The sequence below is a fragment of the Phyllobates terribilis genome, unplaced genomic scaffold (genome assembly GCF_046119375.1).
Source record: "Phyllobates terribilis strain yellow unplaced genomic scaffold, ASM4611937v1 Scaffold_4__5_contigs__length_816908805, whole genome shotgun sequence".
NCBI lineage: Eukaryota > Metazoa > Chordata > Amphibia > Anura > Dendrobatidae > Phyllobates > Phyllobates terribilis.
The window spans coordinates 526,584,084-526,656,172 of NW_027362764.1; positions in this window are offsets into that span (position 1 = coordinate 526,584,084).

Genomic DNA, 72,089 nt, shown 5'->3' on the forward strand with positions numbered 1-72,089 from the left:
AGTTGACCAGGAGATTTTTGTCTACTGCCCTCAGACTAGGGATGTCGGTCCCGACTGCAGGTGCGCTAGCTTGAAGACAGGCAGCTAATTAAAGATCTTCGGATTCGAATGGGAGAACAACGACCGCCTAGGACGCAACCCAGGTTGACACATTTTGGTCACCTGGTTACAGACTTTACTCAGTTCCAATCTCAGGCATTATTTCTTTCTGGGCGGGTGCCTGCCAAAAGAAGGGGACCACTGGTTTGGAGTAAATAGTCCTGGAATATCTGAGATACGAAGAATCTAAAAACCTGGTGAGCCAGCAGGTGAGACTCTGTTGCCTGTTACAACTTGTGCTGTGCTGGTTATGTGTTATATGCTTTTAGTTGTTGGGGATCCAATAAAGCCTTAATATTGTGATTTCCTTACTCTGTGTTGTCTGAGTAGTGTTCCGCACACGGTTGAGGAGTTCGGGCGTTCAGTTGGGGATGAGCCCTGGTCCACGTTGTCTTTCTAAAGGCGGCTGGGCCAGTGGATGAGAGCACCCACTGACCCCGTGTCTTTACACTACCCTGTGGTCCGAGTGGTCAGACACAAACTGTAGTGCTGAGTCCCATGAGGTGGGTGTAGTAAAGGACCTGTTGCACCCTGTTATAATAGAATGAGACTTTGGCCTGTTTTGGGACTTGTGGGAGAAAGGAAGGATGCCACCTTGCTCAGACAACAACCATGTTGCTCCTTGTGTACTTGTAGATGAGGATGAGACAGCACCCCCGGAAGCCAACATTCCTGAGGTGGAGGTGTCTGGGGGAAACTTTGGAACCACCCAGCTCAGAGACTAATGAGCTATTGTAGGTCATGTCCCACCTGTCAGCTGACCTCCCCGTTGGTTCACTTCTGTAGCCCTTTAGTGCCAGTGCCTATAATTGAGGTCCCGTTTGATGGCATCACCATGGATCTAGTGGGACCCCTGGTCAAGTCCACTAGAGGACATCAGTGTATCCTGGTGGTACTGGACTACGTTACCCGGTATTCGGAGGCCGTATTACTAAGAAACTCCTCCTCCAAGTGTATAGCCAGCAAGTTGCAGAGGTGATGCACATTGTGAAAGAACACCTCCTCAAAGCACAAGAGACACAGTCGAGTGTATACAATAAGTAAGCGAGGGTGAGACACTTCAACCCTGGGGATCGCGTACTGGTGCTGGTACCTATGGTGGAGAGCAAATTTGTGGCTAAGTGGCAGGGCACCTATGAAGTAGGGGAAAAGATTGACGATGTCAACTATAAAGTCCATCAGCCAGTGAGAAGGAAGCCCAACAAGGTGTACCACGTCAACCTAATTAAGCCATGGCGAGATAGGGAGCCCGTAGAAGCTCCATGTTTGGTGGCGAAGTCTGAAGCCGACATGGGAGAGGTCAAGGTGGCAGAGTCACTGTCATGTGCCCAAAAGCTAAAGTGCCAAGAGTTGCTAAAGCAGAACAGGGCCCCGGATGTACCGGGGTGTACTCAGATCATAAAGCATGAGGTGCTTACGGAGCCTAATGTCCGAGTAAACATAAAGCCATATCGGATCCCTGATGCCCGCCGAGAGGTAATCTCGAAAGAGGTGAAGCGCATGCTGAAGCTGGGAGTCATTGAAGAGTCCAAGAGTGGCTGGTCCAGTCCCTTATTCCTAGTGCCAAAACCAGATAGAAAATGGCGGTTTTGCAATGACTGTAGGAAAATGAATGAGGTCTTTAAGTTTGATTCATACCCAATGCCCTGGGTAGATGAACTAATTGAAAGGCTAGGGCCGGCAAGGTACATTACTACCCTTGACCTCACAAAAGGGTATTGGCAAATTCCTATGTCCCAAGATGCCAAGGAGAAGACAGCCTTTTCAATGCCAGATGGGTGTTTGCAGTACACAAAGATGCCGTTTTGGTTGACAGGAGCTCAAGATAGCTTCCAGAGAGCCATGGACAGTATCCTAGCTCCCCACAAAAAGTATGCAGTGGGCTACCTGGATGATATTGTGATCTACAGCCAGGATTGGGGAAGCCATCTGAGCAAAGTCCAGGTGATATTTGTTGCTCTACGGATGGCAGGGTTTTCCATCAACCAGAATAAATGTGCCATGGGCATGGAGGAAGCCAAATATTTGGGCTATGTTGTAGGGAGAGGCAAGATGAAGCCCTAAATAAATAAAGTGGACGCGATCCAGGGTTGGCTACAACCTCTCTCAAAAAAGCAGGTCAAAACATTCCTAGGTATCGTTGGCTACTACCACCGGTTCATCCCTAACTTTGCCATGATAACTGCCCCTTTGACAGACCTCCTTAAAGGGACAAAATGAGCTATGGCTAAGTGGTCTCCAGAGGCTGAGACGGCCTTCCAGGAACTAAAGCAAGCCCTGTGAAAACAGCCAGTGTTGGTGACACTGGATTTCTCTAAAGAGTTTCTGGTCCAAACGGATGCATCAGATACCGGACTGGGTGCTGTCCTATCACAAGAGATGAACGGGGAAGAGCACCACATAGTGTATTTGAGCCGAAGGCTGACATCCTGTGAGAAGAATTACTCCATAGTGGAGAAGGAATGTTTGGCCATCAAGTGCCCGTTGGACACTCTAAGATACTTCTCTTTGGCAGGAAGTTCAGGATGGTGTCAGACCATGCCCCACTAAGGTGGATGAACGAGAAGAAGGGGAAAAATGCCCGAGTGACCCGGTGGTTCCTAGCCCTTCAGGATTTTAGCTACCATGCAGAGCATAGGCCTGGGAAACTGCTTGGCAATGCTGACGCACTGTCGAGGGTCCACTGTATGATAGTGGAAGGTGCCAAGCCCCCCGTCTTTGGGCAGAGGGGGGTATGTAAGATGACCGCAGGACAGGTCCTTGAGGGGAGATATGTATCACCAAGGTTGTTAGCTTTGGTGATGTAAACCAGGGAAAGCTTGCTCCAACACGTATAGTGCTGAGAGGGTTAATAAGATGTACCAGGTCCGGGTTTTACGAGCAGTCATAAGAGATGGAAAGGAATGGCTGCTCACATATCCCCACCCCCGGGGGCGTGATTTTTGGTTAATAAAATGGAGACCAAGTGTCTCATTCATTGTCTGTGGCTGGAAGTGTGGAGACCTCCAGCGTGTTTGTGCCAAAAGACACTGACCATGAGCGGGCGCACCCGCCATATTGTATGGACTGTTTATATTTTGTGTTGAGCGAGCATGCTCGACACTGCTCGGTACTCGCCCAAGCATCACGCTACTCGGGATGTTCGTGAGGAGCACCGAGCATTTCCAGGTTACTCGGGCGAGAGTTCGGGTCTCCGCCCTGCATGTTTGGCGCTCACCTCGAGTATTTAAAAACGGGCGCCGCCTTCTTGGACTCAGTCGCTCCGGATCAGACAGTGTAGGGACAGCGCTGCTGATTTAGGGAGAGATATATCCTGCGAAATAGTTAGTGTAGGGTCTGTAAAGGCTGCCAGATCAAACAAACAGTCCTTCTCAGGACTAATATCCATCCCAGATATCAGGCAGGCAGGCAGGCTGTATAGGAGATGCAGTGGTTATACCAGAAAAAGCTGCATTACAGTCCTGAGTGCTCCTGTTGCTGAAATTGCTGGACTTAGCTCCAGGTCTCGGGGGCCAGGAAAAATCCTTTTTTTTCATCTAAATCCTTTTTTTTTCCTCCTTCACACTGTACAAATACCCGTCTTATTAACCTTTTGGTGTGTCCACCCCCCCCCAAAAAAAAAGTGTGTCTCTGATTTTTCAGACACAAATATATCTGTTGAAAATAGTCTGGTGTAGGTCAGAGAAATAGAAGTGTGGTTTTGCAGTTCCATGGGCCATTTGTATCTAAAAAAAACAGTTTGAGTGTGTCGCTCACTGTTCAGCCGCAAATATATATATTTAAAAAAGTCTGGTATACACCAGTAAATTATATTATCCTGTTTTGGGCATTTTTTGCCGTAAAAAAAAAAATTAATAGTGTCTCCCTGATTTTTCAGACACAAATATATCTGTTGAAAATAGTCTGGTGTAGGCCAGAGAGACAGAAGTGTGCTTTTGCTGTTCCACGGTAAAAAATCTCTATTATCCTGCTTTTGGCATTTTTGGCCGTAAAAAAAAAAATAATAGTGTCTCCCTGATATTTCAGACACAAATATATCTGTTGAAAATAGTCTGGTTTAGGCAAGAGAGACAGAAGTGTGGTTTTGCAGTTCCACAGTTCAAAGCTCTGTATTATCCACTTTTGGGCCATTTGTATCTAAAAAAACAGTTTGAGTGTGTCGCTCACTGTTCAGCCGCAAATATATATATTAATAAAAGTCTTGTATACACCAGTAAATTATAACTGTGGTTTTGCTGTTCCACGGTAAGAAATCTCTATTATCCTGCTTTTCGCATTTTTGGCCGTAAAAAATAAATAATTGTGTCTCCTGATTGTTCAGACACAAATATATCTGTTGAAAATAGTCTGTTGTAGGCCTGAGAAATATAAGTGTGGATTTGCACTTCCACGGGTCAAATCTCTGTATTATCCTGCTTTTTTGCATTTTTTGCTGTAAAGAAAAACAGTAGTTTCTCCATATTCTTCAGACACAAATATATCTGTTGAAAATAGTCTGGTGTAGGCCCGAGAAATACAAGTGTGGTTTTGCAGTTCCATGGTTCAAACCTCTGTATTACCCACTTTTGGGCCATTTGTATCTATACCACCAGAAAATTATAATTGTGGTTTTGCTGTTCCACGGTAAGAAATCTCTATTATTCAGCTTCTTGTATTTTTTCCGTAAAGAAAAACAGTAATAGTTTCTCCCTGAATGTTCAGATTGTTTAAAAGAGTCAGGTGTAGGCCAGAGAAATAGAACTGTGGTTTTCCTCTTCCACGGTTCTAATCTACTTTTTATTACCCTTTTTCCATTGATAGTGTGAGTGTAAGCTATTTTACTTCCTTTACAATGGGCAAGGCGCGTGGCAAGGGACGTGGAAGTGGACGTTCTGGTGATGGTGCGTGCAGAGGACGGGGCCGTGGCCAAGGTGAAAATGTGCCACAACCAACAGCCACATCATCTCGCTCCCACTTCTTGACCAAATTGCTAGGGAAGCACAGAACAACACCAGTATTGCGAACTGATCAGTGTGAACAGGTTATTAATTGGATAGCAGATAATACTTCCAGTAACCTGGGCACCACCACCTCCGGCCTGTCTTCCACATGGTGGACTCTTAGTAGCCATGAGTCTCGACCGCATACTCCTCTTCACCCTGATGCTCCTTCCTCCCACCATGCCGAGTGTCGTCAGACAGCAACTGATCCCACACTTTGACTCTCTGAAGAGCTGTTCACTGGTCCATTTCCAGATTTGTGCCCCTCGCCTGCTCCGCTTGAAGTGGTGGAAGAGGAGATCCCATGTAGCGATGCCCAAATATTTGAACAGCCACGGCCACAGGAAGTCGACGCTGGTAATTTGTCACAAGAGGTGGACGATGACGAGACACAATTGCCAGGAAGTGAGGAGGAGGATCGTGGTGCGCAAGTGGAAGAGTAGGAGGTGGTGGATGATCTACTAACTGACCCAACGTGGCAGGAGGACATGCAGAGTGAGGCTAGCAGCACACAGGGGGAGGGAGGCAGAGTACTCCAACAGGCAGGAAGAAGCAGTGTGGTGGCCGCAGACAGAAGGCGGGCAACTGTTCCCCGTAACACCAACACGAGGGACGTTGCCAGTACAAGGGGTAAGTCTTCCAGAGTCTGGAAATTTTTTAAAGACTCTGCTGATAGCCCCAAAAAGGAAATTTGTATCACCTGCCATGCCAGCATCAGCAGGGGTGACAAAACTACCAGCCTGACCACCACCAGCATGATCTGGCACATAGCAGCAAAGCACCCGACTTTGTGGGGCGAACCCCAGGGTCCACGACCAGTGTCAGCGGCTGTCACTACTGCTTCTTCCGCTGTTGTGCGTGCAATAGAACCCCTTGTTGTGTGTGCAAGGCAATCCCCTGTCCATACTGCATGCAAAGATGCCCCCTCCTCTCAGTCTTCACTTGTTATGGCAATTTCTCAAGAAACAGCACCAACGTCCACGTCCACGTCACACCGCAGCGTTCAATTGTCCATATCCCAGACCTTTGAACGAAAGCGGAAATTCGCAGCTAACGCCCCACAGGCCACAGTCCTAAATTCGCACATTTCACGACTGCTTGCATTGGAAATGCTGCCTTTTAGGCTGGTGGAGACGGAATCCTTCCGCAACCTTATGGCGGTGGCTGTCCCTCGGTACTCGGTCCCCAGCCGACACTATTTTGCCCGGTGTGCCTTCCCCGCACTACACAAGCACGTGTCCCAAAACATCTGCCATGCCCTCAACAATGCAGTTACTGGGAGAGTCCACCTGACAACGGACACGTGGACAAGTGCTTGTGGCCAGGGACGGTACATCTCCCTGATGGCACACTGGGTAAACATTGTGGAAGACGGGACCCAGTCTGACCTTGGGACGGAACACATCCTCCCCATCCTCTGTATTCCGAGGATTGCGGGCGCTATGTCAGTCAGAGTTGCCCCAACAGTGTACAGCTCCTGCGCATCATCCTCCTCCTCCTCCTCATGTTCAGCCTCCATCTCAGATATCAACACATCAGTTACAAGCTAGAAGCACTGCAGTACTGCCTCCGGAAAGCGGCAACAGGCTGTGCTGAAACTCATAAGCTTAGGTGAGAAACCTCACACTGCTTGTGAGTTGTGGACAGCTGTGAAAGAGCAGGCAGATCTGTGGCTGAGACCACTGAACCTACATCCAGGCATGGTCGTGTGTGACAATGGCCGTAACCTGGTGGCGGCTCTGAGGCGAGGCGAGATCACATACGTACCATGCCTGGCTCATGTGCTTAACCTCGTGGTTCAGCGGTTTCTTAAATCGTACCCCGAGTTGCCAGATCTGCTCGTCAAAGTACGCCGCCTGTCAGCTCATTTTCGCAAGTTGGCTACTGCTTCCGCCGCCATTGCTGTGCTGCAGCAGCGTTTGCAGCTTCCGTCACACCGACTGGTGTGTGATGTCCCCACACGTTGGAACTCTACCCTCCACATTTTGCAAAGGATTTGTGAGCAGAAGAGAGCAATTGTGGAGTACCAGCTGCAACAAGGCCGTCGATATTCAGGTTAGACTCCACACATAAGACCTCAGGAGTGGACCTGAATGTCTGACATCTGTACCATCTTGACAAACTTTGAGGAGTCCACCCAGATGGTGAGTGGTGATGACGCCGTCATTAGCATCAACATTCCACTTGTCTGTTTTTTGCAAGGCTCTCTGCAGAGAATTAAAGAGGAGGCATTGCAGCCAGAGTATGATGAGATGGATCAAGAAGCCGTAGCGGTCGATAACACACAGCCCAGCCTCATCTCATCCCAACGTGCATTGGGGGACAATGAGGGAGAGGAGGAGGAGGAGGAGGAAGAACAGGAGCTTGTATCATGAGCTGTAGACAGTAGTACCTGTATGACTGTCATACCGTTGGTTCAGCGTGGGTGGCCTGAGGATAGGGGCGAGGAGGAGGAGAGCACGGTCAGTCATCATCTTGGTGAGGACACGTAAGTCTTGCCCGTTACCAGTCTGGCACGCATGGCTGATTTTATGTTACGCTGCCTTAACCATGACCCTCACGTTGTCTAAATGTTGGGTGACAGTCATTACTGGTTGGTGACACATTTGGACCCCCGCTACAAGGAGAACTTTCACTCTTATTCCTGAGGTGGAGAGGTCTACAAAAATGGGGCAGTACCAGAAGGCCCTTGCTGCAGAACTGTTAAAAAAGTTGCCATCTGAACACGCTAGCGGCAGAGGTCACAGTTCATTGACCAACCAAGGCGGACAAGCAAGAGAGAGGCAACTCCAATGCAGCAGAGGCAGTGGAACACTGTCAACGATCTGGGACAGTTTTCTGAGACCCGCCCATATTACAGGCCCTGAGGCGCAGGGTTCTCTCACAAGGAGTAGAAAGTTTAAAAAGATGGTGAGGGAATACCTTGCCAACCGTACCAGCGTCCTCCGTGATTCCTCTGTGCCTTTTAATTATTGGGTATCCCAGCTGGACACTTGGAATGAACTCGCTCTGTACGCCTTGGAGGTCCTGGCATGCCCTGCCGCTAGCGTGTTATCGGAACGTGTTTTTAGTGCCTCTGGGGGAATTATAACTGATAAGCGCACTCGCCTGTCAACTGACAATGCTGACAAACTGACCCTTATCAAAATGAAAAAGGGCTGGATTGGCCCATACTTCTCATCACCACCAAATGACAGCAGAGTAGCATAAAGTCAAATCCACTGTGTTTTTTCGGGAGGTGTATTCACATGCACCGCTTCACACCCACACATGGGTATATGCTTCCTCATTTCGGCTGTTTTATGTTCTTCTCCTTATCCTCAGCCTCCTCCACCACTATACCACCAGGGTGACCGTGGTCCGTGCTGCCATTATTGAAAGTTCCTCCGTCCTTATTTTTGTCAGCTTTTGCTTGGAAGGCATAAGTAAAGACTGTGGGACACCCACTCCCCAATAATGGGAATAATATTTTTAAAATGCTGTACTGTATGGTTCTTGTAAGGGGCATTAAAAGCGTCTTGTTAAGCTACTGCGACCTCCACCACTTTTCCGAGGGGCATGAAAATCATCTTGTTAATCTACTGGGACCTCCAAGTCTCTTCTGAGGGGCATTAAAAGAGTCTTGTTAAGCTACTGCGACCTCCACGTCTCTTCTGAGGGGCATTAAAAGTGTCTTGTTAACCTACTATGACCTTCACCACTTTTCCGAGGGGCATTAAAAGCGTCTTGTTAAGCTACTGGGACCTCCACGTCTCTTCTGAGGGGCATTAAAACCATCTTGTTAAGCTACTGCGACCTCCATGTCTCTTCTGAGGGGCATTAAAAGCGTCTTGTTAAGCTACTGGGACCTCCACGTCTCTTCTGAGGGGCATTAAAACCATATTGTAAAGCTACTGCGACCTCCACGTCTCTTCTGAGGGGCATTAAAAGTGTCTTGTTAAGCTACTGCGACCTCCACCACTTTTCCAAGGGGCATTAAAACCATCTTGTTAAGCTACTGGGACCTCCACGTCTCTTCTGAGGGGCATTAAAAGCGTCTTGTTAAGCGACTGGGACCTCCACATCTCTTCTGAGGGGCATGAAAAGCGTCTTGTTAAGCTACTGGATCCTCCATGTCTCTTCTGAGGGGCATTAAAAGCATCTTGTTAAGCTACTGGGACCTCCAAGTCTCTTCTGAGGAGCATTAAAAGCGTCTTGTTAAACCACTCTGAACTCCACAGCTCTTCCAAGGGGCAATGAAATGTTGCTTATAATTAACTCTAACCTCCATGACTCTTCAAACGGGCATTGCATTTCCTCCTAATTTTTGGCAGCTTTTGCTTGGAAGGCATAAGCAAAGACTATGGGAGACCCACTCCCCAATCATGGGAATAATGTTTGTAATAAGCTGTACTGCATGGCTCTTATAAGGGGCATTGCAAGTTCCTCCTTCCTATTTTTTGGCAGATTTTGCATTGAAGGCATAAGCAAAGAATATGGGAGACACACTCCCCAATAATGGGAATAATGTTTGTAATATGCTGTACTGCATGGCTCTTGTAAGGGGCATTAAAACCGTCTTGTTAAGCTACTGCGACATCCACGACTTTCTGAGGGGCATTAAAACCATCTTGTTAAGGTACTGTGATCTCCACGTCTCTTCCAAGGGGCATTCAAACTATCTTGTTAAGCTACTGGGACCTCCACGTCTTTACCGAGGGGCATTAAAACCATCTTGTTAAGCTACTGTGACCTCCACGTCTCTTCAAAGGGGCATTAAAAGCGTCTTCTTAAGCCACTCTGAACTCCACAGCTCTTCCAAGGGGCATTGAAATGTTGTTTGTAATTACCTCTAACCTCCATGACTCTTCCAACGGGCATTGCATTTCCTCCTAATTTTAGTCAGCTTTTGCTTTTCAATGCAAAGGTGAAAACTAAGGGAGACCAACTCCCCAATAATGGGTAGAAGGTTTTAAGTATGCTGTAATCCACGTTTGTTTCAAGGGGCATTGCAGTTCCTCATAATTTTTGGAAAGCCTTCCATTCACTGCTCAGGCCAACAGTGTACAGGAGACCCAGTTGCTATAAATGGAAAAAATGGTTTAGTTAAGGCCCTCTGACCTCTATGTCATTTCCAAGGGGCATTGGAGTGCCTCAAAATTTTTGGTAGGCATTGCACTCACTGTATGTCCTATAACTGTGTAGCCGAACAGCTCCTTTTGTTACAGAAACATACCCTACAAGATGTGGTTGACTGGCCTGATATTGATGTGAATGGTCCCTGTTCCTCCTGCTCTTTCTCCTTTGCCACTACCTCATCCATCATTTATCACCTGAATCTTTGTTTTAACGGGAGTCATAGAACTGGGATAGTAGCAAGAAAACATCCAGCAATCCTCGGAGGAGGTAGGATATGTGCCAAAACGCTGACCACCTCAGGCCTAGCCGCTACTACATACATGCGCTTGCATTCCAAGAAAACAAAGCAGATGCTAACTTCTATCATCATCATCATGGTTCTCACCTTGGCACTCTCAACTCCCCGGATGGAGAAGCCAGGGCCCACCGGAGGAGTCTCGTTCTCTGGTGGGCTCGTCCAATGCTGCCATAAAGCGGGCCGGGCTAAGAAAAGTGTGTGGGAGGAAGTTGACAGGAGAAATAGGAGCTGCTGGGGACCGTTTATGGACACTCGGCTGCCCCCAGGCGGCTGGGGACCGTGTGTGGACACCCGGCCGCCAATGCAGCAATCACGTGGTGACCAGATTCATCCTCCACATGCCTAAAAGGCCCAATTTTAAGTGCAAGCAAGCCAACAGTATGGTATTGCAGCTTGGGGGTGGGTGGGTAGTTGGCTGCATATTTGCGCTTGCATTGCAAGGAATGGGGGAGGTACAATTGAACACTGCCTTGGGACAAGAACTTGCACGGGGATAGTTGCAAGTCTGCATCTTCTAATGCGGCAAGGATGACTTCTGATGGGCACACTTTTAGGCAGTGACCTGGGTGTCAGAGATGCTTCAAGGGGTCTTCCCCATGCTGTTCCCATGTCTTTTCAGCACTGTATGCATGTGTCACACAGCACATGGCCAGATAAGGTTGTAAAATGTTAAAATGACATTTCCCGGTGAATGCATTTATCACGGTTGAAAGCAATACAAAAGTGCAAAAACACATAAAAAATACTACTTGTGAACATAGCCCAAGGTGTGGAGGAGTATTTTTTGGGGGGGTTATTTATTTTACCTTATACACAAGTCTTTACCCTGGAAAGGAACTTCCTTAACATATTTCACAGGAAAGCACTTTCAGTTTTGTTTTTGAACGTTTTATTGTGAGCCCTTAACAGTGGCTTAATACCTCTGACCAAGTTGTTGACAGCAGTGACCTGGGGGTCAGAAATGCTTCCTGGGGCGATCCCCATGCTGTCCCCATGTCATTTGAGCACTGTCACTGTCATTTTGGGCACTTGTTAGGCTTTTAAAAGACTGCCGGGGGTGCTGGGTCTCCCATAGACTAACATTGGGATCGTTGCTCGGGTCGAGCACCCGAGTATCACGGTGAGCTCGGCCCGAGCTTCGAGCACCCGAGCATTTTATTGCTCGCTCAACACTATTTATATTCTGTTTGTTACTGTGTGCTGGACAAGGTTGTGTTTTGTTTACTTCTAAGAGTGCAGTTTATGAAGTAGCAATAAACCTACCTTTGACATTTTAAAGAAACCGCTTCCTGTGCCTACCTCAAAAGCAGCTGAGTGAGTACAAACCCTACAACATACATTACAGTGTGTTCACACTAAGTCTTTTTGCTTGGTCTATGGAGAAGAAATTAAGCAGAAACTTCAAGTTTTTAAAGAGTTTTGAGTTTTTGAAGATGATCTTGAAAAGTTATGGTTCAGTTTTCAGTCCAAAAACTCAGCCAAAAAGACTCAGTGGGATATACCATTAGAGTGTATGCACACAACATTTTTTCTGGCAGTATCGCTCAGAAATTAGCCTGAGAAAGTACCCTGAAAGTTCTCAAAAGAATGATCATATGCATTTCTATGTAAAAACAAAATGCTGTACATATGTTCAGTCTTTTGAGTGTGTATTAACCAGTTTATGTTTCCAAAGATACCAGGTAAATCCTTAAGGATTTACCATTCTAAAGACATTTTATACTATAATACACAAGACAATGAGAAAAACAGCTGACAGCCAAAATTTACAAAAAAGTGCTCATAAATTACCCTAAAAATGAAAAGATAAAAAAAGTTGCTTCAGGAAATAAATGCCATTATTTCTTGAAGCGTCATGTTCTTGGAAAATGTTGTGAGTTTACCCACATGTAAAAAACATTGTGTGCGCATGCACTTACTATCCCATCCCTGCAGTATAATCCTCTGCATCTTTGGCACAAGTTTTTCAGGTGCAATTTATCTATATTTAATCATAAGTTACCTTTTCAAACTGACAGAAGCACAGCAATGTGAGCCAACAAAAGAATTAGAGATTATCCAGTTGTATGTAAATAAGGTTTAATAACTAGAGATGAGCGAGCACTAAAATGCTCGGGTACTCGTTACTCGGGTCGAGTAAATTGTAATGCTCGGGTGCTCGACCCATGTAATGAGTACAATGTAAATCAATGTGAAACTTGAGCATTTTAGAGCCGCACCCCCCCCCCAGAGGTCTGAAGGGGGTCTAAATATTTGTCAAATCTATGGAAACAGTGCTCAAATGACTTGGGAACAGCATGGGGAAGACATCTGGAAGTATCTCAGAATTCCAGGTCACTGCTGTGAACAATGTTGTCAGAGTATTACGCCACTTTTATGGACTGACAATAAAACATACAAAAATCAAGCTAAAATGAATTTTCCTGGTAAAAAATGTTAAGAAACATTCTTTCAAGGTATTGACTTCTATATAAGACAAAATAAATAACAAAAAAAATAAATGCTCATCCACACCTTGGGCTATGTTCACACGTAGTGTTTTTGATGCGGTTTTGCACTTTCTCATTGCTTTCAACAGTGAAAAATACATTCACCAGTAAATGTAATTTGACCATGTTTCTATCTTATCTGGCAATGTGGTGTGAGACATGATCAGACACATCCTGTTTCATTTACGAAGGAGGGACTCTGAAAGTCACAAAGCCTATTTTTACAGGGCCATCAGGCGGCCCTTAATATTGTTAGAGGGCCAGAAGTCGGCCCCCACTATTGTTGGAGGGCTATCAGTAAGCTTTCCTTTGCATAGCCATATATTGCTACTGCAATATAATGTATCCATCTGAGGTGGTCACATTTTCTTTTTAGTATATATTCTGTAAAGTTTGAAATTTGGATGTCCAGCAGGTGGCCCTCACAATTTATGGATGTCTAGTAGGCAGCCCTCACAATTTATAGAGTGCCAGCAGGTGGCCTCCACTATTTTTAGAGGGCCAGAAGGCATCTTGGGGACAGATGAGACCAAGATAGAGCTTTTTGGCAAAGCATATCATTCAACTGTTTACTTTAAATGGAATGAGGCTTACAAATAAAAGAACACAGTATTTACAGTCAACTATGGTGGAGGTTCAAAGATATTTAGGGGTTGTTTTGCTGCCTCTGGCACAAGGTGCCTTGAGTGTATGCAAGGCATCATGAAATGTGAAGATTTCCTAAGGATTTTGGGTCGCAATGTATTGCCCAGTGTCAGAAAGCTGGGTTTGCATCCTAGGTCATGGGTCTTCCAGCAGGACAATGATTCCAAACATACTTCTAGAAACACCCAGAAATGGATGGAAACAAAGCGCTGGAGAGTTATGAAGTGGTAATTCCAGCTCCAGTAGCGTCAAGTCTCCTACCACTACCTCTTACATACCAAAGCTACAGAGCAACTGTGAAGGGACGCATTAAATCAGTCAATTTTGTTAACTTTGATTAATTTCGGTCAAATTTGGAAAATTTCTGCCAACTTCGATTAATTTTTGTCAACTATGATAAATTTCAATCAACTGTGATTAATTTCTAAGTACAGATTATGAATTAGTCAATGAGTGTATGTAAAAAATTAATCAAGTTATGCACTGTGGAAGAGATGCATGCGACCAGAATCAACACTCGTTTCCAGTATATGTTACCACCTAGCACCTGTTGCTATTGTAAATACAGCTAACAGCAGTATCAATAGGGAATAAGATCGATTTTTTTGCAGAAGAACGGACTATAAGGCAATAATCCCTGGCTGAATCCATGTAATACGCTATCTATAGTATGATAGCTCACCCATAAATGAATTTCAGATAAGAGAGGTAATCAGAGTGAGGAATATGTGGTCCAGATTCACGGCTACTGAGATGGACCGTGTGGAATGCAGGGTGGTGGTGGTGGCAAACTGACTGGAAGCATTATCTGATATCCAACCAACAGCTTTTTCACACTGGTCTAGCTTCAAGAGTGGTGTTACGCGGCCCTCTAGAAAGTAGGACAGAAAGCTACGTGAACATGATGTGGATGCTTGTTGTGCTCCCTCAGCAGGCACAGTTTCATCTTGCTCACGGACTCGGCCTCTGCATGCACCATCAGCATCATGTCCACTTCCCTATCCCTTACAACGCGCCTTGCCCATTCTAAATAAAGTTTAATATTTTGCAGCTTGCAAAAAATGTCCAGCTTATAACCGCTGTAATATTTGATCACATCTGATGAACAATCTTTTAGGCAGTGGCTGTATAGTGATGCTATTGTTCAGCGACCAAGTGTGGACACTTTTTGAACACACAACTGGCAGACTTTAAATGGAGTATAATATTCTGCAGCTTGCAAAAAATGTCAGGATTATTACCGCAGTAATATTTGATCACGTCCGATGACCAATTTTTTATGCAGTGGTGGTATAGCAATGCTATTGGTCAGCAACCAAGTCTGAATATGCTTTGAATGCACAACTGGCAGACTTTAGATGGAGTATAATATTTTGAAGCTTGCTAAACATGTCAGGATTATTACCTCAGTAATATTTGATTACGTCTGATGACCATGTTTTTATGCAGTGGTGGTATAGCAATGCTGTTGGTCAGCGACCAAGTGTGGATATGTTTTCAACGCACAACTGGCAGACTTTAAATGGAGTATAATATTTTGCAGCTTGTAAAAAATGTCAGGATTATTACCGCAGTAATATTTGATCACGTTTGATGACCAATTTTTTATGCAGTGGTGGTATAGCAATGCTATTGGTCAGCAACCAAGTCTGAATATGTTTTGAATGCACAACTGGCAGACTTTAAATTAAGCATAATATTTTGAAGCTTGTAAAAAATGTCAGGATTACTACTCCTTTAATATTTGATCACTTCTGATGACCACATTTTTATGCAGTGGCGGTATAGCGATATTATTGGTCAGCGACCAAGTGTGGATATGTTTTCAACGCACAAGTGCCACACTTTAAATGGAGTATAATATTTGTCAGCTTCCAAAAAAATTTAGGATTATTACGGAATATTTAACCACCTGAGATGATGGACAAGTTTCCCTGCTTGCACAATACAGCAATGCTATTCAAATCAACCAGGTCTGGCTGTATGCTATTAACAAATAAATGGAGCCGAAAAATTGATGTATTATATTGCTTTTCACCAAAATTATCAGGATTAAGAGTAAAAATAATATTATTAGCCCTGATATCTAGGGCTATCGGTAGGAGTTCCAGCACCAGAAAGAACGTGCAATGAACCCCATTCTGTACTATACTAGCTCTCCACAAACTCTGCCTAACAGCTGCTATCAGCAGTATTAATATTCATCAGAATGACCCATTACAAGGACTGTTAGTGTAGATGAAATTAATAATAGTGGTGTGGAATCCCTGTTTAAAATAAGTGCAAATTCTTTCCCTCGCTCAGCAGCACCTCTCCCAACTCTGCCTGTTTGACAGGTAGACTGTGACAAGCAAAGTGTCCCGGGTCTAATATAGACCTGATGACGCTATGTGGTCAGCCAATAACTGTAATGTCACAACCAACATGGCTACGGCATTATAGTGACAGTCAGGCAATCCCTGCATGCTAATTGGCTGCCTAATATGTGCCAAACATACAGGGCAGAGGCTTGAGACCCCGCCCGAACATTCAAAAAATACTTGCCAAGTAAAGAGCATCTCGAGCACTGTGATTCTAGGGCGAATAATGAGTAGTGATGAGCATGCACGCTCATCACTATTAATACCAGTATAAATGATAGAATATATATGTGCTTATGTTTGTTCTTAGCTGCTAAAAAAAGCTATTCAAAACTTGCAAATAATATGGCTATGGAAATTACTTCTTCAGAGAGGAAGAGGACTCTAATGCAACCTATTGTAAGCAGCAATTCTCAAAGTCAGTATTGACCCTTTAGTGAGCCTTGCAACATGACAATTTGCATATTTAATTTCCATAAGAGCATTGCATGCCTAAAAGTCTCCTCCAAGGAGACACATTACCCCTTGGACCCCAACCAATATGGCTGTACTTAGTGCTGGCAGTTTTTACACTACAACTGCATGTTGAATACGCTAATATAAATGTAGCTCCATATAAATGTATTTTCTGCAAAAGCACAACCACATAAGTACATATTGAAACTATATTGACATTATTTATATTTATGATATTTTCTTATTTTATGTTATCCAATTAATGTGTACTCCAAGTTTTATTTATTGATACATTTCTTCTGGAAAAAAGACAGGTAAAAAAACTGTACCAGAAAAATAATGCAGAATCTAGTTAAAAGAAAACTGTGATATAATGACAGTTAATTAATTCTACTGATATTTACTATCTGAAACTGTCCAAATAAAATGCAGCTTTTAAGCTATTATCTGTGCACTTCTAGTGATTTTAACTGGTTCATTCTCCACTGTATCGATAGCCTTTCAGGAAAACCATGCATAACTGCACATTAAAAATAAATAAAAACTGATGCAGGCATATTTTAGATCTGAGGACTGCCGTATGCATACAGTAAATTGAATGTACTCAGAACATTTACACAAATCATTCTCAACCCTTTAATCACTGTACTGTTTAGCTGTGAAAAAAACCTGTAATGACTAAAAACAAGTTGTTTGTTCAGTGGAGATCTTCGATTTAGAATATGGTAGATGTGACGCCTCATTTCTCGAAAGAGCCCTTTTAATTTTGAGTTTACCCTGGGTGATGGGGTGCAGCCGTGGCCCAGACCCGACCCATGCTCAGGGCCGTCACATGAAAAGGAAGATGTTGTGGGCTCGTCCGGGTTGAGTGGCTTATTTTAACAACTACGCCACCTGTGGTGCCTGGTGAAGGGCCACCAGCGCCGCTACAGTCCGTCGAGGCCTGGTGTTATGGCGGCCAAAGTTATTACTACTCCCCACAGGCGGAGCAAGGCCTCAGGGCAGCGGGACAGGAGGATGGGGGTAGTAGTAAAGGTAAACGGGCACCGCATCTCGTGGTGTAGCGCAGAATAAACAGTCCGGAGGCTATAGGGATGAACTTCCAAGGCTTTACTCACTTTAGAGATGGCAGAAGGAAGGTGACTCCCTGCTCCTCGCGGAGTCCTGCGGTCACCAGGGACGGGGGTCCGACTACCTCCGAGTAAGTCCAGCATTCAGTCGGGACCTAACACCAGAGTGTTCCTGAACTACAGACCGAGTCCTTTCCTGTCCGTGTGTGTACAAATAGGCCGGGACTCCCTCTGAACTCCTCTCAAAACAAGGGTACGGGTGGCAGCTCTGCTCCGTCCGATACCCGGTGGGATCCGCTGGGCCTAACCGGGCTTTCCCGTCCAGGACGTAGAGTAGCAAGGTCGGGTGTTGGGGGCCGGTACCCCTCTTGCAGCCGGAGTCCCTCTGAATATATCAGCATGGCGAGGACAGGTGGCGTACACCGCTCCGTCTGCATCCTGCCTGGGATCCATTTGCTGTGGATCCACACTCTTAGGCTTCGGGCCTTCTTGATCTTGGTCCTTGGCCGGGTTGAGACATTCCGTGTCTACAACCTACCTCTCATCCCAAGACCAGGGTACGAGGGCTGTGACCCTTGTCGGTGCAGGCCCACACAGGATCTGCACAGTACGACCAAGACCGACTAGCCAGGTTGCACCAAAGACCAACCAACTAGGACCAGCCGAAAAGAAGAAGAACCACGATCAAAGATGGCTTTGAATTAAATATGAAATCTAAAGTGTCACTAACTTGTATGTCCTCCACCCTCACCCAATAACTGGTTCCTACCACTTTGTGTTCCCCAGTCTCCCTGTAACCAGGGGAGCAGCACCTAGTGCATACTAGCTCCCTCTGGTGGAGAAGTGTGGTGTTGGATGCAAAAGGTTAGGTCACGACTATCACACTGGCCTTACCTCAGAGGAGGAACACTACACTCCATTAAAGAAGTGCAGCATCCCTGTGGCGGTCGAACCCTCAGGGACGCCACATAGATATTCATGGATTTCAATGAAACCTTATTGATTTTGGTTAGTGGCCATCAACTACATGTAGTGGCGTGGTCCTGTAGCAGACCGTATTAGATTTGGGTAATTTGGATCAATCAGAAGAGAAAACTCAAAGGAGCTGTCATGTCCCCAAATTCTATATAGGGTTAATCTGTAGGTTAATAGTGTTCCAATGCTGTCTGGCAGCTTTACTAAAAGTGAGGCTACCCGGAGAAAATTAACATATTTCCTCCCAGAAGCCACCAAATTTTAGACACAGGGGTGGTACAGTGAATGACTACAGTCATCGCTCACAGCAGCACTCACTATAGTGTGCAAGATGGCTGTAAGTATGCCCTGGCACTTTTATTGGCAACTCATTCTACACAGATGCACTGCAAAGACAGCTGGCAAAGTCCTCCTACAAGCTTATAGCTGTCTCTCACAGTATAGTGAGCGGTGCTGTGAGTGATGAATGTAATCGCACGTTGCACAGACCATATAACTGAAAATCGGTGGCTCTCAGGGGGGAATAAGTTGATTTTCTCCCAGTACCTACACTTTCAGTAAAGCTGCCGGGCAGTAAGGGAACACTATTTATCTGCAGATTAATCCTATATCTGCAGGCAAATATCATTTTCTGTGGTGACAAGGTCTCTTTAAGGGGTCATCTTTACCAAATATGTTCATGTTGTCTTTTACCTGCATCTTTTATACTGTCATTATTGCACATGCTCATTATTTTTTAAAAATAAATGCTAATACATTATTTCCAAATTAACTCCATAAGAACTGTACCTAACAGTAAGTTATTGGTGCCAAAACTTGCAAATGAAGCTGTTTTCTGGTAAAACTTTTCTGCCTATTTTTGGTTTGGTCATTTTGATGATGTAAAGAGGTTACCTCATTGAAAAAAAATTCCTCTAAATAGCTGAGATAAAAGGTTACAGTCGGCCACAGGCGTCGGCTGAAGAGAGTACCACTCTCATCAGCATACACCTGGTCTCTTATGAATAGGAGAGGCTGATGAGAGTATTCACAAGCCAGCGTCTGTGCAATAAAAAAATATATATTTTTTTAAATGGCATAGGTTCCCATTTATTTTTGATAATCAGAGTAGGTAAAACTGACAGCTGTGGGCTGCAGCCCTCAGCTGTAAGCTTTATATTGGCTGGTTTTAATAAATTAAAGTAAATGGCATGGGGTCCACTTCATTTTTGACATGGATATTGGCCCTCCCCAGCCTAAAAATAGCAGCCCACAGCCGTCCCAGAAAAGGCCCATCTGCTAGATGCACCAATTCTGGCGCTTTGCCCAGCTTTTCACACTTGCCCTGTTGCAGTGGAAAGTGGGGTAACATTTGTGGGGGCATTTATAAGATGCCCCCATTACCAACCCCAAAGTCAAATGTAATAAAAACACACACACAGAAAAAAGTTCTTTTATTGAAATAAAATCACAGACTTCTTTATTTGAAAGAAACATCCTTTTTCACCTATTTATTACTGTAAAATTAAAAATAATAAAACACCATATTCCTCACCTGTCTGACAACAATCCACTTGTCCCACGATGAGGACAGTTCTGCTTCATCTAGATTGCATGGCTGAGCGGTGGCATGATGAGACCACTCAGCCATGAATCCAGGAGACAATGAGCTGCTGAGAGTGCACCTTCAGTGACCTGTGGCGACATCATTGACGTTACCACAGGTCACAGGCTGCTAGCACTGTGAGAAATTTCTCAGCTTTACTTGCACTGGTTATCAAAAATAGAAGGGTCCCACAATGTTTTTTCTGTGCTGTCAATGTGCTGTCAGTGTGACACGTATGGAATGAAATGCAGCATAAAAATTAAAGAGTTTAGGTATTAAAGATGTTCAAACATGGAGATAGATAGTGATGAGGAACATAATAGATACAGGTGCATCTCACAAAATTAGAATATCATCAAAAAGTTAGTTTATTTCAGTTCTTCAATACAAAAAGTGAAACTCGTAAATTATATAGAGTCATTACAAACAGAGTGAACTATTTCAAGTGTTTATTTCTGTTAATGTTGATGATTATGGCTTACAGCCAATGAAAACACAAAAGCCATTATCTCAGTAAATTAAAATAATTAACAAAAAACACCTGCAAAGGCTTCCTATGTGTTTAAAAAGGTCCCTTAGTCTGTTTCCTTAGGCTCCACAATCATGGGGCAGACTGCTGACTTGACAGATGTCCAGAAGGAAGTCATTGATACACTCCACAAGGTCCCAAAGTTCCAATTTTCATTTGGAAATCAAGGTCCCAGGAAGTGCTCACACCGGCAAAGCTTGTTGATTGACTGCACTGCAGCCTTTCAACAAACTTTTTTCGGGCTGCCGAACCCAAACAGTAGCACGGTATTTCTGAAGAAGTCCATGCTCAGGGTCCTTGCACGGACACTAGGTGTTTGGTACGAAGACCTAATTTTACCGTTTGGGTTCACCCATCCTTACAAACAGGAAGCGTTGCTCCCCTTTCTGAGTTAAATATTCCACCAGCATAACCTCCCATGGATGGATGTTTCAGTCTGGCCCTGTCTTGCTCTGCCCTTATTCAAATTGACATTGTTTGACACTTGGTAATGTTTAAAAGTATTACATCTGTATAGTTTCTCATGGATGGATGTCTCAGTCTCTCCCTATCCTTCTCTGTCCTGATTCCCTTTGACATTGTTTGACACATGGTGAGGTTTTATTAATAGAAACAAATTAGGATCATCCTGATGGGTACACCTGGTCATGGTGAGATGGCTTTTATTTATATATTTTTATTAAAATAGCATTAACTAAATACCCTATATTATTTACATCTACTGTTACTATTTACTGATTTACTTGCTGTAAGGTATATGCTCATTTGTGTTTTTTATTGCGTTTTCCCTTTAAAGAATACATTTAATTCACTTTTTGAACTGAGGAAACCGGTTTTCTGCATATAGGACTGTGAGCGAAATATGCTCTCCTCTATGCCTTCCGAACTCCAAATATTAAAATTATATTTTCGAGATCTCGAGGAAATCAATACAGCACAGCCTTATAATGGTGTACTAGGAAAGACTTCTGCTTTATTAACATATGGGGTCCTTTAAATAGGGTCAGAGACAAAGGAATAGTTCCCTCTGACCTATGAACCAATAGTAACCTTAGGGGAGTGAATCGTAATGTGAAACCTCACTGCCCCTCAGTGTTGCCTGATGACCATTACATAAGAGTGAAGACAAAATGGATGCCACAGACAAACAAGATGGATTCTTTTCTCTCACAATTCCCCCCTTTTGTGACCAATTATGGCATCTCGGTAGGTATATAGGAGCACGCTAGTCGCGTCCTTGGGACTTTCCTACCTGCTTCACCTCAGTTCCCTACCTAAACACCTATAATTGCATCACAACAATGGATCTTTTCTTGTCTGGGGTCCATAGTATACAATCAGGGGTTCTGTGACACGGTTTTCCTTACATATAGACCTAAGTAACTTAGGTGTAACATAGATCAGCGCTTTTACGGCTACATATACCAACAAGCAAAATAATAATAATTGCATACACGTATGTATAATCCCTGAGAGCCACCCGCCTAGACCCTTGAACCAATTGATGGGATTCAGGAAAGAGAATGTTTCTCCCCACCAAGAGTCCTTGTTTGCATCATGTTCCTGTAACCACTTATCCCTTATCTCGGTTATCTTCTGTATATCAGTCCTAACCTGGAGATTTCCCATAACGTCGATGTAATGACAACATGCGGGACCGATGATCTGACACATCCCTCCTTCCTTAGCGGTCAGGTAGTCCAGCACTATGGTGTGTTGGTTAGTGACTACAATTAGCTGTTTCTGTATTATATTAGATGCATTAAGGACATCAAGCACCTGGAAGATCTGGTCATCTAGATAATCAGTTGCCTCCACCAGTTTATCCCACATCTGTGTTATGAATGGGAAAATCAATACGCTGCTCACAATCTTATTTGCCACCCCCATTTCTAAAAGATGCGGTTTACCATTTGGTCTGGGATTGTTGTCTGCAGCTCGTCTGTACAGTGTGTAGAGGGATTGCTTTAACATTTACTCTGGTGTGAGGCACTATAAAGGTTGATGGGGTCAGGAAGGCCAGTGTGCAGACCCCTGTGAAGTTATTGGGTAACCACTTGTAGGCCTGATGTCCACATACAATGTACAAACTCTCTGGTGCTCGCATAACCATGTTATTGAATAGACTAGCAATCCATTTAGACAACAAGGTGGAGCTTAATATGTCCATCATCTCTTCCTGATACTGAGTGTCATTTGACATAATACCTGATATCAGTCTTTTCAAGGTGACGTTTACACAGTGAAGCTCAGGATTGAGCGTGGCATCAACCGCTACACACTGTGTGATGTCGGTAGCAGACCCATTACACTCAGAATACTCAGCTGTAGAGAAAGTGACGTCTTTGGATCTTATCTGGATGCAGCTGCAAGAGGTGAAGCTCAGATAACAGGAGAGGTCGACACGACTAGAAGCCCAAGGCATTCCTGTCTGTCTTAGAGGCGGACCACTCCTGTTAAACAACAACCACGGCTCTGTCACCCATGCAGCTACAGGCAAACCTACAGCTCTCTCTTTCCTGTTGTTATCTAGCTTAGTGGGAAAAGTGTGGTTACTCAAATAGAACATTTCTTCCAAAGTCACTGGAATGGCTAAATAAGGCATAGTATTAGAGCTCACAGGACTGTGAGTGCAAATCCAACAGTCTTTTGGTAATGTACTCGTGTCCATGTCTTTTAAAAGTACTTTGTGATGTCTGATGAATTTATTATCCCAGTCATCATTCAGAACTTCATTTAATGTCTCTGCTAGAAACAATGCCACCACTATCCCCATTAGAACTGGTAAAAAGGTCATCATTCTGCTGGTGGAGTGACTCGTTTACAGTGGCTGGCGTGTATCCAAGTGGATTTTCCCTCAAGCTTCACCGAAGTTGCTGTGGTCAGAAGAACTTGGAATGGCCCATCAAATCTTGGATCAAGGCTTTTTCTGACCTGTCTTTTTAGGACCACCCAGTCTACTGGCTTGAGATCATGTGTTCCAGACACTGATTCAGGGTCTGGAATGGAAGAATACACCAGTTTATGCACACTGTTTAGGCGATTATGCAAGGCTTGCACATAGCTAGTCAGGCTGTCATTCTGCATCTTAAGTGACTGTGGGAAATATAACCCTGTTCTTGGTACTGAACCAAAAAGTATCTCATATGGAGAGAGACCTGTTCTTCTACTTGGAGTGTACCTAATTGAGAAAAGAGCTAGAGGCAAGCATTCGGTCCATGGTTTGCCGGTTTCCTCTTTTGCCTTCTGAATCTTTAACTTTAATGTCCCATTCAGTCTTTCTACCTTCCCACTACTCTGTGGATGATAAGGTGTGTGTAAACCCTGCTCAATTCCCAAAGACTTTAAGATCTCTCTCATGATCTCTCCAGTGAAATGTGTACCTCTATCACTTTCAATCACTTCAGGAACCCCATATCTACATACCACCTCCTTCATGAGTTTTTGAGCAATAACCTTTGCTGTAGCTTTCTGCACCGGATATGTCTCAGGCCAACCTGAAAAGAGATCAACACACACAAGCAAGAACTCATATACCCCTACTCGTGGTAGTTGTATATAGTCAATCTGCAATCTCTGGAACGGGTAGAGCAGACGAGGGGTGTGTTTCTGCGGGGTCTTTACAGTTTTCCCTATGTTGTGTCGGGCACATGTCATACAAGATTGCGTGTGCCTGGCTGTCTGGGTACTGAACCCTGGCGCCTCCCATACCTTGTCTACCAAAGCACACATAGCTGTTTTTGACAAATGTGTTAGTCCATGGGTTACCTGGGCCATCATTGAGTAAAGAGCTCGCGGCAGGCAGAGCTTACTGCCCTTTTTCCATAAACCTTCCTCAGTCAGCTGGGCTCCCTGCGTCTCCCGCTCCTTCTTTTCCTGTTGAACTGCCTGTTTCTGCAGGGATTTAAGAATATCAGGAGTGACAGGTGCCACTGAGGTCACGGTCTATACCGCTGCTAAACTCTCAACTCTAGGCCTCTTTGCTGCTTCCTTGGCGGCGGCATCCGCACGTGCATTTCCTCTGGCTTCATTGGTGTCAGCTCGAGTGTGAGCTTTTATTTTTACCACGCCAAGCTTAGTGGGTAACAAAAGAGCCTCCATCAGAGCTCGCACGCTCTCTGCATTCTTTATAGGTTTCCCATTTGATGTTAGGAAAGACCTGGCTTTCCATATTGGACCATAATCATGACAAATTCCAAAAGAATACCTGCTATCTACATACACATTGGCAGTCTTACCCTCAGCCGCTCTACACGCCTCAGTGAGTGCCCTCAGCTCTGCCTCCTGTGCCGATAGGTGAGGAGGGAGTGGTTCAGCTTTTATTACCTCATGTTGTGTGACCACAGCATATCCAGTGTAGAACCGACCAGCATCTTGGTATCTGGATCCATCTACAAAAAACTCAAAATCTGCATTAGCAATGGGTTCATCTGAGACATGTTCAAACCCTGCCGTCTCTTGTTGCATCAGAGCTACACAATCATGAGGTGTATGTATGTCGGTTATTTCCTCCTCTGTCAAAGAATGTAAAAATAGATCATTTTCCCCTATTTTCCCCCCTTTTGAATCCACTGGTAGAAGCGTAGCTGGATTCAAAACTGTGCATCGCTTGAGTTCTACATTTGGGGGCATGAGAAGGGCACATTGAAGTCGAAGTTGTCGGGCCATTGAAATGTATCTAGGTTGTACTTGACTGAGGACACCATGAATGTCATGTTGAGTGTAAAGTGTGACCTTGTAATCAAGAACTATTTCTGTGGCCTTTTCAAGCATTGCTTGAACAGCAGAAATGGCTCTAACACAAGAGGGTGCCCCCCTGGCAACAGGATCCAGCCTAGCTGAGTAGTAGGCCACTGGTCTTTGTTGTTGTCCATGCTTTTGGGTTAGTACTGAAGTGGCATGGCCTGTCATTTCAGTGCAGAATAAAGAAAATGGTTTAGTATAGTTGGGTAGACCAAGAGCTGGTGCAGAGATAATCGAGAGTTTCAGAGAGTAAAAATTTTGTTTAGCTTCTGGGGTCAGATGGAAGGGTTGTGCAGACAAACAATCATACAAGGGCTGCATGAGCTGGGATGCTGACCGTATCCATGGCCTGCAATATGACACCAGACCCAGGAAAGTTCTAAGTCGTGTAAGGTTTTGGGGCAATGAAAGCTGTTGTATTGCAACTATCCTTTCCTCTGTTAGATGTTTAGTACCTTGAGCCAAACAATGACCTAAAAACACTACCTTCTGTTGACAAAATTGTAATTTGTTTTTAGAGGCTTTACATCCATGTTCTGCTAGGAAACACAAAAGCGAGATAGATGACTCATTACATGACATTTGGTTAGGACAGCAAAGTAATAAATCATCCACATATTGAAGCAACACAACTTCCAGATAAGGAGGAGTCCATTTTTGCAAAACTGAGGACATTGCAACAGTATATGACGCGCCCCTGGGCCTGTGTCGCGCTGCGTTGCGCACGCGGGAGCTTACCCGGAGCCGGATCTCTTGAGGGTTGTAGTCTCGTGGCGGTGACCCGGTCCGTGCCCAGGGAGTCAAACTGAGCGGCGATGTAACAGCGGTAGATGCAGGACGACTACGCCACCCGTTGAATGCAGCTATGGAGCTGCCGCTGCAGGACAGTCCGCTGAGGCCGGTGGATGGATGGTGCAGCGTAGATGGTATAACCCCCAATGGGAGGGGTATGGCCTCAGGGCAGCAGATGTGGATGATGGGGGTAGCAGGAACCACTCAGAGACGGTGCGGTGTAATTCAGGGTCTTTACTGGTAACAACGATAGACCCTCCCGGAGTACTTGCTAGTGAACGGGGCCTGGTCAGTCCTTGAGCAGATGGGATCTCCCCTGGCCAGGCGGAGTTGTAGGCCTCCCAAACTGACTGTACTCTTCTGGCTACCTTGCTAGAAGCGGATATAAGTAGCCCACGTCCCTGAGTGTACCGTGTGGTGCTCACCCGTATGGCCGGTGACTCGGGGCCTTCGGGTTTCTTGGCCAGAGGACCTGAAATCCCCTGCCTGACGGATTCTGCTGCTGGGTAGGAGTTAGTCCCCACAGCCTCGGACTCCGGGTCCGGTAAGAAATCTTCTCAGTCAGGGCGAGCTCTGCAGCTGCCAGCCCCTGACTTGTAGTAGTATTGCTCCCACTGAGCTTCTGCTGTTTCTTCCTGTGACTGTTTCTTGTCTCTACTCTCCTTGACTGACTAACCCTGCCTCAGCCCAGGGTTTATACAGGGGAAGTTCTTCCCCTCCCAAGACTGGGCAGGAGGTGTGGCATGCACAGGATCCCTGACCAAAGGACCTCCCACCTGCTCTCAGACATAACATTACATTACTGTGGAAAACCAGACCCCTGGGGTGCCACATATACATAGTCGGTGAATTTTGTGCACCTTGAGGTAGCACCGTCCATGTATACTGTTGATGACCATGAGTGAAGGCAAATAAATACTGGCAGTCTGGGTGCAGTGGCACAGAAAAAAATGCATTTGCTAAGTCAATCACCGTGAAATATGTGGAATTGTGTGGGATTTGAGCCAATAAAGTGTGAGGATTTGGCATTATAGGTGTTATAAGCTCAGTGACCTCGTTTACAGCCCTCAAATCATGAACCATGCGGTAGTTTGCTGGTTGTCCTTTTTCAACTTTTTTCTTTATTGGGTACAAGGGCGTATTACAGGTGGAGGTGGTAGGAATGATTGTCCCTGACTTGAGTAATTCTTGAATTGATACTCCAATGGCTGCATCTTGTGCAGGGCTGAGGGGGTACTGTTTAACATGTGGCAGTGGAGCACCTGGTTTTAACTTTACCTCCACTGGTGGGACTGGTAGTCGGCCGACATCATTCTTCCCAGTCGCCCACAATGTTTCAGGGACCTGAGATAGAAAATCATCTGGCAAATAATTTTTGTCCTCAGATGTAGACTGGTGAAGGTACAAAAACGCTCCGATTGCACAGAGTTGCTCTTCTGTAAGATTAGAGGTTAATGATACCGTTCCATTTCCATTGTATTGAATGTTTGCTTGCAGGGCACGAAGGACATCTGCTCCCAACAGATTTGTTGGTGCTGTGTCACTAATCAAAAATCTGGTAATCAGTCTTTGAGATGGGTGTAGTGTCACTGCAAGAGGTTTGGTTAGTGGTGTATTTCTTGGATCACCATCCACCCCAATACATTCAATAAAATCATCGGTGATTTCCCATGGAAAAACATTTTTTGCATGCATGACTGACTTGGCTGCCCCAGTATCTATTAAGAAATCTAATGTTCTATCTCCAGGCAGAGTTAATTTAACCATTGGGGAAGGATCCTGTAGAACTTGGAACTAAAATACGGTGCATGCTAGCTACTGGGTTGCCGAATTCCTAGTATGAAGAAGAATCATTCACAGCAATCTGCTGAGTGGGAGGAGGCTGCTGCTTGGTGGGTGCTCTGCAGTTTCTTTGTATGTGACCCTGCTGTCCACAGTTGTAACAGACGATAGAGCCACGCCTCCTGCCATATCCTCCCTTCCTCCCTCCTTCCTGGTAAGACATAACGCCTTTTGTTCTGCGAGTTTGAATCAACTCTTGCTCCACCCCTTTGGCTACTTGTAACAAATCCTTTGGGTCCTTCCCCCTCCACTCTGGGTGCGCTTTTACAAGTCCCTCTCTAATTGGTTTCTTTAACCCATCCACAAAAGCATTTCCCAATATACGTATATTAAGAGTATCCCCTGGAAAATATCCCATATCTGTCCAAGTCATCTGTAAACGGGCAAAATATTTTTCTACCGTCTCTTCTTTTTCCTGAGTGATGTCATTTAAAGATATAGATTGTTCTCTCTGTTTTGTCAATGCCCAACGCTGCAACATCTTACAATATTCTTCCCCTGACTCTAATGTCTGTAAATATTCTATTCCATGTCTGTCAATCAGATAGTCTTTTGATGGTCCTGTCTCTTGCTTTATAATATGTGCAGTCACATCTCCTCCTTTTGCGTCTACTAACGATTCTAAATCCTGCCATGTACAGTTGTATGTAACCTGTATCTGCTGAATTTGTCTATAGAAAGGAACAGGCTTCTTATCGGGGTCCGAAAGCTGTTTCATCATAGCTAACTGCTCACTTGGGCTCCAAGGCTTGTATTCCTTTGTAGTCACCATGTGAGGGGGGGCCATGCCTCGTGTGCGAGGAGTACTTGTCGTTGGTATGTGAGAGTATCCTCTATCAGCTTCCCTCCCCCTCTCACTGCTCTCTTCCCCCTCCCCATCCCATGTAATTAGCTCTGGGGGAGGAGGTGTACTATCAGCTACCACGTGCGTCTTTGTTATAACTGGTAGAATAGGAGCATTTGGGGAACTGAATTTAGATTTAGTTGTCTTGCAATTTGAACAGTTATTTTTCCATCCCAAATTCTGTACCCTACATACTGTACATGTCCACCGTCCTGGTCCGTTATAAGGAGGAGGTACTGATGATTCTATTTCATTATGTCCGTCCAGTCCATTATCAAAACATTCATGCAAAATTCTATTTCCCATCGTGGTTTCTTTACAACCTCCACTTATTACCTCTTCAGCCACTTTCTTCCACTGTTCAGCTCTTTCTGTCAGCCCATTGTCCAACAACCAACCACGATGCTCTTTCATGAACAGTCTCCGCTTAATCATATCCAGACTTCCCTCAGGGGGCATTCCAGCCTTTTTCAACATTCTTGTACAATCTCTGACAGCATCTTTTCCTTCACGTTCTCTGACTATTCTTTTTGCTGTTTTTCCAATTGTATCTTTGTTCCATTTACTCGACAAGTTTCCCATACTTGCCTTAAAATCAGTGCTAGCACAATATCCACAATAGGCACAAAGCCAAGGGTCCAATAGGCAGGCACACAGCCACGGATCCTATTACTCTGTAGTCTGGCACCTAGCCACTACTACAATACACCAGTAAATGGTCTATAAGATACTTTTCCTGCTGAGTTGATTACTCTTCGCAGTCAAACAAGATACAGCATCAACAACTCCTCCAAGTATAAGTACCACGATCTTACAATCAAACACTGATCAGGTCACATGCACACAGTTCAAAAAGGCATAGGTATCTCTTCCCTGTTCTTGGACTAGACTATTAATTGCAAAAATAACTCACCCGGATTGGAGGTGACCAGCTCACAGTAAAAGTGAAATACAATTGTAAGAATAAGCTTCTTACCTTATGCTGCAGCGATTGAATTCACTTTTCCTGGAGGGTCCTCCTCACTCTAGATCCGGATGGTATAATGCGCGTCTAGTCCCGGGACTTTTCGGCACCAAATTCTGTGAGCGAAATATGCTCTCCTCTATGCCTTCCGAACTCCAAATATTAAGATTATATTTTCGAGATCTCGAGGAAATCAATACAGCACAGCCTTATAATGGTGTACTAGGAAAGACTTCTGCTTTATTAACATATGGGGTCCTTTAAATAGGGTCAGAGACAAAGGAATAGTTCCCTCTGACCTATGAACCAATAGTAACCTTAGGGGAGCGAATCATAATGTGAAACCTCACTGCCCCTCAGTGTTGCCTGATGACCATTACATAAGAGTGAAGACAAAATGGATGCCACAGACAAACAAGATGGATTCTTTTCTCTCACAGGACATATCACTATGGTGAACTATTGTGTTAAATAAACCAGCAACAAAATGAAATCCTTCGTGTGAGTTCGGTTGATTTTCTACTAGTATAGTACATATTATACACATGCAAAGAACGGATTTGTCAATTATAAGGAACCTACAAAGTGATGGGAATTGTGCATAGAATGATAACAATGTATAGATTTAATAATAGATTATAATAAATTAAAAGAAAGCAATACAATTGTTTGTTAGAGAAGCTGGTATCTTTCTATCATTTAGAACTGGTAAAGGTGTCACTATATCCTAGTATAAAGAAAAGCAAAGGGATATAGATGACATTCAACTTTTTTAAAGGGTCAATAATAGCAGAAAACACAACAAATGTGGTTCAAAAATGCTTAATTGTTGCCTAAGAGGCTTATATTATTTTGCAAATTTTCCACTATAACACATACAATTATAACCACAAAAATGTACAAGCTTAATACTCACAGCTTCATGAATATTTTACAAATAACTGGAAATAGATGTGTATATTAATGCAAACTTTGCTATTTCCTCTACAAAGAAAATCTATATGAATTTATATGGTTGTTGTTTTACTTATTTATTTGTGAAAGCTATAAACTGTTTTTCTTCTGAATTGGACTTTGAACAGTTATATTAAAAGGCTCAATAATCTGTCTAAGCTCAGGGTTAAGTGATGGAATTCATTTAAATGCCCCAGAAGTAATCATCCACAAAGAGTACATTATTTCTCTTTTATGAATTTTCAAACCTAATACTGATGGGTGGAATGCAATTAAACCTAATCAATATGTAATTTAGGTGGGCTGACATGTTTTCAAATCCTTAGAATATAGATTCTTTCAATATCGTAGAAGCTTAGTAGAATGCTTAGCACATATAACACTGTTACATCTTATACAGTAAGTAATTAATACCTCTAATCATGATTGGCATCAAAACTGGGTATTAATTAAGAAACTCCTCTTGGGGAAAAAGTTAATACGCTGTAGAATAATATATGTTGACATTTATTTAATTCACTAGTAGAAGATGTTAGATTGTTTGATCATAAATTGCAGAGTTATATTTTATTTCGTTGTATATAATGTCTACGTTTATGTATGCTTGTAGAATCAGTTTTAGCAAACAAATATATATTTTTTTAGTTTTTGCAACTACAGTTGAATAAAATCCGTAATAATATCTGTAGATTGAAATGAGCAGATCTTTTGAAATTCAAATTCACCGATTTCTCAGAATTTTCCATAAAAATGTGATTTGCTGAGAATAAATTAGAGAGAATCTCACTACTTGAAAGCTCATCTTTGCTCGGAAAATACATGTGAAGGAGAGAAAAGAGACCAAGAGAACCCCACTGACCAAAAGAGCTTACACATTTCTGCTTAGGGAGAGAGAGGACCCTCCTAACCATAAGAGACTTCACTCTACAGTAAGAGAGGGAGGAAATACCACTGACCATAAGAGCTTACACTTTACAGAAGAGAAGAAGTATGTGAGAGAGAAGCTCACTGATCATAAGAGCTTACACACTACAAAAGACAGAGACTTACCCAGTGACTCCAAAGATGGAAAATGACTCTGCAGTAGAGATGAGCGAACTTGTTCAGAAAATGATCACCAATCTCAAAGTCGGCACGAACTTTGCACATTTGGATTCGTGTTTTGACCCTCAAGCGATTTTACTTAAAATCTGCAAAATTTTGCCAAAGTTCAGTAAATGATCGCATTCCCACTAATACTTTTTTAGGACTATGGTTAGAATAGTGATGCTGCATGATGAGCGGGTGGAACATGTTTGATGAGGGGCGGGGAGAGGTCAGAGAAGTGGCGGACTGTTATTCTTTATTTATTTTGTTCTTAACTAATTGTGTGGAGATTCTGGCAGCCAATCAGGGTGCAGAAACCATCCACGACGTCCAGACATAAGGACTTGTGTCATTGGCTGCCAAAGTCACGTGTTCCTCTCCATATAAAGAGCGGCCACGTTGTTTTGGCACCATTTTGTCAGTATAACAGCGCAGCGAGGCTGCTCCTGCTGCTACTACTGGATAGTGAGATAGTTAGCTAGGCGGTTTATTGTCAGTCAGCTAGTTCAGATAGATAAGATCCTGTGTGACTGTGAAATTGACCTTCCAGCAGATCATTCCTTTTTGTTAATTGTGTGGTCCAGAGACACCAAGCCACATTTCAGCATTTAACTCTTTTGTGTTGCTAATATTGTGCTCAAGGCAGGAGTCCACATTTGGAACTCTAATTTCTTTGTGCTAATAGCGTGGTCCTGAAATAAGGCCACATTTGTGCATAGAAATATTTTGTGCTGGTAATATTTTTGGCCAGGCAGGAGTCCACATTTGAAAATCTAAAATTTTTCTGCTAATAGCGTGGTCTTGAAAAAAGGCCACATTTGTGCATTGAAATATTTCATGCTGGTAATATTTTTGTCCAGGCAGGAGTCCACTTTTGAAAATCTAAATTCTTTGTGCAAATAGAGTGCTAGAGAAAGAAAGCCACATTCCTGCATATAAATATTTTGTGGTACTAGTTTTGCGTCAGCCAGGAGTCCACATTTTAAAACTCTAAAATCTTTGTACTACTAGCATGCTACAGAAAGCAGCCCACATTCCTGCATATAAATATTTTGTGGTACTAGTTTTGTTTCAACCAGGAGAACACATTTCAAAATCAAAATTCTTTGTGCTAATAGCATGCTACAGAAAGTAGGCCACATTCCTGCATATAAATATTTTGTGCTACAAGTTTTGCTTCAGCCAGGAGTCCACATTTCAAAATCTAAATTCTTCATTATGCAGCAAGAAGGCACTCTTGTGCCGGGTGCTTCCATTAGGTCCTAGTCCATGGTGTGTTGGTGCCTGGGTAACACTCAAGCTTGCTTCCTCCGTTCCCTCCCGCCAACCACAAATAACAGAGAGGGGATCATTATCCTCTTCATCTTCTGATTGTTGTGCATCCATCACCTTTTCCTCCTCATCCTCCTCCATTTGTTCCTTGTCTCTTGCACCTTCACTAGCAGTTTGTCTAGTACCATGAGTACCCCTCGATCACTGTTATCAACCCTCCTCCCGTAGACTATTCAAAGTGTGATCCAGCATGTAAATGACTGGAATAGTGATACTGATGATATCATCATCGCTAACCATCTTAGCAGCCATTTCGAAACTGTGCAGAAGGGTGCAGAGGTTGTTTCTTTGTGCCCACTCCACAAGCGTGATTGTCCCAGACTATGCAAAATGACAATGCACCAGTGCTTCTCGCTGCTGCCACTGGCACTGCAACATGTGCAGAGTGAAATTCCACCATGTCGGCACATCGCATATCTATCAGTTAACTGGTAGGCCAAAAGATCTCTGTAGTGATGCAAATTGATGAACCTTAGGGTGCAAACGGTAGAAGTGAGCACACAGTGACCGTGGTTTCTGCAGCAGCACATCTAGACCTGCATAGTGGTGGAGAAATTGCTGTACCACCAGGTTGAGGATGTGAGCCATGCAAGGCAGATGTGTGAGGTTGCTTCGGCATATGTCTGCCACCAGGTTTTCACCATTATCGCATACGGCCTTCCTTGGCTCCAGGTTCAGTGGAAACAGCCATTGCTCAAACTCGGCCTGGATAACAACTCTTGAGCTATGCGACTGCGATCTCCAAGGTATAATAATTTAAGTACTATTGTACTATTTGAATGTGTGACTCATTAAGGGAGAGGTTGAGGGTGCTGGTGGAGGCCTCAGAGGAGATGGAGGAAATAGAAGCAGTCGAAGAAGTGTTAGAAACAGAAGTTTGCCCCACAAGCCTTGGGGATTCTAAGACTTGGTGTCTAGTGACATCTTGGTGTGTAGTGGTTTAGTTCTCCAACCTTAGGGTGTTTAGTAGTTTAATTCTACAACCCCTGTTGCCTAGCAGTTTAGTTCGCCATCTTCTGGTGTGTAGTAACTTAGTTATCCAACCTCTGTTGTCTAGTAGTTTAGTTCTCCATCTTCTGGTGTGTAGTGGTTAAGTTCTCCATCCCAAAGCACCCAGCAAGACTTGGGGATTCCAAGACTTGTGGATCAGCCCATTCTCCGCCTGCCCCCACAGCCACCAGAGTCATCCAGTGCCCAGTCAGCGAGATATAATGCCCCTGGCCATGCTTGCTCGTCCAGGTGTCAGTGGTAAAATACACCCTGTCAGACATACATTTTTTCAAGGATGTTGTCTGTGACATGTTGGTGTAGCTCAGGCAAACCCTTTCAATTCTCTCCTCCATCCCCCAGCTCTCCCTCCCTCTCCTCTCATCTCAGCTGAAGATTTTGCCTCATTCTGCAAGCAGAAGATTGACAACATAAGCAAAGCTTTTGCTTAAAGTCCTCACAGCTCCTGCTTATAACTACTCAACTCTCCTCCTCCAAAACCAGCTTCTCCACCATCACGGAAGATCAACTTTCCTCTTTACTCTCTAAATCACATCTCACCACCTGTGAACTCGACCCAAACCCGTCCCCCCTCATTCCAAACCTTACCACAGTCTTCATCCCAACCCTAACCGACGTCTTCAACCTCTCACTAACAACTGGTGTTTTTCCCTCATGCTTCAAACATACCTCAATCACACCCATCCTCAAAAAGCCCTACCTTGACCCATCCTCTGTGTCTAACTATCACCCCATGCCTCAAAACTACTGGAACAACACGTCCATTTTGAATTGTCCTCCCACCTCTCCTCCTGCTCTCTCTTTGACTGCTTACAATCTGACTTCTGAACACATCGTTCCACTAAAACTGCCATGACTAAAGTCACCACCAACCTACTAACTGCCAAATCCAAGCAACACTAGTTTGTCCTCCTCCCAGTGGACCTGACATTTGCCTTTGACACAGTGGACCATCCTCACTTAGTACAGACTCTCTCATTTGCTGGCATCACAGACTTGGCCCTCTCTTGGATCTCCTCATACCTAACAGATCGGACATTCAGTGTCTCCCACTCGCACACCACCTACTCAACTCACCCCCTATCTGTTAGTGTCTCCCAAGGTTCTGTTCTACCGCCCCTGCTCTTCTCCATCTATACCTTCGGCCTGGGACAGCTCATAGAATCTCACAGCTTTCAATATCACCTCTATGCTGATGACACACAGATCTATCTCTCTGGACCTTATATCACCTCCTTACTAACCAGAATCCCACAATGTGTGTCCACTATTTCATCTTTCTTCTCTGCTAGATTTCTAAAACTTAACATGGATAAAACCGATTTCATCATCTTTCCACCATCTCATTCACCAAAGTCAAATGCTGCCTACTCTCCCCAGTGCCACAAGCTTGACTCTCTCCTTCAAATCTGAAATCCAAGCCCTTTTCACTTCCTGACGAATCCAGCTCAAAATTATCACCTGAATCCGCACATTCCTGAACCAAGAATCTGCAAAAATACTAGTGCATGTCCTCATAATTTCCCGCCTTGACTACATCAACCTCCTGCTCTGGGCCTTCCTTCTAACACTCTCGCACCCCTCCAATCTATACTAAACTCTGCTGGCCGACTAATTTACCTGTCACCCCTCTATTCCCAAGCTTCTCCTCTCTGTTGGTGATGAGCGAACGTGCTCGCCGCTACTTGGTACTTGCCCGAGCATCACTGTGCTTGACATGCTTGGCACTCGGCAAGTATTTCTGGGGTTGCTTGGCGGGAGTTCTGGTCCCCACCCTGCAAGTTTGGTGCTTTATAGAGAGCCAATGAACATGCAGTGATTGCCTGCTACGCACTGTAATGCCGTAGCCATCTGGGTTGTGGAATTACAGTGATTGACTGGTTGCATAGAGTCATCGGGTCTATTTAAGACCTGGTGACCCTATGCTTGTCATAGTCTACCCCGGAAACAGGCAGAGTAGGGAGAGGTGCTGCTGATTGAGGGACAGAATTGGTGCTTGTTTTAGTGAGGTATTCCACAGGTACATATCCATCTAAACTAACAATCCTTCTAGGGACTAATCCAGCTGCATATATTCAGTGGTGATAGGAGGAGTTAGGCAGGCAGGGTTTGTGGCAGTGTATACAGCACAAGAGGGTCCATTGCACATTCTGTCTGCTGCTGTTACAGATATTTGAATACAAACATATGGGCCATGCACACAGTGAACAAGTCTGTAGGACAGTGTTCACACCACCAAAAGACTGAAAAACACAAGGATACAGTAAAACAAATGTATAAAAATACTCTGTTGTAAAAAGTAACAGTAAACAGCAAGTGCTAGTAAAAAGGTGATAAAAAACAGGGTATTTGGTTGACACGTTTTTTGCAAAAAATGTATACTAAGTAGTGTTGAGCCACCCCCGTAGTGTTCGGGTTCGGTTCGGTTCGTCGAACACCGGGATGTTCGAGGAACTGTTCGTCGAACTGTTCGGCGAACACCTTAGAACACCGTCGAACACCGTTAAAACCAATGGCAGGCAAACAAAAACACATAGGAACACATAGAAAACACCTTCAAAGGTGTCCAAAAGCTCACAAACTGCTCAGAAGACGCTTTCTTTAAAAAAGCCGGCCGGCAATTCAGCAGCGGCATACACCGGTACCCGACAATTTAGACATGAAGGAATAGAGCATCACACATAGATTAGATAGATAGAAACATGTCAGTCACATATATATGAAGTACAGTGACAGTGTTGCTTACTGTACTTGTCATTTAGTGTAAAGGATTTATTAAAAAATATAATAGTGTTTTCGTGCACCGTCTCTTTAAAAAAGCCGGCCGGCAATTCAGCAGCGGTACCCGACAATTTATAACAGACAGAATAGAGTTTCACACATAGATTAGATAGATAGAAACATGTCAGTCACATATATATGAAGTACTGTGACAGTGTTGCTTACTGTACTTGTCATTTACTGCAAAGGATTTATTAAAAAAAATAATAGTGTTTTCATGCACCGTCTCTTTAAAAAAGCCGGCCGGCAATTCAGCATCTGTACCCGACAATTTATAACAGACAGAATAGAGCTTCACACATAGATTAGATAGATAGAAACATGTCAGTCACATATATAATAAGTACAGTGATAGTGTTGGTTACTGTACTTGTCATTTAGTATTAAAATAAAGGATTTATTATTAAAAAAAATTGGCGTGGGGTTCCCCGTAATTTTAGTCTCTAGCGGAGGTTAAGCAGACAGCTGGGGCAGATGTTTGAAGCCTGGGAAGGGGGTAATACCCACGGAGCTTCCCAGGCTACTAATATCAGCCCCCAGCTGAATACCTAGCCTTTACTAGCTATTAAAATGGAGGACCCCCCCAAAAAAAATGACGTGGGGTCCCCCCTAATTTAATAGCTAGCAAAGGCTAGGCAGACAGCTGGGGGCTGATATTAATAGCCCAGGAAGGGAGCCATGAATATTGGCCCCCTCCCAGGCTAGAAACACCAGCCGTCAGCCGCCCCAGAAATGGCGCATCCATAGGATGCGCCAATCCTGGCACTTAGCCTCGCTCTTCCACGCTGCCCTGGTGCGGTGGCAGGGGGTAATAGGGTTGGGGTTGATGTCAGCTTATAATGCCAGCTGACATCAAGCCCAGGTTAGTAATGGAGAGGCGTCTATAAGACACCCCCATTACTAACCCCATAGTCAAAGTTAAAAAAAAAACACAAACACCCAGAATAAAGTCCTTTAATTGAAATAAAGACACAATTCTTTATTGTTCTAAATTAAACCATACTTACCATCACGCCCATTCCAGCTGAAGCCAACGATCTCCTGCAATAAAAGAAAAATAATAAAGCAACCTCATCCTTACCTTTCCATGGTTCCCAGGACAGCTTCAGCTCTGCTACATCGAGATGACAGGCTGGACCGCAGCAGAACGCTGGCATCCAGCTTGCCATGCCGCACACACTGAGAAGAGCAGGCATGCTTGCGCTCCTCAGTGTCTGACTGTGACGGCATCCAGATGAGCCGACAATGAACTCGGCTCACCTCATGTACGTCACTGACAGCGTGGGAAAATTCTCCTGCACTCAGCGCTTCAGCGTGAGAATTTTCCCACGCTGACAGTGACGTGCATGAGGTGAGCCGAGTTCATTGGACATGACCTCGGCTCATCTGGATGCCGTCACAGCCAGACACTGAGTAGCGCAAGCATGCCTGCGCTTCTCAGTGTCTGCGGGATGACAGGCTGGATGGCAGCGTTCTGCTGCGGTCCAGCCTGTCATCTCGATGTAGCAGAGCTGAAGCTGTCGTGGGAGCCATGGAAAGGTAAGGATGATGTTGCTTTATTATTTTACTTTTATTGCAGGAGATCATTGGCTTCAGCTGGAATGGGCGTGGCGGTAAGCATGGTTTAATTTAGAACAATAAAGAATTGTGTGTTTATTTCAATTAAAGGACTTTTTTCTGGGTGTTTGTGTTTTTTTTAAATACTTTACTAGAAATTCATGGTGGTCATGTCTAATATTGGCGTGACCCCATGAATTTCGGGCTTAGGGCCAGCTGATAATGCCAAGCTGGCCTTAACCCCTTTATTACCCAGTGAGCCACCGCACCAGGGCCCTGGATGAGTTGGGTACAGCGCCAGAAGATGGCGCTTCTATGAACGCGCCATTTTCCGGGGCGGCTGCGGACTGCAATTTGCAGCGGGTGGGGCCCAGAAAGCTTGGGCCTCCCTGCGCTGCAGATTCCAGCCCCCAGCTGCCTAGTTGTACCTGGCTGGACACAAAAATAGGGCGAAGCTCCACGTATTTTTTTTTTAAATTCATGAAATTCATGGAATAATTAAGAAAAAAAGGGCTTCCCTATATTGTTGTGTCCGGCTAGGTACAAATAGGCAGCTGGTGGTTGGGAGCAGCCCGTTCCTGCCTGCTGTACCTGACTGGACACAAATATAGGGCGAAGCCCCACATCAATTTTTTTTTCATTATTTCATGAATTTCCTGAAATAATTTAAAAAAAATTGACGTGGGGCTTCGCCCTATATTTGTGTCCAGTCAGGTACAGCAGGCAGGAACGGGCTGCCCCCAACCACCAGCTGCCTATTTGTACCTGGCCAGACACAACAATATAGGGAAGCCCTTTTTTAAAAAAATTATTTCATGAAATAATTAAAAAAAAATTGACGTGGGGCTTCGCACTATATTTGTGTCCAGCCAGGTACAGCAGGCAGGGACGGGCTGCCCCCAACCACCAGCTGCCTATTTGTACCTGGTTGGACACAACAATATAGGGAAGCCCTTTTTTTCTTAATTACTCCATGAATTTCATGAAATAATTTAAAAAAAAAATGCGTGGGGCTTCGCCCTATTTTTGTGCCCAGCCAGGTACAACTAGGCAGCTGGGAGCTGGAATCCGCAGCGCAGGGAGGCCCAAGCTTTCTGGGCCCCACCCGCTGCAAATTGCAGTCCGCAGCCGCCCCAGAAAATGGCGTGTTCATAGAAGCGCCATCTTCTGGCGCTGTACCCAACTCATCCAGGGCCCTGGTGCGGTGGCTCACTGGGTAATAAAGGGGTTAAGGCCAGCTTGGCATTATCAGCTGGCCCTAAGCCCGAAATTCATGGGGTCACGCCAATATTAGACATGACCACCATGAATTTCTAGTAAAGTATTTAAAAAAACACAACACCCAGAATAAAGTCCTTTAATTGAAATAAACACACAATTCTTTATTGTTCTAAATTAAACCATACTTACCGTCACGCCCATTCCAGCTGAAGCCAATGTCTTCTGCAATAAAAGTAAAATAATTAAGCAACCTCATCCTTACCTTTCCATGGTTCCCACCACAGCTTCAGCTCTGCTACATCGAGATGACAGGCTGGACCGCAGCAGAAAGCTTCCATCCAGCCTGTCATCCCGCGGACACAGAGAAGCGCAGGCATGCTTGCGCTCCTCAGTGTCTCGCTGTGACGGCATAAAGATGAGACAAGTTCATGTCCAATGAACTCGGCGCACCTCATGCACGTCACTGACAGCGTGGGAGAATTCTCCTGCACTCAGCGCTTCAGCGTGAGAATTTTCCCACGCTGACAGTGACGTGCATGAGGTGAGCCGAGTTCATTGGACATGACCTCGGCTCATCTGGATGCCGTCACAGCCAGACACTGAGTAGCGCAAGCATGCCTGCGCTTCTCAGTGTCTGCGGGATGACAGGCTGGATGGCAGCGTTCTGCTGCGGTCCAGCCTGTCATCTCGATGTAGCAGAGCTGAAGCTGTCGTGGGAGCCATGGAAAGGTAAGGATGATGTTGCTTTATTATTTTACTTTTATTGCAGGAGATCATTGGCTTCAGCTGGAATGGGCGTGGCGGTAAGCATGGTTTAATTTAGAACAATAAAGAATTGTGTGTTTATTTCAATTAAAGGACTTTTTTCTGGGTGTTTGTGTTTTTTTTAAATACTTTACTAGAAATTCATGGTGGTCATGTCTAATATTGGCGTGACCCCATGAATTTCGGGCTTAGGGCCAGCTGATAATGCCAAGCTGGCCTTAACCCCTTTATTACCCAGTGAGCCACCGCACCAGGGCCCTGGATGAGTTGGGTACAGCGCCAGAAGATGGCGCTTCTATGAACGCGCCATTTTCCGGGGCGGCTGCGGACTGCAATTTGCAGCGAGTGGGGCAAAGAAAGCTTGGGCCTCCCTGCGCTGCAGATTCCAGCCCCCAGCTGCCTAGTTGTACCTGGCTGGAAACAAAAATAGGGCGAAGCTCCACGTATTTTTTTTTTAAATTCATGAAATTCATGGAATAATTAAGAAAAAAAGGGCTTCCCTATATTGTTGTGTCCGGCTAGGTACAAATAGGCAGCTGGTGGTTGGGAGCAGCCCGTTCCTGCCTGCTGTACCTGACTGGACACAAATATAGGGCGAAGCCCCACATCAATTTTTTTTTCATTATTTCATGAATTTCCTGAAATAATTTAAAAAAAATTGACGTGGGGCTTCGCCCTATATTTGTGTCCAGTCAGGTACAGCAGGCAGGAACGGGCTGCCCCCAACCACCAGCTGCCTATTTGTACCTGGCCAGACACAACAATATAGGGAAGCCCTTTTTTAAAAAAATTATTTCATGAAAAAATTAAAAAAAAATTGACGTGGGGCTTCGCACTATATTTGTGTCCAGCCAGGTACAGCAGGCAGGGACGGGCTGCCCCCAACCACCAGCTGCCTATTTGTACCTGGTTGGACACAACAATATAGGGAAGCCCTTTTTTTCTTAATTATTCCATGAATTTCATGAAATAATTAAAAAAAAAAATGCGTGGGGCTTCGCCCTATTTTTGTGCCCAGCCAGGTACAACTAGGCAGCTGGGAGCTGGAATCCGCAGCGCAGGGAGGCCCAAGCTTTCTGGGCCCCACCCGCTGCAAATTGCAGTCCGCAGCCGCCCCAGAAAATGGCGTGTTCATAGAAGCGCCATCTTCTGGCGCTGTACCCAACTCATCCAGGGCCCTGGTGCGGTGGCTCACTGGGTAATAAAGGGGTTAAGGCCAGCTTGGCATTATCAGCTGGCCCTAAGCCCGAAATTCATGGGGTCACGCCAATATTAGACATGACCACCATGAATTTCTAGTAAAGTATTTAAAAAAACACAACACCCAGAATAAAGTCCTTTAATTGAAATAAACACACAATTCTTTATTGTTCTAAATTAAACCATACTTACCGTCACGCCCATTCCAGCTGAAGCCAATGTCTTCTGCAATAAAAGTAAAATAATTAAGCAACCTCATCCTTACCTTTCCATGGTTCCCACGACAGCTTCAGCTCTGCTACATCGAGATGACAGGCTGGACCGCAGCAGAAAGCTGCCATCCAGCCTGTCATCCCGCGGACACTGAGAAGCGCAGGCATGCTTGCGCTCCTCAGTGTCTCGCTGTGACGGCATAAAGATGAGACAAGTTCATGTCCAATGAACTCGGAGCACCTCATGCACGTCACTGACAGCGTGGTAGAATTCTCCTGCACTCAGCACTTCAGCGTGAAAATTCTCCCACGCTGTCAGTGACGTACATGAGGTCAGCTGAGTTCATTGGACATGAATGAGCTCACCTCATGCACGTCACTGACAGCGTGGGAAAATTCTCACGCTGAAGCGCTGAGTGCAGGAGAATTTTCCCACGCTGTCAGTGACGTGCATGAGGTGAGCTCATTCATGTCCAATGATCTCAGCTCACCTCATGCACGTCACTGACAGCGTGGGAAAATTCTCCTGCACTCAGCGCTACAGCGTGAGAATTCTCCCACGCTGTCAGTGACGTGCATGAGGTGAGCTCATTCATGTCCAATGAACTCAGCTGACCTCATGTACGTCACTGACAGCGTGGGAGAATTCTCACGCTGAAGTGCTGAGTGCTGGAGAATTCTCCCACGCTGTCAGTGACGTGCATGAGGTGCGCCGAGTTCATTGGACATGAACTCGTCTCATCTTTATGCCGTCACAGCCAGACACTGCAGAGCGCAAGCATGCCTGCGCTTCTCAGTGTCTGCGGGATGACAGGCTGGATGGCAGCGTTCTGCTGCGGTCCAGCCTGTTATCTCGATGTAGCAGAGCTGAAGCTGTCGTGGGAACCATGGAAAGGTAAGGATGAGGTTGCTTTATTATTTTTCTTTTATTGCAGGAGATCGTTGGCTTCAGCTGGAATGGGCGTGATGATAAGTATGGTTTAATTTAGAACAATAAAGGAATGTGTCTTTATTTCAATTAAAGGACTTTATTCTGGGTGTTTGTGTTTTCTTTTAACTTTGACTATGGGGTTAGTAATGGGGGTGTCTTATAGACGCCTCTCCATTACTAACCTGGGCTTGATGTCAGAAGGCATTATAAGCTGACATCAACCCCAACCCTATTACCCCACTGCCACCGCTACAGGGCAGTGGGAAGAGCGAGGCTAAGTTCCAGAATTGGCGCATCCTAAGGATGCGCCATTTCTGGGGCGGCTGACGGCTGGTGTTTCTAGCCTGGGAGGGGGCCAATATTCATGGAACCCTTCCTGGGCTATTAATATCAGCCCCCAGCTGTCTGCCTAGCCTTTGCTAGCTATTAAAATAGGTGGGACCCCACATCATTTTTTTGGGGGTCCCCCATTTTAATAGCTAGTAAAGGCTAGGTATTCCGCTGGGGGCTGATATTAGTAGCCTGGGAAGCTCCGTGGGTATTACCCCCTTCCCAAGCTTCAAACATCTGCCCCAGCCGTCTGGTTAACCTCCGCTAGAGCCTAAAATTATGGGGATACCCACGCCAATTTTTATTTAAATAAATCCTTTATTTTAACACTAAATGACAAGTACAGTAATCAACACTGTCACTGTACTTCATATATATGTGACTGACATGTTTCTATCTATCTAATCTATGTGTGATTCTCTATTCCTTCTATTCTAAATTGTCGGGTACAGATGCTGAATTGCCGGCCGGCTTTTTTAAAGAGACGGTGAATGAAAACACTATTATTTTTTTTTAACAAATCCTTTACACTAAATGACAAGTACAGTAAGCAACACTGTCACTGTACTTCATATATATGTGACTGACATGTTTCTATCTACCTAATCTATGTGTGATTCTCTATTCCTTCTATTCTAAATTGTTGGGTACAGATGCTGAATTGCCGGCTGGCTTTTTTAAAGAGACGGTGCATGAAAACACTATTATTTTTTTTAATAAATCCTTTACACTAAATGACAAGTACAGTAATCAACACTGTCACTGTACTTCATATATATGTGACTGACATGTTTCTATCTATCTAATCTATGTGTGAAGCTCTATTCTGTCTGTTATAAATTGTCAGGTACCGCTGCTGAATTGCCGGCCGGCATTTTTAAAGAGACGGTGCATGAAAACACTATTATTTTTTTTGATAAATCCTTTACACTAAATGACAAGTACAGTAAGCAACACTGTCACTGTGCTTCTTATATGTGTGACTGACATGTTTCTATCTATCTAATCTATGTGTGAAGCTCTATTCTTTCGGTTCTAAATTGTCGGGTACCGGTGTATGCCGCTGCTGAATTGCCGGCTTTTCATGTTTCACTGTTGGCACTGTTCCCATCGATTTGGGCAATCACTGTAATGCCACAACCACAATGGCTGTGGCATTACAGTGAGTGGCAGACAATCCCTGCATGATTGGTGCTCTAAATAGCGCCAGACATGCAGGACACGCTTTTGGTGCACGAACAGTTATCGAACATAACCTCGAACAGCCGAATTTTTTGCAAATTGTTCGGGTTCGTAGAACAACTCGAACACCGCCCAAAACAGCTCGAATTTGAGATTGGCGAACAGTTCTAGTCGAACACCGCTCATCTCTAATACTAAGCCTCTCTACTAACGTCAAGGTAACCCACATCAGAGCAGTCCCTATCTGATGTATTTAAAAACTGATCATGTGTATAGTACCTACATGAGCAGATCTGACAGGTATTGTCCATGTGGACCCGCTGCAGATATTTGTAGACATAGCCCCAGATATCAGGAGCAAGGACTATTGTTTTTTTAATCTTAATCTTGATTATTTGCTTAAAAAGCAAGGCAGGCAGGGTTTGTGGCAGTATATGCAGCACAATCGGGTCCATTGCATGTTCTGTCTCTTCCTGCTGTTACAGATATTTGTAGACATAGCCCCAGATATCAGGGGCCAGGGTTAATTTTTTTTGAATCTTAATTTTTTTTCTTGATTTTAATCCTGATTATTTGCTTAAAACCGTGATTTTCAACCTTTTTTGAGCCGTGGCACACTTTTTATACTTAGAAAATCCTGGGGCACACCACCAACCAAAATAGCACAAAATGACACTAAAACAGTCATATTATACATATAGTTAATAATATAGATTCTAAATTTATTTTACTCACTCAGTGTGAAACCTGGGCCTGTTTCAATAAACACAAAAGGGATATCCTGGCAGGAATGGTGGAAAGACACACACGAAGCTCTTCCTCAACAGTTCTCAGTTTCTCCCTGTTTTTAGTTTTTATCGCAGTCAAGCTTGAGAAGCCCAGCTCACATAGATATGTGGTTGAAAATGGGAGCAATGTCAAAATAGCTTTGTTGGCCAGAATGGGGAACTCCTTGGCAACAGATAACCAAAAACTGTCCAAAGGAAGATCAGCAAACTTTAGCTTTAAACCGCGATCTTGCTTCAGTTCAACGAGTTCCTCTTGCTCCTTTAAAGTCATGTCCTTTCCAGCAACGGATAATGAGCTGTATGGGTCCCTAACCCAGTCAAGGCATTCTGTGAAGGCTGAAGAGAAATAGAACGATAACTTCTCCTCAAGAGTTTTCAAATGTCTGCCAATCGCTTCGCACATTGCAGCAGTATTGTCATCATGCAGTTTCTCGGTGAGTGGGAACATCTGAAGGTTGCCACCCTGCACATGTTGTTGCCAGAGCTTCACCTTTAAACGGAATCCATTCATTTTATCAGTGCTTGTAAGCAGGTTTTCATTTCGACCTTGCATCCGTGTGTTTAGTTCATTCAGATATTGAAATATATCAGCCAGGTATGCCAGCTTTGCACACCACTCATCACTTGCAAGCAGCTTTGAATAATCGGACCTCTCGTTTGTAAGAAATATTTTAAGTTCCTCTCGCAATTCATACACACGGGCCAGCACTTTGCCGCGTGACAGCCACCTGACCTCCGTGTGGAGCAATAAGATTTTATGTTCCGCTCCCATTTCTGTACACAAAGACGCAAATAAGCGACATCTCAAAGGTCGCGTCTTCACAAAGTTCACTATGCGCACAACATCATCCAACACAGGAGCTAGATCTGCTGGTAAGGTCTTTGCAACGAGGGCCTCACGATGCAAGAAACAGTGGGTAGAAAGAACATCTGGGTTTCTTTCTTTAACCCTACTTACAAAGCCTTTGATGCGCCCGACCATGGCTGCGGCTCCATCAGTGCAGACACCTGTGCAGTTTTCCCATGTATGTCCACTTTTATCAAGATATTCCGATGTGACTTGGAATATTGCCTCTCCTGTTGATTTTTCTGTCAGTGCCTTGCAAAATAGGAAGTTTTCTCTAATGGCTTCACCATCCACAAAACGCACATTGGCCAACAACTGACAATGTCCACTGATATCCGTTGACTCATCAAGTTGCAAGGCAAATTTCTTACTGATGCGCACCTTTTCCAAAACAACTGTTTCAATGTCCGCAGACAAGTCATCAATCCGTCTGGCAATTGTGTTATCAGAGAGAGGCACTTTAGCTATCTCTTTAGCTGCTTCAGGGCCAAGCATCTCATTTACAATAGCTTTACAAGCTGGTAGTATTAATGTTTCTGCCACAGTGTGGGACTTTTTTGATTTAGCTATGAGTTCAGCAACAAGGTAGCTAGCTTTGAGGGCTCTCTCATTTACCTTTGTGCTTTTTCTCAAAAAAGTTGCACCTTTCTCATTGTTTGTACGTAAGCGTACAAAATACTCCATCGGTTTATTTTGAACGGAAGGGTGTTGCGTTTGGAGATGGCGTTTAAGTTTGCTTGGCACCATAGCGCTATTGGAAAGCTTCTCACCACACACCAAGCACAGTGGTGTTGGTGCTGTCGCATCCCCAGTGGAAGTAAATCCAATTGAAAGATAGCTTTCACTGTATTGCCTTGAGCTCACCGTCTTGTCTTTTTTCTTTTGTCGAACTCTCATACTAGGACCTTCATTTGGGTTAGAATTGTGTCCAGGGTCCTGTTCGGCATTTGCCTTTTCCATTCTCAAATACTTCTCCATCACTGCTGAGATAGTGTGCGCAGCCACACGCTAAAATAGAAGAGTATTACATTATCTGCCACACTTAAAGGACCTCTGCTAGGCATATTTCATTCCTGAGGGCTTAAAAAGCAGCTCTCGTGGTGACAAGAAGCTGATTTAAACCCCTCAAGAGTGAACTTCGCGAGAGCTGTATGTGTGTGATAATAACTTATATTACTACGGTCTGCATTTCCTGCTTGAATTGACACTAGTGACGTAGCACTCAGCTTTCTCTATAAGTAGAATAGAGCCGGCTGCCAAGTGCTACGCCACTAGAGTCAATTCAAGCAGGACATGACGGCTGAAGAACGGTACTAATATCATTTATTATTCCATACATACAACTCTCATGGAGTTCACTCTTGGGGGTTTTAAATCAGCTTCTTACCACCACAAGAGCTACTTATTTAGCCCTCAAGAGTGAAATATGCCTGGTAGAGGTCCTTTCAATAAATTATTTATTTTAAAAAAGTGAAATAAAAAAGGATAACCCCCTCATATATTCAATCCCATGTAACCTCATAAATACAGTCCCACGTATATGAGCACATGATTATCAGCATCATATACTGTGGTGATGTGCACTGTACAGCGCCACAGTATATGGTGCTGATTATTATGTGGCTCATATACTGCAATATAAAGGGGTACAATGAGAAGTACTATGGCCATGAGGCCAGAGTACAAGTGGCAGCTCATATACTCAGCATATGAGCTGGTACTTGTAGTACTCCAGCCTCATGACTATAGTATTTCTCATTTTACATTTCTCATTGTTATATGCAGTATACTGCTGGAGTACTAAAAGTACCAGCTCATATGCTGAGTATTCTGCCAACAGTTCATATACTCATGCAAAAGCTCATATAGTCAGCATTATTGGCGGGCATTACCTTGGCGGCGGGCAAATGCGAGAGTCTCTCCGCTCTCAGGATGACGCGCCGGCCTCGGTGACGTTATTAAGTCGCGCGAGGTTCAAAGCTTGCGCATGTGTTATTGTACACGTCTCCTACATTGTAAGAAGGCGTGACTGCGCATTGAGCGCATTGCCGGGAAACAAAACACAGGGGGCACCATAGTTTGGGGAACTTTCCCCGCGGCACACCCGACCATGTGTCGCGGCACACTAGTGTGCCGCGGAACACTGGTTGAAAATCACTGGCTTAAAAAGCAATCCAGAGTACACCATTTTTCTGCTCCATTTGCTTGTTAGCACTGCAGAATACAGCCAGATCTTTTCCATATTACAGCGATAAAAATCCAGAAATTTGTAGTGAACATGGAAAATATTGGCCTCTATTTACATTTTGTTACAGTGTGTCAGTGAAGCTATTCATACGTTCTCACTGTGAAGAATAGTAAGGTACAGAGCTGCTATTTAAAACCGTGTTTGTCCGTCAGACATATCACATATAACTGCGGTCCAAGTTCAGCCATTTCTGTCCTCCATTTACAGTTTGTTGCAGTGTGTTAGTGAAGCTATTCACACGAGTTCGCTGTGAAGAATAGTAAACTACAGGGCCGCTATTCAAAACCGTTGCTATCCATCAGACGTATCACATATAACTGCGGTCCAAATTCAGCCATTTCTGTCCTCCATTTACAGTTTGTTGCAGTGTGTCAGTGAAGCTATTCACACGTGCTCGCTGTGAAAAATAGTAAACTACAGGGCTGCTATTTAAAAACCATGGTTGACCATCAGACGTATCACAGATAACTGCTGTCCAAATTCAGCTATTTGAAGTGAACGCTGAAAATATTATCCATTTAAAATGGACAAGGCGCTTGGCAAGGGACAGGGAAATGGACGTGATCATGATGGTGCATGCAGAGGCCGAGGCCGTGGGAAAGCTGAAACTGTGCCACAACAAACTCTCACATCTTGTCGCCTGACCTTCCTGTCCCAAATAGTAGGGGACCGTGGATCACCACTATTCAACACAGAGCATTGTGAAAAGGTTATTGTTTGGATATCAGATAATGCTTCCAGATACTTTGCCACCACCACCACCAACCTGTCTTCCACATGATCAAGTCTCAGTAGCAATGAGTCTGGACCGCATATTCCTCACCCTGATCCTCTTTCCTCCCACCATGCCAAGTGCCCGAAGACAACTGATCCCACACTTGGACACTCTGAAGAGCTGTTCACTTTTCCATTTATAGATTCGGGCCTCTCGCCTGGCCAGCTTCAAGCGGGGCAAGATGAGAACGCGTGTAGCGATGCCCAAATATTTGAGCAGCCATGGCCCAATGAAGGCTACAGTGGGAAAGTGCAATTACTGTCGCAAGAGGTGGATGATGATGAGAAAAAATTGCCAGGAAATCAGGAGGAGGACCAGGGTGCGGAAGTAGAAGACGAGGTGGTGGATGATATAGACACTGGCCCAACCAGGCAGGGGGACATGCAGAGCGAGGACAGCAGCACACAGGGGGAGGGAGTTGGCGTACCACAACAGGCCGGAAGAAGCAGTGTGGTGGCCGTAGACACAAGGCGGGAAAGCGGTCCCTGTAACACCAACACAACGGAAGCTGCCAGTACAACTGTTAGGTGTTCCAGAGTCTGGTCTTTTTTAAAGACACTGCAGATGACCCCAAAAGGGCCATTTGGACCATCTGCCAGGCCAGCATCAGCAGGGGTAGCAAAACTAACAGCTTGACCAGGTGGGCCAAATGCAAGGGTCAAGAAACAGTGTCTGCAGGTGACACCACTGCTTCTTCGGCTATTGTGCATGCACGCCAATCCCCTGTCCATGGCGCATGCGAAACTGCCTCCCGCCCTGCACCTGTCATTGCACATTCTAAACTAGCACCCTCAGCAACCATGTCCTCATCCTTGTCCCAGCGCAGCATTCAGTTATCCCTACCCTAGTCCTTGGAACGCAAGCGCAAATACGCAGTCATTTTGAGTGCAGTTTGAGTGTTTTATTTTTTTTTTAAATATACTGTTATCATAGGCAGTTTGTACAAAAAACTTTCAATTGTACTCTAATAGTTATTTGACTGGAAAATTACAATGACTGCAATTCATATAGGTAATTTGGGAAAATCTGAGAAAATACTATTTGCATAATAATTTGGAACACAGTGTAAATTCACACATTTCTTGAATTCTTGCACTTGAAATGTTGCCTTCTAGGCTCTTGGAGAAAGAAGCTTTCTGCAACCTTATGGCGGTGGCCATCCCACGGTACTCGTTCCCCAGCCGCCACTATTTATCCTGGTGTACCGTCCCTGCATTACACAAGCATGTGTCCCACAACATTAGCTGTGCCTTCAACAATGCTGTAACTGGGAAAGTCCACCTAACCATGGACTCATGGACAAATGCTTGTGGGCAGGGATGGTATATCTCACTGACGGCACACTGGGTTACCATAGTGGAAGCAGGGACCCTGTCAGTCCTTGGGAAGGAACACATCCTCCCGACTCTGAGGATTGCGGGCCCTAGGTCAATCAGGGTTGCCTCCACTGTCTACAGCTCCTGCACCTCCTTCTTCTCAGCCTCCTCCTCCTCTTCAGCCTCCATCTCCGAAATGACCACATCAGTCATTAGCAATTCCCTTAATGACGCTGTTACTGGGAAAGTCCACCTAACCACAGACAAGTGCTTCTGGGCAGGGACAGTACATCTTGCTGACGGCACACTGGGTTAATATAGTGGAAGCTGGGACCCAGTCGGACCTTGGGACGGAACACGTCCTCCTGATACTGAGGATTGCGGGCCCTGGGTCAATCAGGGTTGCCCCCCACATTTTACAGCTCCTGCACCTCCTCATCCTGTTGAGCCTCCATCTCCGAAATGACCACATCAGTCGCAAGCTGATAGCACTGCAGCACTGCCTCAGCCAAGCGGCAACAGGCTGTGCTGAAACTAATATGCTTAGGTGACAAACCGCACACCATTGAAGAGTTGTGGACAGCTCTGAAAGAGCAGGCAGAATTGTGGCTGACACAACTGAACCTACAGCCAGGCATGGTCGTGTGTGACAATGGCCAGAACCTGGTGCGAGGCAAGCTCACACATGTACCATGTCTGGCCTATGTGCTTAACCTCTGCCAGATCTGCATGTCAAAGTACACCGCGTGTGCCAATTTTAGAAAGTCAGCTCCAGCTCCCGCCGTCCTTGCCGTGCTTCAGCAGCATTCACAGCTTCCTGCTCAACGACTGGTGTGCGATGTCCCCATGGGTTGGAGCTCAACTTTGCAGATGTTGGGAAGGCAGTTTTTGACTACCAGCATCAACACGGCTGTCGGTATTCAGGTCAGCCTCCACACAAGACCTCAAGAGTGGGCATGGATGTCAGACATCTGTGCCATCTTCCAAAACTTTGAGGACTCCTCCAAGATTGTAAGCGGCAATGAGGCCATAATTAGCGTAACTATCCTGCTTCTTTGTCTTCTGAAACACTCGCTGCTCACAATTAAAGAGGATGCATTGCAGGCGTAGCACGATGAGATGGAGCAAGGATCCATACAGCCCAGCTTCATCTCATCCCAACGTGGATTGGGTGACAATGAGGAAGAGCAGGAGAAGAAAGACCAGGAGCCAGATTCCTGCGCTATAGACGGTACTACCCGCACAACTGTCATGCCGTCTGTTCAACGTGGATGGTCTGAGGACAGGGAGGAGGATGAGGAGGAGAGCGTGGTCAGTCATCCTTTTCTTGAGGACATGGAAGTCTTGCCCGTGGGCAGTATGGCACACATGGCTGCATATATGTTACGCTTCTTTTCCCATGACCCTCGAGTTCTCCAAATTTTTGGTGACAGTCATTATTGGTTGGTGACACTTCTAGACCTACGCTACCAGGAGAACTTTCTATCTCTTTTTCCTGTGGCAGACAGGTCTGCTAAAATGGGGCAGTACCTGAAGGCCCTTGTTGCGGAATTAATAAAAAAATTCCCATCTAAAAAAGCTGACGGCAGAGGTCACAGTTCGTTGGATAAGCAAGGAGTACAGGTGAGAGAATCACAAATCCGATTCAGCAGAGGCAGGGGAACACTGTCAAAGTTGTGGGACAGTTTTCTCAGACCCTATCATCGCAAAAGCACTGAAACGCAGGGTAGTCTCGCAAGGAGGGAAAAGTTTGGGAACATGCTTACCATCGTACTCCGTGATTCCTCTGTGCCATATAATTATTGGGTATCCAAGCTGGACACGTGGCATGAACTGGCTCTCTATGCATTGGAGGTCCTAGCCTGCCCGCCATTAGCGCTTTGTCAGAGCGGGTTTTTAGTGCCGCTGGTGGAATTATAACTGATAGGCGCATCCACCTGTCAATTGAAAATGCTGACAGGCTGACTCTTATAAAAATGATCAAGGACTGGATTGGGCCAGACTTCTCAACACCTCCGAATGATAGCAGTGTAACATAAACTCAAATACAGTGTCTTTTTTTAGGAGGTCTAATTCTATTTCCATGCATCTCTGTCTTCAAACCCAGACATGGGTATATACTTCCTGATTTTGTCTATTTGCTTTTGTCCTCCTCTTTCTCTGCATCCTCATCCTCCACCACCATATCACCACCATATCTACCATAACAACCTATCTATGTCTGTTGCATGGGGCATTGGAGTTCCTCCAATTTTTTGGCAGCCGTTGCTTCGCTACATAGGCAAACAGTATGGTAGACCCACTTCCTAATAATGGGAAATTTTTTTCATGAGGCCCTATTTCCTTTACGTCTCTTGCAAGGGGCATTGGAGTACCTCCAATTTTTTTTCATGAGGCCCTCTAACCTCTACGTCTCTTGCAAGGGGAATTGGAATACCTCCAATTTTTTGTCAGCCGTTCCATTCACTTGCATAGGCAGACAGTATTGGACACCCATTTCCTAATAATGAGAAAAAAATTTTCATGAAGCCCTCCGACCTCTATGTCTTTTGCAAGGGGCATTGAAGAGCCTCCAAATTTTTGGCAGTCGTTACATTCACAGCATTGGCAAACAATATGGGAGTCACACTTCCTAATAGTGGGAACATTTTTTTCATGAGGCCCTTCAACCTCTACGTCTCTTGCAAGGGGCATTGGAGTGCATCAAAATTTTTGGTAGCCATTGCAGTCACTGCATACCCTTTAACTGTATAGCGCTTCTTTCTAATGGGAACATGTTGTTACTAAGGGCCACCTCTTTGTGTCTTTAAATTGTTACTGGGGTGTTTCCTAAATTTTGGCAGCTGTTATAGTCACTGCATACCCTATAACTTTATAGCAGAACTACTCCTTTCTAATGGGAACATGTCGTTACTGTGGCCCACCTCTATGTGTCTTTAGATTGATATTGGATTTTTTCCTAATTTTTGGCAGCGGTTGTACTCACTGCATGCCATATAACTGTATAGCATAACTGCTCCTTTCTAATGGGAACATATCGGTACTGTGGCCCAGCTCTATGTGTCTTTACATTGTTATTGTGGTTTTTCCCAAATTTTAGCAGCCCTTGCAGTCACTGCATGGGCATTACCACTACAGAAGACCCTCTTCTTTATAATGGGAACATTTTTTTTACTGAGGCCCTCCTCTATGTATCTTCAAAGGGGTATTGGGGTGCGTCCAAATTTTTGGCAGCCCTTGCAGTCACTGCATAAGCAATAACAGTATAGGAGACCCACTCGTTAATAATGGGAACAACAAAGCATAGCCAGCTGATGGCTCTCTAACAATAGTGAGGGCCAACTGCTGGCCCTTTAAGAATAGTAAGGGCTGCCTGATGGCCCTATAAAAATAGCCTCTGTGAATTTTTAGAGTCCCTCCTTCATAAATGAAACAGAATGTGTTTGATCATGTCTCACACACAACTTGGCCAGAAAAGGTAGTAGAATGTTAAAATGACATTTACCGGTGAATGTATTTTTCCCCGTTGAAAGCAATGCAAAAGTGCAAAAACGCATCAAAAATGCTACATGTGAACATAGCCCAAGATGATGAGAAACATTTTTGTTTTTGTTTATTTTTTTTGCCTTATATACAAGTCATTACCTTGGAAAGGATGCTCCTTAACATTTTTTCCCAGGAAAATCTATTTTGGTTTAGTTTTGTATGTTTTATTGTGAGTCTGTAAAAGTGGCATAATACTCTGGCAACAGTGTTCACAGCAGTAACCTGGGAGTCAGAGATGCTTCTAAGAGTCTTCACCATTCTCTTCCCATGTCATTTGAGCACTACTCCCATTGATTTGGGCAATTGTTAGGCCCTTTGCAGACCACCAAGGGGGGCCCCTGGAAAAATGCTTGAGTTTCCCATAGAATTACATTGAGCTCATTGTTTGTACTGAGCACTCGAGCATTCCAATTTGCTCGACTCGAACAATGAGTATCCAAGCATTTTAATGCTCGCCCATCACTACCCTCTGTCAATCTCTGCACTGGCTCCCCATTGCCCAGAGACTCTAGTTCAAAACCCTAACTTTGGCATACAAAGCCATCCAAAACCTGTCTCTTCCATACAACTGTGACCTAGTCTCCCGGTACTTACCTGCATGCAACCTCCGATACTCACAAGATCTCTTTCTCTACTACCCTCTTATGTCCTCTTCCCACAATCGCATACCAGATTTCTCCAGTGCATCTCCTTTGCTCTGGAACTCTCTACCCCAACGTATCAGACTCTAGCCTACCATGGAAACCTTCAAAAGGAACCTGAAGACCTACCTCTTTACACAAACCTGCAACCTTCAGTAACCCTCGCTCCACCATACTGCTGCATGTTCAGCTCTACCCTCACCTACTATATTCTCACCCATCTCTTGTAGATTCTGAGCCCTCGCTGGCAGGATCCTCTCTCGTCCTGTACCAGTCGATGACTCGTTTTTGTTCAAGATTAATGTACTTGTAGTTTGCTATATATACCCCTTTTCACATATAAAGCGCCATAGAATAAGTGGAGCTATGATAAAAATTAATAATAATAACAATTATACTAGTTGTACTGTAGGTCAATTGAGGCCACTGTTCCTAGTGTCTGCCGTAATTTGAGCTGTTTTGGCAGCTTTTGTACCCCTTTGAAGGTTTTGTCTATGCGTTTGGTTTTGCCTCCCATTGAATTAAATGGGATTCGGATATGTTCGACAAACCATTCGACGAACATCGGGAAGCTTGCCGATCAGAACCATACTGAACCTTGAATGGTTCGCTCATCTGTACAAACTGCTGTGCTGGGAACTTATGATCTGTGATGCCCAGGTGCTGACCACCACTGTACAAGGTATGATAATCTGTAAGATGTTCTAGCTTAAAGGCATCATAAAAAAGTCTGCAGAGCAATGTAAAAAGTCATGAGAGACCTGTCTGATACTTCAACAGTGCGGGAAAGGTTGCTGGGCAAGTTTTTTTGCAAACCCCAAATTGAATCTCAGAATGTTCGAGTATAATGAAACCATGATTTTAAGAAATTCAACTCAAAATCGGTCCTCCAAAGATCGATCTGCTCATCTCTATCTGTAATTGGTCTAGCATACTTGTATTCACAAGATATGACATAATTGATAGCAAGGGGCGATGGTTTCATTTCCAGTGATCATTGTTTTCAAATCTGTGACTGATTTAGTTTCCAAAGAGTTCAACTGAGATGTTGAATTGAGAGATCCTTTCGAAAATGGCCAAGATCATATTTTCACAATAGTTTAGGGTCCCAAAGGTAGAACTTACAGCCATTAGGCATTTATTGAATATCCTGTGATCTTTGCTGATATATTCATTCTTAAGCTGAATAGACCATTCATTTATATATGGGGCAGATTAAGTGGATAATAACTGCAGTCCTTTAATTCCTCCTGGCTGAAAGAAATATAGATATAGCCATTATTAAAATGAGAGATATCACAATGCCAAAAGATATCCTGGTGCGTAAAAATGTAGTTCAATTCCTAACAATGCAATTTCAGTGGCTCTGTTGTGTTAAGGGATATATTTATTCTGTGTTTGTTTATAAATGGAAGATAGAAGTAAAAGAATGAGACCATCCTATTCAATCATTACAAGCCGACTGTTTATCTACAGTGGGTATGGAAAGCATTCAGACCCCTTTAAATTTTTCACTCTTTGTTTCATTGCAGCCATTTGGTAAATTCAAAAAAGTTCACTTTTTTTCTCATTAAAATACACTCTGCACCGCATCTTGACTGGAAAAAAACAGAAATGTAGAAATTTTTGCAAATTTTTAAAAAAAGAAAAACTGAAATATCACATGGTCATAAGTATTCAGACCCTTTGCTCAGTATTGAGTAGAAGCACCCTTTTGAGATAGTACAGACATGAGTCTTCTTGGGAATAATGCAACAAGTTTTTCACACCTGGACTTGGGGATCTTCTGCCATTCTTCCTTGCAGATCCTCTCCAGTTCCGTCAGGTTGGATGGTGAACGTTGGTGGACAGCCATTTTCTGGTCTCTCCAGAGATGCTCAATTGGGTTTAGGTCAGGGCTTTGGCTGGGCCATTCAAGAATGGTCACAGAGTTGTTGTAAAGCCACTCATTTATTATTTTAACTGTGTGCTTAGGGTCATTGTCTTGTTGGAAGGTGAACCTTTGGCCAAGTCTGAGGTCCAGAGCACTCTGGAACAGGTTTTCATCCAGGATATCTCTGTACTTGGCCGCATTCAAGTTTCCTTCAATTGCAACCAGTCGTCCAGTCCCTGCAGCTGAAAAACACCCCCATAGTATGATGTGATGCTGCCACCACCATGTTTCACTGTTGGGATTGTATTGGGCAGGTGATGAGTAGTGCCTGGTTTTCTCCACTCATACCGCTTAGAATTATCACCAAAAAGTTCTATCCTCATCTCAGCAGACCATGAGTTAATGGTTGGGCTAAAGATGCTGATCTGATGCCCTGCAATTCAAAAGCATTGGACAGTATCAGATCAGCGATCAGGGCAGGAGAAGTTTATGTCCCATACTGGGACAAAGTAAACAAGTGAAAAGAAAAGTTTTAAAAATTGTAGAAATATAAAAAAAATCAAAAAATAATGAACAAAAAAAATGAAAAAATATTAATCCAATACATGCATATATTTATGTAAAAACAAAAATAAACAAATAAAGTACACATATTTAGTAATACCGCATCTGGAACGACCCGACCTATAAAACTGTACCACTAGTTAACCCCTTTAGTGAAGACCGTAAAAAAAAAGAAAAAAACTGTGGCAAAAAACTGTTTTTTCATCATACCGCTGAACAAAAAGTGGAATAAAACACATTTAAAAAGTCAAATGTAAATAAAAATTGTATCACTGAAAACGTCATCTTATCTCACAAAATATAAGCTTAATGAATTAATTGAGAGGTATAGTTTCTAAAATGAGATCATTTTTGGAGAATTCTGCTGTTCTAACATCTCAATGGCTCTGCCAATGTGACATGGCTTCCTCAAATCAGTCCAGCAATATGTGCACTATAATATGGCGCTCCTTCCCTTCAAAGCTTTGCACTGTGCCTCTAAAGTCGTTTTCAACCACATATGAGGTTATTGGTGTACTCAGAAGAAATTGTGTAGCATATTTTGCAGTCTATTTTCTCCTATTATCCTTTTTGAAAATTGAAAACTTGAGGCTAAAGTAACTTTCCATTGACTCAGACCAATGTTATACAATTCTGTGAATCACTTGAGGGTTACAAATTCTCTCTACACTGTTAGATGAATTCCTCTAGACATGTAGTTTCTAAAATAGGGTCACTTGTGGGGGTTCCTGCTGTTTTGGCAGGGGGCAATCTCTTCCAGCCAAAATTGCGCTCCAGAATTCAATTTGCTTTCCTTCCCTTCCGAGCCCTGCCGTGTGCCCAAACAGTAGCTTTCCATGACATATGGAGTATTTGTGTACTCTGGACAAATTACACAACATTTTTATGGTCCAATTTCTCTTGTTACCTTTGTGAAAATGAAAAATTTGGGCCTAAAGCATCTTTTGTATGGGAAAAGTTTATTTTTTAATTTTCACAGCTCAACAATATAAAATTCTGTGAAGCATCTGTGGCTTCAAAGTGCTCACCACACCTCTAATTAAAATCCTTGAGGGGTATAATTTCCAAAATGGAGTCACTTGTGGAGGGTTTTTACTGTTTAGGCACATCTGGGGCTCTGCAAATGCAACATTGCGTCGGCTATCTATTGCAGCCAATTTTGCATTCCAAAAGTCAATTAGTGTTCCTTCCCTTCCGAACCCTGCTGTGTGCCCAAACAGGAGAAATTGCACAACAAATTGTATGATTCATTTTCTCCTGTTACCCTTGTAAAAATGAAATATTTGGGTCAAAAGCAACATTTTTGTGGGAAAATGTATCTTTTCATTTTCACGGCTCAATGATATAAATTTCTGTGAAGCACTTGTGGGTTCATGGCGTCTGCTATCTACTTCTGCCAATTTTGCTTTCCAAAAGTCAATTGGCGCTCCTTCCCTTCCGAGCCCTGCCGTGCACGCAAACAATAGTTTTTCCCCACATATGGGGTATCGGCATACTAATGAGAAATTGAACAGAAAATGTTGGGATCCATTTTCTTCTGTTACCCTTGTGAAAATAAAAACAATTGGGGCTAAATTAAAATGTTAATTTTTTCCTTCCATATTGCATTAATTATTGTGAAGCACCTGCAGGATTAATACACTTCTTTAATGTGGTTTTGAGGACCTTGAGGGGTATAGTTTTTAGAATGGTGTCACTTTTGGGTATTTTATTTCATATAAGCCCCTCAAGGTCACTTCAAATGTGATATGGTCCCTAAAAAAATTATTTTGGAAATTTTGTTGGAAAAATGAAAAATTGCTGATCAACTTTTAACCCCTCTAACTTTCTAATAATAAAAATAATGTTTTAAAAACTGTACTAATGTAAAGTAGACATGTGGGAAATGTTATTTATTAACTATTTTGTGTGACATAACTCTCTGGTTTAAGGGCATGAAAATGAAAAGTTTGAAAATTACAACATTTTCAAAATTTTCACCAAATTTTAGATATTTTCACAAATAAACACCAGTCTTATTGAACAAATTTTACCACTATCATGAAGTATATGGCACGAGAAAACTTTCTCAGAATCAGTGGTATCCGTTGAAGCATTCCAGAGTTATTACCACATAAATTGACACTTTTCAGAATTATAAAAATTGGCCTGGTAAGTAAGGTGAAAATGGACTTCGGCGTGAAGGGGTAAAGGTCCAGTGTAAATATTAGATTATTCACAGGTTATTTAATTTCTTCTCCTGTGTGGTTGCAGTTCATGTTAATGTATGGAAAGCTGCATGTGTGCCCAGATGGATGTCAGTCTGGGAGCAGGTGGCAGTGATTACGTTGCTCTGACTATATACAGAACAATGACTGCTCACAGCCCTCAGAGATGTCCACTTGACTGGAAAAGAGCAGCTGTGTGGAGAATATAACTTAAGGCTCATTCAGACATCTGTGGAATTCGGTCCGATCTTGGACCGCAATACATAGACTGGCCATGGGTCTCCCAACCCGAGCATGACAGCCTCATGGAAATATATGACATTGTCACACTTGGGTAGGGAAAGTCACGGCCAGTCTGTGCTCGGACTGATTGTAGCATACGTCTGAATAAGACCTTAATTTTTTCCCTTCAGCCGAACTTCCATTTTGACTGCCACACAATTTAAACAGTATTTATTTGCAGATTACCACAATGTCTGCAGGTAAATACCTTTTCTTGATGATAAGTTCCTTTCAAAGTATCTAATTCAGGGCAATCAAATATCAATATAACTTTATAAATTCATATCAACAGAATTTACCCCAAAATTTGAACCTCATGTTTTTTAAAGAACTGAGGTCCCCATACTTTGCTGTGAAAGTCATATTGACAAACTGTCTCTGTAACTCTCATTCACTTCAATGGTTATATCTCCACATTTACTTTACCCAGTAAAGTGCCATCACTGGGTTCCTTAATTTGATCACTCCATTAAAGTTTAAGGGCATTATGAAAACAAGCCATCTGTTTCAGCTTGCAGAACAATGGACCCACTCCTGGATGCATTGGAAATTGAAATCAAATTTTCTAGTTGCAGTCATGTTTGATGCACAGTTTTTCATAATTCTTAGCATTTTATTAGTAATTTACCATTTGAGAAAAATACTCTCTGTGAATAAAAATGCAGAAATATTTTAGGTTTTCAAATATTGAATAGTATAGCATCATTTCTACAGTAAAATGAAAGTTAATTAGCATTTAGCTATATAAGAAACTTCCAAATACAAGTGATATGCTTAGAAGTGCCTGAAGTGATATGAATTAAAAGTCTTATTTGGAGCTATTTTCTGGTCACTGGAACAGAAATGACAAAAGATTCCGTCCATTGGTTTTTCAATACTGCGTTCAATAGTAATAGGAAATTGATGGTGTAACTGTGCCATCACACTGAGGAAACTTATGATGCGGACAATAGTACTTTCAATAAAAGGTCTTTTGATTTTCCATGTGTCAAACTGTTTTAATATTATTGTATTTCTAGGTCAATGAAGGGTTAATGTAGCATCATAAATCATATATAAACAAGAGCCCTAAGCTTCTCTTCGTCTAAATACTCTCTAACTAAGGTCAAAAAGCATGAAGAAGAAAAATGCAATGGTTGCTTTCTGAAGCCATTCAGAGACTGCATTAATTCCATTGCCCCAAAACTGACATTGACATAGCATTGTAAAAAGGGTGAATAATAGGTGAATTAGAAATTAATGATTCTTCTGCTATGTAAATGGCAATTAAAGGACATGGCAAGCTTCAGGCAGTGTCCTTAAACTCTTCTCCATTTGTTTAGAATAAAATTCATAGCATACGTATAAAAGCACAAAATAATGTGCTTTAAGTTTTTCAAATCCATAAATGTGGATGGTAGGCGGCTTAAACTTGTGCTCATTTTGCTGACAGCATTTTACACCATTGTTAATCTTGTGATATGAATAAATAATGAATGCATAAACAAACAGCAAAGCAACACATTACGGCATCAACATAATGCAGCAGTAAAACTCAATAATTTGCATTGATTATAATTGTGTTCATCAAAGTGTGGTGGGTACAAAAGAAAACCAGTGTTACTGCTGTTCTGGAATAAATCCTTGGAAAAGGTGAGTGTCAAATGAATACTTCAAATATGTTGCTAAACAACTACACACAGAATACGCAAACAATGTAACTATGAAGTTCATTAGGGTTCAGATCAATTGAAAAAAATAAAACTTTTTTGTAACTTTTAACCAGCTGCATTCTTATTTATTTTCCAAGTTATAGAGCACTGGTGTTAACCGTAATGCATAGAGACTATGCAGAAAATGGAATTCAGCAGATTTGCTAAGAAAACCAATTTGAATCGAATCTGCATTATTATTACGTTCTGAGGTCTATTCAGACAGAAGTTCATAATAAACATAGCTAATACACACAAAAATAATTATACTCACCAAGCGCTCACCTGCCTCATCATAAAGCACAGCTCCAGTCGGGTGGTCTTCTTTGGTCCATTGCAGCCTCTTCTTCTGGATGGCGCAAAGTCTTTCTCCAGGTCCAAAGTAATGGAGTCGTGTTTACAGATTCAAGCCATAGTAAACGCATCTTTGTACAAAATAACAAATAAGCAGTGAGGAAAACAGTAAATTTGTTTATACATACATACACAGTGATGTTAAAAATTATTTGCCCCCTTCCTGATTTCTTATTCTTTTGCATGTTTGTCACACTTAAATGTTTCAGATCAGAAACAAATTTAATTATTAGACGAAGATGACACAAATAAGAACAAGATGCAGTTTTTAAGCAAATGTCTTTATTATTAAGGGAAAAGAAATCCAAACTGTGGAAACATGGAGTCTCTGTGGCTGTAATATTATTCAGACAACACAGGCTGATGGTAAAACAGTGTGGCTATACTTTATAAAACCACCAAACAGACAATAAACATATAGAAGAGTCCCAGCAAATACTCAAGATGGTGCAAGTAACAGATTGTCACCCTTCCACTGGCCCACCCAGAGAAGAGCAATGAGATATGTGGGCCAGGTGACCTGAGTGTCCCAATCTGGATTTCTTCATAACGTCTCTAAGAGTTCAGTGATATTCACTGGAGCAGATCTGTATTCCTCTTGATGGAGCCATGTGTTCTGGTTGATGCCCTGAAGAGTCTTTCTTGGCTGTGATTTGTAAAGTCTCTGATACAGAGGCAGAGAACCCTTTTATAAATCACAACTGTCCTTTTAGACATTACCCAGAAGTCAGGGGAGAGTTCAGATGAGTTTAACTTACATTGTTAGAACATCTAATTGATCTGCAGTTTCTCCTCCTGTTTAGCTATTCAATAAGCTAGCTGGCCTAGGACAATATGTAATCAGAATTTTAGTATACATCATAGTTTCATGACCCTCAGACCATAGTTTGCTGTAAATATCAGCTAAAGTGTCAACAGTCAGGCTTACATAAACAATAGTCTGTCCTTCTTGACCCACTAAAGAAATACACATAAAGTAAACGTAAGGATAATAGTGTATTTCTCCTGAATTTAGAAATTTTGAAATGGCCTTGTCAAAGTCGTGACTTTAATCCGATTGAGATGCTATGACATGACCTTAAAAATGTGGTTCATGCTCAGTAACCCTACAATGTGGCTGAATTACAACAATTTTGCAAAGATGAGTGGGCCAAAATTTCTCCAGAGCGTTGTAAAAGACCCATTGCCAGTTATCGCAAATGGTTGCTTGCAGTTGTTGCTGCTAAGGGTAGCCCAACCAGTTATTAGGCTTAGGGGGCAATCACTTTTTCACACAGCGCCCTGTAGGTCTGGATTTCTTTTTCTCTTAATAATAAAGACCTTCATTTAAAAACACTTTTTCACACCCAGGTATATACACTGCTTAAAAAAATAAAGGGAACACTTAAAAAACAGAATATAACTCCAAGTGAATCATACTTCTTTGAAATCAAACTGTCCACTTAGGAAACAACACTGATTGACAATCAATTTCACATGCTGTTGTGCAAATGGAATAGACAATAGATGGAAATTATTGGCAATTACCAAGACACCCTCAATAAAGGAGTGGTTCTGCAGGTGAGGATCACAGACCACATCTCAGTACCAATGCTTTCTGGCTGATGTTTTGGTCACTTTTGAATGTTGGTTGTGCTTTCACACTGGTGGTAGCATGAGACAGACTCTACAACCCACAGAAGTTGCTCAAGTGGTGCAGCTCATCCAGGATGGCACATTAATGCGAGCTGTGGCAACAAGGTTTGCTGTGTCTGTCAGCATAGTTTCCAGAGGCTGGAGGCGCTACCAGGAGACAGGCCAGTACACCAGGAGACGTGGAGGGGGCCATAGGAGGGCAACAACCCAGCAGCTGGACCGCTACCTCCACCTTTGGGCAAGGAGGAACAGGAGGAGCACTGCCAGAGCCCTGCAAAATGACCTCCAACAGCCCACAGGCCAGGCATTAAGTGCTGCGTGGAAAAATTCCCATGTGCATGTGTCTGCACAAATGGTTAGAAACCGACTCCGTGAGGGTGGTATGAGGGCCCAATGTTCACAGATGGGGGTTGAGCTCACAGCCCAACACTGTGCAGGACGCTTTGCATTTGCCACAGAACACCAGGATTGGCCAAGTCGCCACTGGCGTCCAGTGCTCTTCGCAGATGAAAAAGATGAAAGGAGGTTCACACTGAGCACATGTGACAGACGTGACAGAGTCTCGAGACGCTGTGGAGAGCGATCTGCTGCCTGCAGCATCCTTCAGCATGACCGATTAGGCAGTGGGTCAGTAATGGTGTGGGGTGGCATTTCTTTGGAGGGCCACACAGCCTTCCATGTGCTCGCCAGAGGTAGCCTGACTGCCATTAGGTACCGAGATGAGATCCTCAGACCCCTTGTGAGACCATATGCTGGTGCGGTTGGCCCTGGGTTCCTACTAATGCAGGACAATGCCAGACCTCATGTGGCTGGAGTGTGTCAGGAGTTCCTGCAAGATGAAGGCATTGGAGCTATGGACTGGCCCGCCCGTTCCCCAGACCTGAATCCAATTGAGCACATCTGGGACATCATGTCTAGCTCCATTCACCAATGTCACATTGCACCACAGACTGTCCAGGAGTTGGCGGATGCTTTAGTCCACGTCTGGGAGGAGATCCCACAGGAGACCATCCGCAACCTCATCAGGAGCATGCCCAGGCGGTTATACAGGCACATGGAGGCCACACACAATACTGAGCCTCATTTTGACTTGTTTTAAAGACATTATATCAAAGTTGGAACAGCCTGTAGTGTGTTTTTCCACTTTAATTTTGGGGGTAACTCCAAATCCAGGCCTTCATTGGTTAATAAATTTGATTTCCATTGATGATTTTTGTGTCATTTTTTTGTCAGCACATTCAACTTTGTACGGAACAAAGTATTCAATGAGAATATTTCATTCATTCAGGTCTAGGACGTGTTATTTGAGTGTTCCCTTTATTTTTTTGAGCAGTGTATATACGATACATATATATATATATATATATATATATATATATGTATATATATACAGTATAGACCAAAAGTTTGGATACACCTTCTCATTTAAAGATTTTACTGTATTTTCATGACTATGAAAATTGTACATTCCCACTGAAGGCATCAAAACTATGAATTAACACATGTGGAATTATATACTTAACAAAAAAAGTGTGAAACAACTGAAAATATGTCTTATATTCTAGGTTCTTCAAAGTAGCCACCTTTTGCTTTGATGACTGCTTTGCACACTCTTGGCATTCTCTTGATGAGCTTCAAGAGGTAGTCACCGGAAATGGTTTTCACTTCACAGGTGTGCCCTGTCAGGTATAACAAGTGGGATTTCTTGCCTTATAAATGGGGTTGGGACCATCAGTTGTGTTGTGCAGAAGTCTGGTGGATGCACAGCTGATAGTCCTACTGAATAGACTGTTAGAATTTGTATTATGGCAAGAAAAAAGCAGCTAAGTAGAGAAAAACAAGTGCCCATCATTACTTTAAGAAATGAAGGTCAGTCAGTCCGAAAAATTGGGAAAACTTTTAAATTGTCCCCAAGTGCAGTTGCAAAAACCATCAAGCGCTACAAAGAAACTGGCTCACATGAGAACCGCCCCAGGAAAGGAAGACCAAGAGTCACCTCTGCTTCTGAGGATAAGTTTATCCGAGTCACCAGCCTCAGAAATCACAGGTTAACAGCAGCTCAGATTAGAGACCAGGTCAATGCCACACAGAGTTTTAGCAGCAGACTCAACTCTTCAACAACTGTTAAGAGGAGACTTTGTGCAGCAGGCCTTCATGGTAAAATAGCTGCTGAGAATCCACTGCTAATGACAGGCAACAAGCAGAAGAGACTTCTTTGGGCTAAAGAACACAAGGAATGGACATTAGACCAGTGGAAATCTGTGCTTTGGTCTGATGAGTCCAAATTTGAGATCTTTGGTTCCAACCACCGTGTCTTTGTGCGATGCAGAAAAGGTAAACGGATGGACTCTACATGCCTGGTTCCCACCGTGAAGCATGGAGGAGGAGGTGTGATGGTGTGGGGGTGCTTTTCTGGTGACACTGTTGGGTATGCTGAAGGCATACTGAACCAGCATGGCTACCACAGCATCTTGCAGTGGCATGCTATTCCATCCGGTTTGCGTTTAGTTGGACTATCATTTATTTTTCAACAGGACAATGACCCCAAACACACCTCCAGGCTGTGTAAGGGCTATTTGACCAAGAAGGAGAGTGATGGGGTGCTACGCCAGATGACCTGGCCTCCACAGTCACCAGACCTGAACCCAATCGAGGTGGTTTGGGGTGAGCTGGAAAGCAGAGTGAAGGCAAAAGGGCTAACAAGTACTAAGCATCTCTGGGAAATCCTTCAAGATTGTTGGAAGACCATTTCCGGTGACTACCTCTTGAAGCTCATCAAGAGAATGCCAAGAGTGTTCAAAGCAGTCATCAAAGCAAAAGGTGGCTACTCTGAAGAACCTAGAATATAAGATATATTTTCAGTTGTTTCACACTTTTTTGTTAAGTATATAATTCCACATGTGTTAATTCATAGTTTTGATGCCTTCAGTGTGAATGTACAATTTTCATAGTCATGAAAATACAGAAGAATCTTTAAATGAGAAGGTGTGTCCAAACTTTTTGTCTGCACTGTATATATATATATATATATATTGTGACAAGGTGGAGGAGGTCACTATAGCAGAGACTCTATCGCCGGCCTAGAAGCAACAGTGTCGAGAGCTGCTACAGCAGATTCGTGAGCTGTTGTCAGAGTTGCCAGGGCATACTCAGGTGGTAGGGCATGATGTGCTAACAGAGCCACACGAAAGAGTGAATCTGAAGCCGTACCAGATTCCGGAAGCACGACGGGAGGTGATCTCAGCTGAAGTGAAGAGGATGTTAGACCTCAGGGTGATAGAGGAGTCAAAGAGTGGGTGGTCGAGCCCAATAGTCCTAGTGCCAAAACCCAATGGAGAATGGAGGTTTTGTAATGACTACCGCCGGTTGAATGAGGTATCCAAGTGTGATGCGTACCCGATGCCACGCGTTGATGAACTCATCGAGAGGCTTGGACCGGCGAGGTACATCACCACTCTTGACCTGACAATGGGCTACTGGCAGATCCCCATGTCCCAGACGGCCAAGGAGAAGACGGCTTTCTCGACACCAGATGTGTGCTTCCAGTACATTCGGACGCCGTTCGGACTACAGGGGGCCCCAGCTACCTTACAGAGGGCTATGGATTGAATCCTAGCCCCACATAAAAAGTATGACCTTGTAATCTTTAGCCCAGATTGGGCTAGCCATCTACCTAAACTACAGGCCATTCTGGATACTCTAAGTAAGGCGGGATTTACCATAAATCCGAGAAAATGTGCCATCGTAAAAGAGGAGGCCAAGTAATTGGGCTGTGTCATCGGGAGAGGTGAAATAAAACTGCAGGTCAATAAAGTGGAGACAATCCAGAACTGGCCGCAACTGCTCTCTAAGAAACAAGTAATAGCGTTCCTTGCAATGGTGGGATATTACCGGCAGTTTATCCCAAATTTTGCTATGATGGCCGCCCCACTGAAGGATCTCCTAAAAGGCACCAGGTCAACCATGGTGAAGTGGATGGAGGAGACAGAGACCATGTTTCAACTATTGAAGTCAGCACTGTGTAAAAAGAGTTTTTAGCCATAAAGTGTGCCATAGACACTCTTAGATATTACCTACTAGGCCGGAAGTTTAAGTTGGTGTCAGACCATGCCCCATTGAGATGGTTGAGGGAAAAAGAGTGGTAAAAATGCAAGGGTAACTAGATGGTTCCTAGCTCTTCAGGACTTTCATGTAGAAAATAGGCCCAGGAAGTTACACGTGAACGCAGTCGGTTTCTAACCTTTTGTGCAGACACATGCACATGTGAATTTTCCCACGCAGCACTTAATGCCGTAAAGTGAGATCACTGGAGTTCTCAGCTGATGATTAGCTGTTTGAACTCAAGTGACCCCACCCTGCAGCACAGCCTATACACTGATAGGAGTGGTTACACTCCTGTCAGTGTATACAGTGCTGTCTTCTACAGCAGTGACATCAGTGATTGCTGATGTCACTGCTGTAGAAGTGACCCGGATCGCCGTGGGACAATCATTGGCGGTAATCGTGGACTGCGTCGTGACGGCGGACAGGTGAGGGATATGGTTGTTTGTTCGTGGACAGCATACAATAAAAAAAAAATTAAAACAGTGTGTTTTTTATTTCATTAATATACTTTATTCTGGCGGTGTATTTGTTGAAAAAGTACCAACACCTTTACTACGTAGTTAGTAATAGGGGTGTCTTATTTTTTCTGGGGTCCCCCTGTAATATAGCCAGTAAAGGCTAAGCAAACAGCTGTGAGCTGTTATTAATAGCCAGGGAACATCTTTAGCTAATAGCCCCCTCCCCGGCGAATAATATCAGCCCTGCTGATTTTGAAAATGATGCGGGAGCCCATGACATTTTTTTTATTTAATTCTTCATTTTATTTCATTTATAATAAATCCCATTCCCACTGTGCTTGTTTTTCACGCTGCGTAAACTCATCCGCAGCATGTCAATTTCTGTAGCGGAGACGCAACTCTCCGCTGCAGATTTTGACCCATTGAAATGTCATTATATGCGCTAAATCTGCATCTACTGGCAAAACAAGTATGGCATTAGAACGCAGGGTTTCAGACACAGCAAAATTACTCACCCCTGGTCCAATGGTAATCAAACGGTTAGGATATGTGCACACGATCCGGATAAGCAGCGCCTTGGACGCAATATACTTTATGCTGTGTCCAAAGAACCATATTGTATTGAACACAGGTGAATCTGCATGTGTTCATTGAACTATGTGGATTCACCTCATTCAATACATTGTACTGATCAGATTTCTCTTGCGGAGACTAGGGACTGCATAAGAGAAATTGACAAGGTGTGGTCTGCAAAGATGCACCGCATATCCATGTCCGCGTGTAATCCCCAGCCTCATATGAATGCATAGTGGGCATTGGATTTCTACAAATTCCATTCACTATGCTGCACCATCTGGCTGCTGCGGGTTTTGACTTTGTATAAGCCTATGTGCTTATACGAAGTCAAAACCCGCAGCAGCCAGATGGTGCAGCATAGTTAAACCCGCAGCGGTTCCTGATCCTGTGCACATACTCTTAAAGTGACGTCCCACGTTTCTTTTTTCAAATATCTTTATTTAGCTCAAAAAAAATCATTAATGTACAAAAACACATCCAAAAAATGCACTAAAAACTCTGCAGCAAAGTGATGATAAATGTGAATTGTCATGCACACGTTGAGTATTTTTTGACTTGCAGATTTGGTGCAGAAAATAATCATCAAAATATCAATTCTCTGTGCATTTTTGCCATGTTTTATGCCAGTGTTTTTTCAGCGCATTCATTGGGTGAAAAATGCAGGCAAAAAGCACCAAAAGCCCAAATAGAAATAATCTTCAGTATGTCAATTTTCTGTGCATTGAATGCACTGAAAAAACACATCAAAATCACGACAAAAAATGCGATAAAATCATGGCAAAACCACGGCAATAACTCGCATTAAAATTGTGGTAAAATTGTGGCAAAAACGCAATATGTGAGCATAGCCCTATTCTGCAAAAAAACATGCAAAGCACAAAATTCTGTTAAAAAAAAAAACAAGATGTATGCATGAGATTTCTGGAATCTCATAGACTTTGCTAGTACTGTAAAATACAGCTGCAAATGTGCATAAAAAAGCATAAGAAAACTCAGAAAAAGGTAGGTGCACACGATCAGTGTTCGCTGTGGATTGAACGCAGGGCACTTGCGCTGCGTGAAAACCGCAGTGGCCAGATATTACTGCTTAGTGGATGGGATTTGTACAAAGCCCATGTCCATTATGCGTCTCTGTACACCTGCGGATCACCCGTGGAAGCTGACATGCGGCGCATCTTTCCAGACCGCAGCATGTCAATTTCTCCAGCGGATCCGCATGCGGGCTTTCCCCATAGACCTAACCTCTATGAGGAAAGTCCGCAGGTGAAAAAAAAATGGCTCCGCTCATTTTCATAACATGAACGGAAGGCACCGGTGGCTATTCCGCTGTGTTGGGGCCGCAAGCGGCTCTGGACAGTGTGCACATACCCTTTTAAAGTTCAGTGAAAAAAAAATCTCATAAGGTTTTGGCACTAAAAACACTAAAAAAAAACGCTGAAAAAACTGACACTTGCGTTTTTGCTGCTTTTTTCCAGCTTCTTTTCACCACTCATTACTTCCAATGGGTAAAAAATGCTGAAAAAATGCTGGAAGAAGTGACATGCTCCCACATTGCGTTTATTCAGCATTTTTTTATGCTTCTTTTATGCAAATTTTCTGCTGCATTTCACAGTCCCAGCAAAGCCAATGAGATTCCTGAAATTTCATGCACATAGCTTGCTTTTTTTATGAGGATTTTGTGCTTTGCATGGGTTAAGTGCCCACAATGCGTTTTTGGTGCTTTTTTTGTGCGTTTTTTCCATGCGGAAATGGGCCAAAAACGCATTGCATACCTTATCCCATGACTTCCTATGACGTTTTGCAAATTCTGTGCACATGATCAGTAATTTTCCTGACTGGATTTCATGTGCAGGAAAAAAACGCAGCCCCTCCATTCTTTGTGCGTTTCCACACGCGTTTTTGCCTATACAATGCATTGGAAAAAACGCATGGCAAATCCACAGGCAAAAAAGCACAAAAAATGCAAAAATGCATGTTTGCTGCCAAGAGGTGCACAAACGCTGCAGATATGTCAATTCCTAAACGTGCGCACATAACATGGATTTTTTTTGCAGAATAGGGCTATGTTCACATATTTCTGCCGTGTTTTTGATGCATATCATTGCCTGCGTTATTGCCGCGGTTTTGATGCAATTTTGAAGCATTTTATTGCCTACGGTTTTGCCGCGGCTTTACCACTTTTTTACCGTGATTTTGATGCATGTTATTGCTTGTGTTTTGGCACAATTTTACTGTGATTTTGATGCATGTTATTGCCTGTGTTTTCGCCACGGTTTTACCGTGATTTTGATGCTTGCTATTGCCTTTGCTTTTGCAGCGGTTTTACCACAATTTTACCGCGATTTTGATGCATGTCATTGCCTGTGTTTTTGCTGCGGTTGTACCGTGATTTTACTGCAAATTTGATGTATGTTATTGCCTGCGGTTTTTTTACGCGGTTTTACAGTGATTTTACCGCGGTTTTGATGCATTTTATTGGTGAATTTTTTGGATGCGTTTTTGTAAAGCAATGAATGGTTTTGGAGCTAAATAAAGATATTTGACAAAAGAAACATGGGATATCGCTTTAAGGCTATGTGCACATGGTCAGGAGCCGCTGCGGGTTTAACGCTATGTGCTTATGCAATGTCAAACCCACAGTGGCCAAATATTGCAGCATAGTGGCTGGGATTTGTAGAAATCCCATGTCGACTATGCGTTCATCTGAGGCTGCGGATCACCCGTGGACACGGACATGCAATGTGTCTTTCCAGATGGCAGCATGTCAATTTCTCTTGTGGAGTTGCTAGTGTCCGCAAGAGAAATCTGATCAGTACAATGTATTGAATGCAGTGAATTCTTGTGGTTCAATGAACACATGCAGATTCACCTGTGTTTAATACAAAGCAGCGCTTTGGACACAACATAAAGTATATTGAGTCCAAAGCCCTGCTTGTGCGGATCGTGTGCACATACCCTAGCCTTTGGATTACCGTCGGACTAGGAGTGAGTATTTTCGCTGCGTCTGAAACACTGCGTTCTAATGCCACACTTGTTTTGTCAGTACATGCGGATCCAGCGCATGCAATGAAATTTCAATCGGTCAAATTCTGCAGCTTAGCATTGCGTCTCTGTTACAGAAATTGACATGCTCCGGGTGAGTTTACGCAGCGTGAAAAAAAACAAGCACAGTGGGAATGGGAATTCTTAAGAATGAAATAAAATGAAGAGTTAAATAAAAAAAATAGCGTGTTCTCCTGCGACATTTTCATAACCAGCAGAGGGAAAGCTGACCATTGGGGACTGATATTAGTAGCTAGGGAGGGCGCCATTAGCCAAAGATGTTCCCTGGCTATTAATATCAGCTGCCAGCTGTCTGTTTAGCCTTTACTGGTTATATTACAGGAGGACCCCAGAAAAAAATTAATGTAGGGTCACCCTATAAAATCTAACCAGCAAAGGCTAAACAGACAGCTGTGGGCTGATATTAATAGCCAGGGAAGGGGGCATGGATACTGGCCCCCTCCACGGCTATTAATATCACCCCTCAGCAGTCCCAGAAATTGCGCATCCATAAGATGCGCCAAATCTAGTGCTTGGTCTCGCTTTTCTTCCTGCCCTGTAGTGTTGGCGAGTGGAGTAATAGGGCTGGGGTTCACGTCAGCCTTGTATTGTCTACAAGACGCCCCCATTACCAACCGAGTAGTAAAGTTGTCAGTGTTTTTCAATAAATAAACGGTCAAAATAAAGTATTTAACGAAATAAAAAACACATGGTTTTAAAAAAAAAACTTGATCTTCTGAAAAAAAGTAAAATAACAACCAACCATATCCCTCACCTGTCCGCCATCACGACACA